The sequence below is a fragment of the Lemur catta genome, chromosome 17, assembly GCF_020740605.2.
Source record: "Lemur catta isolate mLemCat1 chromosome 17, mLemCat1.pri, whole genome shotgun sequence".
NCBI lineage: Eukaryota > Metazoa > Chordata > Mammalia > Primates > Lemuridae > Lemur > Lemur catta.
This window is the reverse complement of record NC_059144.1, coordinates 26,349,948-26,413,980: the sequence shown is the minus strand read 5'-3', so window position 1 is coordinate 26,413,980 and position 64,033 is coordinate 26,349,948. Positions and strand designations below refer to the sequence as shown.

The following is a 64,033-nucleotide window of genomic DNA, read 5'->3' as shown; positions in this document are numbered from 1 at the left end:
CTTCTCCTTCTGTGCTCTGGAGAAAGTTGAGTGCCATGGAAGAACTCTGACTACCTTGAGACCACCATTGTGTAAGGAACCCCAAGCTAGCCACGTGGAGAGGCCATGTGGAAGAGAATGGAAAAACCCAGCTGACAGTGAAAACCAAGCTCACAGATACATGGTCAATCTGAGATTTTCCAGCCAGCTCCCACTCTTTGTGTCACCCCAGCTGACGCCATATAGAAGAGAGTTGAGCTGTTCCAGCTGAGACCAGTTCAAACTGTGAGCAAATAAATGATGACTTTCTTTTAAAATGCTAAGTTTTGGGGTGGCTTATTATGCAGCAATATTTATCTATATATTATAGCACATAAAATCATGTCATATGCTACTACCCTTTGGTAAATTCTGAATTAAACCATACTGTAATATTCTACAAGAGGTCCCATTCTCTCTCTCACAGATCACAGGTCTCCACAGATATACAATTGCAGCTTTTTGATGGAGGACTTACCGTGTGGCAACACGACCACAATAACCTCCCACATGGTCTGTTTTCTCTCTGTTCCTTTGCCTCTGGGAGTAGCCAGAGGGAGAATGTTTTCACAATGCCATTCTGATCACATCACTCCCCTGCTTATCACCCACCCGCTGCCATGTCCACAGAGGGATCTTCTTAGATTCAACTGTGCACTCTGACTCAACAGATGGCCATAAGCCACACTTGGCCTTGACCTACTCTAAAGGATGTAGGACAGGAATATCAGCTTGCAGGCATAGCACTCAATGCTATCAGGTGTTCCTCTCAGAAGGAGTCCTGGCTTCATCCAGCCAAGCAGTACCCTCAGGTGCAAGAGGAAATCCCCATCAGGCCGTGCAGGAACAATACTGGCTTAAAAGCTTCATGTCCCACGGGAACCAACATCCTTGGCCTTACTCAGTTACATGAGTAACCATGCTCAGGAGGCCCAGAGTATGAATTTTCCACCAGATATGTATAGTTCCTCCCAGTCCAGATGCAATTCGCCTAGCAGGGGTGTTTAAAAACAACAGCTTCATTTTTTTTAAGAACAGTTTTAGAGAAAAATTAGAAAGATGGTACAGAGACTTTCTGTGTCCCCCATGCCCATTTTCCCCTGTTATTAACTTCTTACATTAGTATGGTACATTTGTTACAATTAATGAACTAATATTTATATGTATTATTAGCTAAAGTCCATACTGTATTCAGATTTCCTTAGTTTTTACATAATGTCCTTTTCCTGTTCCAAGACCCCATTGAAGATACCTCACTACATTTAGTTGTCATGTCTCCTGAAGCTCCTCTTGTTTGTGATATTTCTCAGACTTTCCTTGTTTTTGATGACCTTGACAGTTTTGAGACTGGGTCAGGTATTTTGTAGACTGTCCCTCAGTTGGTACTGACCTTGATCACCTGGATGAGGTTTGTCGGGTTTCTCCACTGTACACTTACTCTTTTTCCCCCTTTCCATAATGTACTCTCAGAAAAGAAGTCACTACATGCAGCCCACAGTTAATAATTGGGGAGTTATATTTCCCCTCCTTGAGGACTGAGTATCTGTATATAGAATTTAGAATTCTGTGTGGGAGATTTATCTTTTCTTCCCATTTGTTCGTATATTTGTTCAGTTATTTATATCAGTATGGATTCGAGGATATTTATTTCATACTTTCTGTTACAATCTAATAGTACTTTATTTATTTCGTTGCTTAAAATTTTCAAGCTTTGGTCATTGGGAGCACTTTCAATTGGCCCATATGTTCTTTGACATACCCCCATCATTGTGTGTGTGTGTGTGTGTGTGTGTGTGTGTGTGTGTGTGTGTGTGTGTGCGCGCGCACGCGCGCACGTGCTCGTGCGCATGCACATGTGTGTTTAGTATTTCATTACTTTCTGGCACTATAAGATTATACTCCAGGCTCATCTTGTATATTTCCTGCCCAAGTCCTTGAAACAGCCATTTCTCCAAGGAGCTGTGGATCCTTTTATTGGAGAATGGTATTAGAAACCAAGATCTCGGTACTACGTGTGCTTGTTGCTGTGGAATAGCATTGCTTCTAGACCCTCTCAGCTGATAGAGCAAGGAAATGTACATGTGTATGCTAACTCGTGTATATACATATCTATGACTATTTCTATGTATCATCATCTTCATCTATATTATGCTAAACACAAATTCATATTGATACCTCCAACTCTAATCCATCGCCACATGGATCATTCTAGCTTCCTCCTCAGGAGGTCATTTTCTGTCATAAGCAATGTTGCTTAGTAACATAGCAGACATATGTTTATCTGTTTCCAGGGAACAGAGCTCGACAGTTAACCGAAGGTCAAATTCCCATGCCGAGGGAAAAGGTTTTGTTAATCCCTTCCCTATTCTCATCAGTGGCTCCCCCCTGCTCTGTGGATAAAGGACAAAATCCTTGGCCTAGAAGGCTCTGCAGTGACCTGGCCTGCTGACAAGTCCAGCCTCATCCTCTACCACGTACCTTAATGAGCTCCCCGTGACAACCACACTGGTCTCCTTCTACTCTCACACTCACCATGCTCTCTTCTGTCCCAGGGACTTTGTCCAGGCCCATCCCTCTGCTGGACTTCCCTGCCCTGCCCTCTTTACCTGGCTGCCTTCTACTCATCCTTCCGATCTCAGCTCAGTCCTCACTTTTACAGGAAAGCCATCCCTATCCCCAAGACTAGGTCAGCACCTAGTGCTCGCACAGCACTGTGTGTCTTGGCTCGCAGCACTTACTACAGCTGCAATGTTACATTTCCTTATCCCTTTCTCCCACTAGAATACGAGTGTCTTGAGGGTAGGGATGGAGTCTACCTACTTAGACTACTTAGTTGGCTAGTATAAAATAGGTGTTTAATAAATATTTGCTCATTTTCTCTGTTCTTTATTCAATGAGTACTTAGCAAGGACCTCCTAGGTGTCAGTCCCTTTTCTAGCATCTGGGGATACAGCAGGGAGGGAAACAGGCAAAGCCCCTACTTCTTGGCAGTTATTTTTTTAGTGCAGGTGGCAATAAACAAAGAAACTAACGCCAGAAGTTGATAAGGAGTAAAGGGTGTGGCTGCTGTTTTTAAAAGGATGGTCCGGGAAGGGTGACATTGAAGCAAAGATGGAAGAAGTGTGGGGATATCAGGAAGAAACATGTCCCAGGCAGAAGGAACAGTCAAGGCAAGGGCAGTAAGAAGAGACTGTGCATGACCAAGCGAAGGAACAGTGAGTACTTTAAGGGAAGTGTCTCATCTAAATTCCCATGACCCGTTCTAAGTCCATTTTGCAGATGAGGAAACTGAGCCTTAAGAGGGGAGCCCTTTGCACAAGGGCGCACAAATGTGGGGGTGCAGCTGGGATTTGAACAGGAGTTGGGGCCAGAGCTAGCTTCCCTTTGAAGTCCCTAACAACAGGTCAAGCTTCTGGAATGTAGGGAGGAGACAATGGCCTTCCTAGCCCTGGTGCTATGCTATGCTGGCCTCAAAGGCACAGGCCCCCAGCTTCCAGGGTGACCCCCAGTCTCCTGGTTGTCGAGGACTACACAGGCCTTTGGAGGAGGATCAGTCAGGCTCTGCCCACGAGGTGGCTGAGGAGCCACGACAGGGCATTAGCATTTGGCTGTCCTCCCAGATGGCCAGCCTCTACTGGCGGTCCCAGTACCCCAGAGACTGCATTTTCATGATCCCCATCGACAGAGGTGGACACTGAGGCTAAGAGAGGTAAGAGGAACTACCCGGGGCCACTCAAGTCAGCCGGCCACCGAGTCTTCCTGGAAACTCCATGGTCTTTGGACCAAACCTCTCTCTGAGCTTGGCCTGGGCCCCCAAAGAGGAAATGTCTCCTTGAATTTTGTGCTCTGGGCACTTCACTCAACTCACCTTAATCTCCTCCCTGTAAAGGAAGGAAATGTCACCCCGCTCACTACCTGCTCACCCACACCCACCTGCTGGGTTGCAGGGGATCAGACACGGGCCCTGCTGCGCAGGAGTTTCCAGTCTGATGGAGGGCCTGGCCCGTCAACAGAACAGCGCAGCTGTCAGAGTTAAGAGGCAAAGGGCGAGCGGAGGTGGAGGGGCCCCCGGGTGAAGGAGCGTGTGTGAGAGCCAGGCGGGCATCCCAGGGGAGGAGGCCCCACGGCTGGGCCTTGGAGGTCTAGGGTGTGTGTGGCCATCGGCAGTGCCTCAAGAGAACATCCCTGTTACGCTGCGCGCTCCACTGTCCCACGGAGGAAAAAAAAGAGCAGAGAAAGGGGGCAGGGGGGCTCGCAGATGCTTCCTCTCAGCCTTCAGGTGGCGCCCTTGAGCCACGGAACCGCACGCGCCTGAGGAGCCTGTGGGGACCTAAGGACCAGAGAGGACCCGGGGTTCTACCCGAGGGCTGTGTGTGGGGAGGTGGGGGATAGCGGTGGGGAGGGGAAAGGGCATCTGGGCTTGGCGCAATAGGGGCTCCCGGGCGGCGGGGACAGGCAGGCGGCGGGGGAGGGGTCTTCTCCCGCAACCCCCCCGCCCCGCCCCTGCGCCCGGGGACCTCGGGCTCCAAGCTCCGGTGCCCTAAGCCCGGGCGCTGGCGGTGAAGATCTGCCCTGAGCGCAGGGGAGGGAGGATGGGCTGGTACCCCCACACCGTCACCCCGGCCCCTCACCCGCCTCCCCGTGCCTCCGGGCGCTAACTCTCCGGGCGCCCTCGCCGGCCGCGGGCGGAGCTCCATCCGCGGCGCTCGGCGGTCCCCGGCCCCCGCCCCTTCCCCTGTCCCTCCGTCCCCGGAGCCCCCCAGAGGCCGCCACCGCCGCCGTACAGCTCGGCGCGGCGCGAGCAGGTACGTGCGCCTCGGCAGCGGCTCCGGGCCGGGCCGGGAAGGGGGCGGGCGCCGGGGAGGGCGAGGCAGCGGCGGCCAGGCCCGCGCCCTCCGGGCTGCGCCGCGGGAGAGACCCCGGCGGGCGGGCGCCCCGGGAGGATGCACCGGCGCCCTTGGCCGCCCGCGCGGGGAGGCAGGGAGGGAGGCCGGCACAGGTACGCACGCGGAGAGGGTGCCGCGAGGGGCGGCTGGAGGCCGAGGGCCCGAGGCGGGGGGCGGCGGCGAAGGACAGCTAGCCTGACCTCGCGGGCCGCCGAAGGACAAGCGGCGAGGGCACCCGGTGCGCGCCGGCCCCCGCGGAACCCGGCCTCCCTGGGCTGCCTGGCCTCCGCGCTGCGGGCGCCGCCCGGTCCGGTTCGGCCCGGCCGGCCCGCAGCGTTTGCGGTCAAGGGCAGGAGCAGGGGGGTGTGAGCTGCGGGCGCGGTGGGCAGCCGGCGTGCTGGGGCTTTCTGCGCGGAACTTTGGGTATAACAGCGTGGACCTGCGTGTGCGTGTCTGCGCGCCCCGAGGCTTTGTGTACAACTCCTGCGTGTGTCTGTCCTTTGGGTTTTGTGAAGCTTCATCCACATCCGCCGTGCGTACGTCTCCCCCGGTGTCAGTGCCCGCGGTGGGTGGGATACCGGGCCCGGCGGGTCTTGGTGGATCTGGCTGGGATCTTAGCAGTCCTAGGAGTGAAGTGTGAGCGTGCGTGTGTGCGTGTGTGCGTGTGTGTAACCAGTTCCGCCCCCTCCTGGGGTGTGGGTACTAGTGTGGCCTGCGGATCTGCGGGTCACACTACGTGGCTTCCAGGTGTCTGTGGGTAGTGCGTGTGGGGACTGAGCATGGAACTGGAGTGTTTCCTGCAGGACCTGTCCGACTGCACATGAAATCGGAGGGTAACTAGTGGGGTTGTGAGGTGTGAAGGGTGGGCACGGTATGTTGTCAGTTTGTCTGTTTTTGCTTATGTTTGGGTAATTGACTCGGCATGGCCTTGTGTAACGGGTGGGTATCTCTGTGCATGAGAGAAACAGACATCCTAACTTGGGGGGAGAAGGAACCTCTTTTTTCTCTGCCCCCTCGCTCTGGCATCCTTTGAAAAAGTTTTGGGTTTTTGCAAGGTGAAGGAGAGCCCTGCTCCCAGAACTTGGGTGCCCCCGATTTCCTCTGGGATATGGAGACATCGATATGTCAGTCTGGGGAAGGGGTTCCTCAGACACGTTAGAGGCTGAGTTCTGTGGAAGGTGCTGAGGGTAGGGGGACACATCTGGGCACCCATGTAGCACCCACTGCCGGGCCCTGTTTCCACTCATTTCCACTCAGGAAATACTTTTGGTGCTGAGAGTAAAAAGCCGACCAACACACCTTTCCTTTCTATCACTGGAAAGTGAAAGCAGTGTGGGCTGGGACTGGGGACCCAGACGGAATTCAGACATATCTCTGCCCTTGAAACGCTCACTGTTGCTGTTCAACGGTTGGGTAAAGTGGAGGGTCTCTGAGCGAGGCTGGAGGAGCCAGGGAGTGAGGGTGGAGTGATGACACCGGTGTGTGGGTTTGCAGAGTTGTAGGTGATAATTCTTAGGGACCCTGCATTCAATGCCTGGCCCCCCACATATGCACCATGGGGTCTTGGCCATGTTTAATTCCTGACTGAGGAGCTGGTGAGGTTACACGAGGTACTCCCGAGTGAGGTGCCGAGCCCAGGGCCCAACAGGTAGTAGGTGCTTAGTGAACATTTACTAAATTGGGACTTGGAAGGAGGGACATAGTGACAGAAATGGGTTGTAAGTGGACACGGGCTTTGTACTCAGATGAAAGGCCCTATGTGTGCTAAGAGGAAGTGTCTGATGCAAGTTCATGTTAGAAGGAAGGTCAGAAAGATTGAAAAATGTACTTCCTGCACTGAGACTCTTTGAGTTTCAGTCATTCATTCAATTCATTCATTCTCATTTCATTCATTTGCTCGTATTCTCTCTCTCTCTCTCTCACACACACACACAAGCACACACACACACACAACCACAGAGCACCAGAGAATAAACTCAGGCATGACAATGCAGAATCATGTATGTGTGTGTGTGTGTGTGTGCACGCGCACACGCGCGTCGAATGTGTGAACCACTCTGCACCTGGGGGGGGCCTCTGTGCTGTGTGGGGCCTTGTGTGCCTTGGGCCCTGGGTGTGTGTACTGTCAGGACATCGGTGTGTACATGGAATGGTATAGTTCTGCTGTGGGATCAGGAATTATACAGGCCAGGTGGGCAAGGGGGTTGAGGTGGAACCTGGCAGAGTAGATCTGCCTAAGGGAGAACCCAGTTACCAACTCCAGCTGAGTGTTGTGAGGGAATGGGGTGGCCAGATTTTTCCATTTTGTAAGAGGAACCAGAAATTTGAAGTTTAAAATGTAAAATCTTTTCCTCTTTATGTATTGGCAACTAATTTACCAAAAACAAATGAACAGACCAGGAGCAAAACAAAGCAAAACTTCTATGAGCCAAATATGGCCCACGGGCTGTAAGATGGTGTGCCTTGATGGGAATGCCCATGTGCTATCTGTCTGTGCAGGTGTGTGTCCAGATACTTGGGTGGGGTATCTCCTCTTTGCAGCACAGAGCATGCCCCTTGCTCACCTTCCCCTCCTGTCCTCCTCCTGCTTCTGTTGACATAAAGGCATTTGACTTTGACCTTAGTCATGGCTCTCAAGTCTGCTCCTTCCTCTTTGCCCTCTCAGCCCTGTCATCCATGACCTGCTGGCTCCCTTGCTGGACTCCTGTCCTCCACTCTGTTCCCTCCCATCCCAGCAGTTCTCCTGTCTTCTGAAACCCAGGCAGATCCCAGCACTTCCTGCTCCAATACCTCAGCTCCTTGTCACTCTTTGGCTCCTTGGCATGGCTCAGAGTGCTTTGTGAGCTGGCCTTGGCTGACCTCTGAGGCATCCCGTTCCACTTCCCGGAATGCCCTCATCCCATCTCACTGCTAGAGAATTTCCCACTCATCCTCTGAGGTCTGGCTCAAATGCCACCAACTCCCAGAAGCTCCCTGGACTTTCTCCTCTTTGTTCCTACAACACCTTCATCATTTCTACCACCCATGCACTATTTTATGACATCTTCATAGCAACCTTATGAGGGAGGCATTTTCTTTATTCCCATTTTACAGGTGAGAAGACTGAGTCTGGAGAGGTTACATCACTTGCCCAAGCTCAAGTGGCAAAGCTGGGATTTGAACCTGTTATCTATCCACTCTATCTAAATCCCCCGTATGATAATAGTAGCTCATTGCTAATACTTACTGAGCACTTGCTGTTCTGAGTACTTTACATGGGTTATCTATATCCCTACACCACCAGCCCTGTGAAGTCGGGAGTTGGAGTATTATTGTCATTTTATAGATGGGAAAACTAAAGCCCAGAGAGGGTAAGTGAATTGCCCAAAGTCATTGACAAGCTCCCCCAGGTGGGAACTGTGCCTGACTCACCTTCACATGCTCGGGGACTAGTGTGATGTTCTGCCACCAGGAGGTACTTGGTAGAGGTTTGTTAAATGCAACTGACCTTCTGTTTTCTCTTCTAGCTGCCAAGGGGCCAAGGGATGAGCTGGGGCCCTCCTTCCCAATGGCATCTCCCCCTGGTCTGGAACTGAAGACACTGAGCAATGGTCCCCAGGCCCCAAGGAGACCATCTCCCCTGGGCCCAGCGGCCCCACCCAAAGAGGGTGTGGAGAATGCCTGCTTCTCCTCAGAGGAGCACGAGACCCATTTCCAGAACCCTGGGAACACCAGACTGGGCAGCTCCCCCAGTCCCCCAGGGGGTGTCCCCCCATTGTCTCGATCCCAGCGAGACGATCTGTCCCTACATTCAGAGGAGGGGCCAGGCCTGGAGCCCGTGAGCCGCCCGGTGGATTATGGCTTCGTTTCTGCCTTGGTTTTCCTGGTGAGTGGGATCCTCCTGGTGGTGACGGCGTATGCCATTCCCCGAGAGGCCCGCGTCAACCCGGACACAGTGACGGCGCGGGAGATGGAACGACTAGAGATGTACTATGCCCGCCTGGGCTCCCACCTGGACAAGTGCATCATCGCGGGCCTGGGGCTGCTCACGGTGGGCGGCATGCTCCTGTCGGTGCTGCTCATGGTCTCCCTGTGCAAGGGCGAGCTCTACCGCCGGCGGACCTTCATCCCGGGCAGGGGCTCCAGGAAGACCTACGGCTCCATTAACCTGCGCATGAGACAGCTCAATGGGGACGGGGGCCAGGCCCTGGTGGAGAACGAAGTTGTCCAGGTCTCAGAGACTAGCCACACTCTCCAGGTCTCTTAAATGAGACCCCACCTTATCTGGCTGCTTTAGCTGCAGGGCCACAAGGCCCCTAAAGGCCACAGGTTTCAAACTGAGCTCCACACAGGGCCCCGTGGAAGGAGTACTGGGTGCTGGAGGGAGAGCCCAGGGCCCGGCCCAGGCCCCACGTGGGCGGGCAGCCCACTGATCTGTTTTGTAGCTGAGGTTTTGCATAAGGTTTTGTTCGGAAGATGGCTTCTGCTGCTAAAAATACAAACGTTTGGAAACTGCTTCTCTTGGAGGATGAGGTTTCTTGGCATTTCCGAGGATTGGGAGCTGTTTGAAGGATTGCCCTTCCCATTCCTCATGCCTTGGGGAATTCCAGGACCTCCACGTCCTTATCAGCTGCGTGAGGGTATTGGGTGACCTTGGGCCCCTTTCAGCCTTGACCATTTAAGTGGGAGGTGGCTTCATGATGAGGGAAGAAGTGACCCCTTAGTACTCCCACTGACCGAACTGTGATCCTCCCCTCACTGGGCCTCAGTCGCCCTGTCTGCAAAGTGAGGAGGTTGGACTGGATGACCCCTCGGGCCCCTCCAGTTCTGCCCAGCCTCTGTCTCTGGCCACCCCCTGGCACTAACCATTCTCCCTGCCATTTTCTGGCCTTGACCTCGGTGATCACAGTCAGGCAGCCGACAGCTCTCGTGGTCCTGCCAAAGAGCTCTGTGGTCGGGCTGGGTTCAGTCCAAAGTTTGCCACAGCCTGGGTTTGGGTTTTGGGGTCTAACTTCCTGCAGTGACTAATTTTCTGCAGCAACATATTTTACAGAGCCAAGTGCACAATTTCCCCCAGTTCTCTGGGTAAGAAAGATCTCGTGTACAAGAAAAGGTGAGGCTTTTGTTGCAGTTCTGTCGGCATGAGGCAGGCCTTCGTCACCTTCTCCTCCCCTTCTTGCCTTATTCTTGTAGGAGAAAAAAAATTGTTTTTAATGCTGTATTTATGACCTCACTGTCCCCCACTTAGTAGTAAAGTGCAGCTCCAGTTTATCTGGGGAGAATTCAGGCACATTCGGGTGGCCTGAACATGCTGGCCATGTTGATTGCTGTTTGTTCTCTTTCTCTTGTGGAATGTTCCAGGCTCCTCCAGACTCTCTTTAAATCCCTGACAAGGTGAGGAAGTAGGCCCTAGGGGGTAGGGAGATACAGGTGTTTGAGGACTGTGGGGAGGCACTCTTCAGTCCGAATGGCCCTAGAGGGCTTCGAGAGCACATGCCTTCTGGCCAGTGGTATGAAGACCCTAAAAGGGCCTTTTCAGTGAGCCCCTGCCACATGCAGGTCCCGCTTGCTCTGTGCCCATTGGTGATGTGAGCTGTGACTCCTGCCTCTTGGGGGTGGCAGGGTGGGGGGCGGCATCGGGTCTGTAGGGTAGACAGGCCCTGATCAGCTGTAACATGAACCTTCAGTCCTGTGAGTCGAACATCTGGGCAGTGTAATATCACAGCTTCCGTGACAGATCAAATTTCTGCTCCTGCTGGCAGGTTTTGCCAGGAACAGAGGGCTGGGGGAGGGCCGGAGGGGGCAAGGGTTGTGTAGCGGGGCCTACTGGGTTCTGTTGTAGTGTGGGAGGGGTGTGGTTTGAAAAGAACAAAGCCCCGAGATAGTGAAACATTCACAAGTCCTGAGCTTCCACTGCTTTGTCAGTTTCTCCGCGGCTCCAAGCAAGGCGCAGTAGCGGAAAGTGGCATGAGCTGTTCTGGGTAAACTACAGTAGAATTGGACATCCCAAATAATGGGCTAAGGCTTTTCAAATCCGTATTAATAATAACAAAAATATCAATCCAAGCCATATGGATTACTGTGACAGTGGGGAACTCATTTGGATACTAAACCTGTTGAGTGGATGCATCTGGGACCATCAATTCATAACAGTTTAAAGGCAATGAATTGTATTTAGGGGCTAAATCTGTTCGAAGATTAAATCCCAGGAACCTCAGGTTTTTCTAAGCCAGAGAAGCCTGCTTTGAATTCTAATGTAGAAACTCCTTGAGAAAATGTGTACAATGGATCAAGGTAGGCATTACCTTGTCAGTGAATTAAGAAAACGTGAGAGATGCCAAAAAACATTTCCCCAAGATTGCAGCTGAGCTCTCCCAGCTGGTGGATCAGAAACAGGTTTAAGAAGTTGAGGAAGAGCATGGAATAGGGTGCTGAGAACTTTACAGGATTTTTTGGGGGTAAGTATGGAGTCGTCCCAAGAGCCCCTGTTGGTTGCTAGAATGTGCCTCACCGCCAGGAACTGCTTCTCCCACCCAACATTCCCCTAGGGCCCCCAAACCTTGCTTTTCCTGGTGCATCAGAACAGATAACGATTTTGGAGTTGGTATAAGAACTAAATTTAAATCCAGGTTCTGCCATGTGCTGGCTGTGTGATCTTGGGAAAGTTACTCCACCTCTCTGAGTCTTGGTTTCTTTATCTGTGAAGTGAGATTAATGAAAGCTCTGCCTGCAGAGGGGGTGCAGATTAGAGGTAACATAGAGACCAGCATGGTATGAGGTCCAGGAACAATGAGGCTCTCCTTCCCTTCCTCAACCGGGGAAGGCGGAAACCTACAATGAGGCCTAAACCCTCGGGGCCAACCCTTCTGCCTCTCTCCTCTCACCCCTCGTGTCTGAACCACCAGCAAGTCTTGTCAGCACCATTTCCAGAATCTGATCACTGTCCATCCTTGGCTGCCGCCGTCTGGTCCAGGTTGCTCACTGGTGCTGTGGCTTTCTCTCCTACTCCCCTCCCAGCCCCTAGTTCATCCTCCACTTGGTGGCCAGAGGAAGCCTGTTAAGAGGGTAGTCAGGTCATGTGACTCCTCTGCTCAAAACTGTCCTATGGCTCCCTCCTACTCCAGGCAAGAGCCAAAATTCTCATCACAGCCAGAGGTGGATTTAGAGCAAGACTAGCAAAGCTTCAATGTCCAGACCTCTCATTTGTGCAGGTCCTGTCCCAGGTTTTGTATTTGTGATTTTGATTTATCTTTCCTAACGGTGGCTCCCCAAACTGCATAAGCTTCAGGTCCTCCCAAACCCACGTCCATCCCTCACAGTGGCCCCCAAGGCCCTGTGCCATCTGCCCCCCGTGCCTCTCTGACCTCACTTCCCATTCCTCACCGGCTCTCCCTCTCTACTCCAGCCACACTTGCTTGTTTGCCCTTCTTTGACCTTGCCCTGCACAGTCGCACCTGAGGCCTTTGCACGCTGTTTCCTCCACCTGGAATGCACCTCCCCTCAGCGTCCGCACCCCCCACTCCCTCACCTCCTTAGGGGCTTTGTTCAAATATCGCCTTCTCAGGGAGGCCTTTGCTGAAATCTTACCCTCCTCCGGCCTTATTCCCACTTCTTACCTGCTTTATGTTTCTCTGGAGCACTAAGCTCCACCCAGCAGGCTGGGCTGCAAGCTCCATGAGGGCTGGCATTCTGGTCTGAGCGGTTCACGCCGTACTCTCAGTGCTAGAAACACGTTTGATGCATAGTGTAATAGGTGTTCATTTTTGAATGGATGAGTGAGTAAATATGACAAAAGTTTGCTATGCCTGCCAGCGCAGCAGGGCCTTATGCAGGACCCCAGAGCCCCACAGTCCCTTCTCGGCCTCCTGGAGTCCTCTGGAGGGGCGAGAATCAGTTGCGCAGAAGATCACATGCCCGGAAGTGTTGAAGGAACTTATTTCGTCACTGGGCCCTGCAGCCTGGGCTCGGGAACCCATCCGCCTTCCTCTCTCTGGGCCTTGGTATGGCTTTTATGTGGAAGAGTTAGAGGGGTCTCCTTGATGGAGGAAGACCCCTCTCCCCCAGCCTTGGTGGGACATAGCCGGGTTCCAGCTGGACCTGAGAGACATTTGCTGGGTACTTAGGAGCCTGTGAAATACACCAGCTTGGAATCCCAGGATCCGTTATCACATCTGCTCACTTCCTCAGGTGTCTCCCAGCTACAAATGCCTGCGGCCCGAGACTCTGCCATATTGCTCCCTTCCTTGTGAATAAGCATTGCCTTCCCTGGGATTCTCTTTAATATGCCCCTCCCTGCATGTACACTTCTGTAAACATACACGTGCACACGTGTGTGAGCACACATCTGCATGTATGCACACACACAGAGCTGTCTCTTGTCTGACCTAACTCCAAAGCCAAGGCCATATGCTCTTGTGAAGCAGCTCCAAGCCAGGGCGTCCTCTGGATGACTGACGGTGTTTTCTCTTCCTCCACCAGCCGCAGGCCATGCAGCTCCCAGTTGCTGACCTCACAGCGACAGTCCAGTTTCTCCACCCAGGGCTAAGCTAGGCTGGTGTCTCTGTATCCTTCCTGCTCCCCTCCCCCTACTTAGGAGGTGGGGGAGAGATGTCCAGGAGTGTTTCCATCCTGCCATTCTGGACGGGACCGTGTGGTCCTGGGCCGGGAACCAGGTGACTCAGGTCCTGTTGGTCACCCCTTCCCTGTGGGCCTTTGGGCAAATCACTCCACCTCTCTGGTCTTCCAGAGAGAAATGGAAAACCTTCCCCTTCTGCCTTCTCTGAGGGCTAGAGGATCAGGAAACACAAGCAGAGGGCTTCCCAGAGCTGAGGGCAGGGTACTCTGTGTCTGAAGAGCTGTGAAGGGGCAAGCGGAAGGGAGGCATTATGAAGTCACAGGAGGGGGTTCTGTGCAAGGGTTCTGGCGGGAGAGGGGCCGTCCAGCTGGGCCTATTATCTCCTCCTAGAGAGTGGACGCGCCCTATGTTCCCCAGCTGATTTCAATTAGGGGAAAAAGAAGCTTGCCGAGATCTGGGTTGGAGTGGTAGGGAGCTCCTTGTCAGTGGAGGTATATTAGCATTTACTAGTCAGGTGTTGGGTATCTTCAGGGATGGAGCATAGTGAAGTTGCGTAGGATCCTCTCTTTTGAGGAGAGCCAATGCCTCAATGGCCGGCATCTGGCTAAGGACACTAACATCCCTAGTCCTTCCGTATCTTCTCATCTTTGGCCCCCAAACCCTCTTCCCCACATCATTCTTCTTCCTAGATCAGGCCGTCCATGAGCAGATGGGCAGGATCAGGACAGCTGAATGGTGCAGAAGTTGGCGAGATTACCACCTTCCTCCTCCCAGGGGCCCAAGTGCTTCTGAGCTTTTTTTCTTTTTTCTTTTTTATTTCTTCTTTAGTTGCAGAAAATAAATACAATCACATACTTCTGAGCTTTCTTCCCACTTGAATCTCAGAGGGTTTGGGGGCAGGGCGCCTACCGAGTAGTCCACTGAACATGGTCCATCAGACAAGAGAGTGAGGGTGCTGCCTCCAGAGTCTACCTGGGTGCTTGGCGGTGGTTTAATGCCTCTGAGTCTCTGTTTCCTCATCTGCAAAAGGGTGATGCTAATAACAGCACCTTCCCCTTAGGGCTGTGGCGAACAGTAAATGAAATGATAGCTGTCAAGCACCTAGTACAGTGCCTGGTACTTCATAATCACTTGATAAATGTTAGCTATTCACATTCGTTTGTTCATTCATTCATTCATTGACACATAATCTGCATTCTTTCCTGAGCGTACACACAGACCCTGCCCTGAGGTGGTCACAGGCCACAGGCTGTCTCGGGAAGCAGGGCAGTGCAATTGCTGCTGTGATGGGGGAGGCACATGGGCTGTGTGTGCAGAGGAGGTATCTGATTGAGCTGGGGTCAGACAAGGCTTTCCTGAAAGGGGAGTGTCTAATAGGAATCTTAAACAATGAGGCCGTCGCCAGTGTGAGGTGAGAGTGGAGAGAGGGAAGGGCACTTGGGCCAGAGAGGAACAGCATGAGCAGAGGCTCAGAGGCTGAAAACAGCCCGGGTGTGCACTGGGGAGGGGCTGGGTGGCAGGGAGGGCTGCAGGTGCTGTGCAGGAGTGTTGACATGAGGCACGCTGAAGGGCAGGGCCCTCATGGTGGGGGCTTGTGTTTCATCATCTGTAGAACGGGGACAACCACAGTGCTAAAGTCTTAGGGTCATTATGAAGACTGAGTTCATGCAGGTACAGTGCATTGCACACGCTGAGAGGTCACTGTTAGCTGTTATAATTGCTTGCAGATGTGTGTGGCAGGAAGAATCTTCTGATGTCAGATGCATTGTAGGGGTGACATTGGCACTGGGGAGGCCAGTCCATGGGACTCTGGACTCTAGCACCCCCTGCCCTTCTCTCAGGCCTCCCACTGCAGCCAGAGGACATGACCTTAAGGTCCAGGCCTCCATCTCAGCAGCCTCTCCCTACTTGGCCTCTGAGCCACCAAGGTCAAGGTAGTGGCTGCTGCTTTTCTGGGCCTAGGGGCAGGTTAGTGAGTGGAAGGAACTTCTGGCAGGAAAGCTGGCCCCAGGGGAGCAGGGACGGCAGGGAAAGAAGGCGGCTTCCATGCCAACCTCTTCCTGGGTGGCGCAGTGTCTGGGCTAGTACTAAGGGCCAAAGGCATTCGGCAAAAGCCATCTCTCTTCCTCTGCCATCTCATCTGTCTTTCCTTCCTCTAATCTCCCTATCCTCCTCCTCTTTTTGATTCCTCTCTCTGCGTCCACGTCTCATTTCATTGAAGTTGCTCATGGAGGTCAGGCTCCCACAGGAGAGCTGTTACTATTGCAGACTTGCATGCCAGGCACCTGACTCTCCTCTTGAGAGTCCCCATCCTTCCCCATCAGATTAGAGCCGGGGCCCAAGTGCAAATGCCTGCAGGACTCAGCAGGTGACATTAACGAACAAAGCAGGTGGCTGTGGGCAGCAGCAGGATTAAAGGGGGTGCCCTCCCCAGCTCTAGTGGGCAGTTGCCCTGTGGTGGATGGGCTCAGAGTTGCCAGGGCTCCTGAGTTTTCAAGAGCAGCTGGACAGCTGGGCCTTTGGATGGGTAAAAGGATGCTGAGAGGGATTATCCCACTGCCTGACAATTGTGGCTGAGGCCAAAGCTGAGGACAAGGGTGTGTCCAATGAGATGCCACCTGCTGGGGCCAGACATCCACCGGCCCCATCCCCAGCCTAGGGCTTATTAAATCACTAATGGAGATGGAGGCGAGCTCAAAAAGGGGGCTGGCCTCCCAGCTGGAGGCTTGCTGAGCTGCAGGACCTGTAGACCACTTGAATGTTGCCCATCCAAGCGTCCTTCATTCATCCTTTCAACAAAGATTTGAGCACCTACTCTGTGCTAGGCTTTGGAGATACGGCATTGAACAGAGGAAAAATGTAAGGGAAGTATTCTTAAGAGGGCTTGAAATGTATCTTCTGGAGCTCAGGGGTGTTTGTGAACATGGAGACAAAGTCTATTTCTGACCTGGAGAATTCCTTAGGTGGGAGGCCCATGGGAACAGCCCATGCTGGCTAGAAGGGATGGTGGTACTAGGGATTAGGGGCAGTCCTGTGCCCCCACCCCTGACAGTGTTCTGAGGTCCTTGAAGGCACGTGGAGGACCCCGTGCTCGAGGTACTCCACGTGTTGATGGAGGGAGGTGAGAGGAGGCTGGGAAGGCACAGCACACTCCACCAAGGGGATGGGCTATGAGTCTCTGGTGGACTGGACAGAGACCCCACTCCTTTCTGAGGGCCCAGAGTGAAGCTCTCACCACCCTCTAAAAATTATGCATGTGATCTACTAAGGACCTTCTTATCAAAACAAAAACAAATAACAACAAAAAAAACCCAAACATAGTATGAATTAGAGTGAGACCACCTCCCCTAACCACCCTCATCATCATGGCCAGTTTAGAGACACTTCACTTTCCCCCCTCCCCTCCCCACCCACCGTGCTGGAGGAGCAAGAGCCCAGAAGAGGTCAGAGGAGACCTCTGGGAACTGGATGTGAGCTGGAAAGCTTAAACTGGACTGGACTGAGTTTGAAAACCATAGTGCCCAGTTAGTTATTGGTTAGGCCCTAGATGTTCCAATGAGAAAGGGGATTTGACAGAGGTCAGCTGGAGAAAAACACTTCATGTCTGTACATTGCAATGAGCCAGTTACTCACTATACACATTGAATCATCCAATTTTAAAACAACAACCTAGTGTTCTCTCTGTGCCAGGCCCTCTTCTACGTCCTTACTTCTACTAGCCTATGCAAACTTCACAACTACCCTATGGAGGGGGTCTGTCACCTCATTTTACAGATGAGGAAGCTTTGGCATAGGCAGGTCATGTGACTTGCCAAAGGTCACACAGGTGGTAAAAAGCAGAGTCCACACTCACATTTAATAACATGCCATCATGCATCTCATCAAATTTAGTAACATGCAGGCCAGTCAGAGCATGCTGGCAGATCTGCGCTGCGGGCTGCCACTTTGAAGCCTGTGATTTACATGTGAATTCAGAGGTTCTGGGGGAGAAAAGGAGGGCAGGAAGGGGGGTGGCACTGAACCCCAGCCCACTTAGAATCATGGAATCTTACAGGTGGGCAGGATCTTGGTAGAGTCAGGTCCACCCTTATCTCCATTTTACAGATGAGGAAATCCAAAGGGACAGGACTTGCCCAGAGTCACCATGGCTCAGGCTCCTGGTCTATCCGTCTCTTTATAGGGTCTTCACTTGAATCTATGTCCTGGGAAGCAAGAAGCCTAAAGGATGAAACTGCTCCCGTGGGTCTAATCTGAAGGAGAGGGAGAGGGCCAGGCTCTGCAGTTGAGGTAGGACACCTTGGTTCAGGTCCCCTCCTCTTGGAATGCCTGCCTGTCTCCAGGAGTGGGCCATCCTGGACTGGGGAGAAGCCCTGTTTGGCGTAATCTGGACCAAAGTCCTCCCTCCAGCTGTTCCAGGGAAGGTGGGCGCTGACCAGGGTGCTGAACCTCTACAGCGCCTTCGTCTTAACACTAAGCCTAGCTGAGGGGAGAAGGAGGTGGAAAGGAATAGGACTCTCATATTTTTGTCACTCAGGGACATCTATAACTGCCTTAGAAGTTTTTTCTTTTTTTTTTGAGACAGAGTCTCACTGTGTGGCCCGGGCTAGAGTGAGTGCCGTGGCATCAGCCTAGCTCACAGCAACCTCAAACTCCTGGAATTAAGCGATCCTACTGCCTCAGCCTCCCGAGTAGCTGGGACTACAGGCATGCGCCACCATGCCCGGCTAATTTTTTTCTATATATATATTTTAGTTGGCCAGATAATTTCTATTTTTAGTAGAGACGGGGTCTCGCTCTTGCTCAGGCTGGTCTTGAACTCCTGACCTCGAGCGATCCACCTGCCTCAGCCTCCCAGAGTGCTGGGATTACAGGCGTGAGCCACCGTGCCCGGCCTGCCTTAGGAAGTTTTTAGTGGGAAAGCCTTGAAATTGGAGCCAGGATTTCTGTGGCCTGTGTGACTTTGGGAAAGTCACTCAACGGCCCTCGACCTGTTTTTTCACCTGATCAGTGGAGAAGAGTAGCTTCCATCCTACTAAACGCAGAGGGCCCAGGTGAGCAGCACTTGGGGTCAGGTGACAGAGACCTGCACAGAACCCAAGCCCATCCCTGCAGCCCAGAGAAGCCTCTCAAGGGCTCACCCTCACAGAGGGGCTTCTTGGGCCTGTTTCTTCTCCCGTGGAATGGAGGTGTGCTGGGTGGCTTCATATGCTCCTTCTAGCCAGGGTGTTCTGGGTGCTGTGGATGTAGGTAGAAGTATTTGGAAACATGAGGCCCAGTTTGCAAGCAGGACTGATTCAAGAGTCTCAGACCATCTTGGAGATTATGCAGCATTGTTCCCTTCTCACATAGTCCCGACTTGGTTTTCCAGCTTCTGAAATGGGTTTTGCCAAGGGATCCATATTTCTCACCTGGAGAAGGTGTGAGGTCTGGGTACAGCAGTTCTACCAAAAAGAGCACTGGCTTTAGAACCAGGCTGACCTGGCTTCCAATCACAGTTCTGGCACCCATCCCCAGGGGGTACATCCAGCACCTTGACTAATGCCACTAAGAATTTACCTTGGGGTTGTTAGGGTACCACATGAGATGAGAAGTCTAGCACCAGATAAATGCTTGTTTCCTGCATTGGGGGTGGGGGGGCCATCCCAAGGTTCCTCTCCTCATCCTTGAGCCCCACCCACATCTTCCCATATGGCTGCAGTAATAATAGCGACCGGCCACACACCCCCAGCCTCAACTACCTGTTCATAAGACACATTTTTTGGTTGGACCCTGCAACAATCCTGCAGATCGGGATGACAGTCATGAGGAAGTGCACACAGTGGCGAAGGGAGGGCTGGGAGTCATAGCCATGCCTGACTGATTCTGAGGTCCCTGCTTGGCCTTGAGCAAATTACTGGACTTTTCCAAACCCTCTTTTTCTGAGCTAGAAAATAGGGATAATACCTCATTATGGTTATGATATAATGTATGCTATCTTATAAGGGTACTGCATTTCTAAAGACAGATGAAACACATTTGAGTGACCCAGGGGGCAAGGGAATGGAGGGGATACTGGGGTAAAATTACGGAAAACTTAAAATGAAAAGTTCTTGCATGCACTCATCATAATGTGCCATCAACCAAGAAGATGAACTCAGTTCTTTTTACCTGATGTCCAAGTGAAGGAAGAAGACATACACTTCGGACACTTGAGCTTCTCAAACTTTAACGTGCACACGAGTCACGTGGAGAACTTGTTAAAATGCAGATTCTCATGAGTAAGTCTGGAGTGGGGCTCGAGATTCTGTGTTCCTAGCAGGTTCCCGGGTGATGATACTGCTGCTGGTCTGAGTAGCCAGGATGTAGGTCTTTCCCTCCTTTCTCAGTTCTCAAATTTGCATGATCATATGAATCACAAGAGGAACTTGTAAAAACAGATTTGAAGGCCCTTCCCTGGAGATCTGGACTGGGGCCCAGCATGCACTGACGTGCACTCAAGAGCAGGCATCTCAGGCATGCAAGGCTGTGGTACCCATCTATGTCACGGTCCAAGGCGCAGACAGACACAGCTTGGCTTGTCAGAGGTCTGTCCCACTGCCCCCTCCTGAGTATAGACGTGGGAAGATGGAATAAAGAAATTTTCCCCAGATTCCTTGCCACTACAGTTAGAGAAGCAATGTAAGTTCCAACAATCAGATGCATTCAATTGAACCCTGAACTTGGAACTGAGCTGAGTGGGATCAAGATGGCGGTATGAAGGGCATCCACTTTCTGGTATAGATGTAGGTACTTTCTGTGTGGCTCTGGAGTTCCTATTCCCCAAATCATGGCAATGATGATATGATCCTGCTGCTCTCTGGACCCTGACCTTTTTGGCTGAAAAAGCTACATTAGTTTGTGTACTGCAGCTGAACCAGAAGCCTGACACTTCAGCAGGACCCTGCCTCCCTCATCTCTCTGAACCCGTCACACAGTGACTCTCACAACACTCACCTTATGTGGCTCATCTAAAACACAGCATTCACGTGGTCATCCAGTGTCCTCTGCACCATCATCCTCATGTTCCTCTAAGCAGGGACTGGGGCTTCCACTTTGCACCTCCCACCAGCACTGAGTCAGGTATTCAAACCTCTTCACTTGCTTTTTGAATACTAGGGTCTGTCCTCAGTCACCTGGGCCTTGCCACCCCTCACTGCCCACCACCCTGCCTGCCACCCTTGCCTCTCACCCACTCCTCAGGACAGATTCAAGGCAAAGCACAGCTGCAGTGACTTGGGGTGTGCCTTGTGTTATCCCAAAGGCAACCAAGGGATGGGGACTTGGAAGCCTTCCTTTGAGTCTCTACTTTGGTGCAAAAAGTTGATCGTGGCCTAGAAGCAAGCAAGTGTTATGACAGAGAAAACTGGGGATACGCATGTAGGGACTCTTTCCTCTCCTTAGTAGTGGGACCTGTCTTATTGGTAACTGTACCAAAGTAGACAAGATTAGGTGACAGAAAATACGAACGGCTCCACAGATTCTAATTTTCCTGCTGTGAAGAGAGGCATGGATCAGTAACAGAATGGCATTAATGATGGCAGAAAGGCAGGCCACTAGGGAAGCTGGGTTCCAAAGAGTGAGGTTGTTGGGACTTGCTAGCTGTTTTCTAACTGTGTGTCAACAGGCGCTGACCATCCAGCACAGGAATGTAGCCTCCATTGTGAGCACAACACATTCTTGGAGTTTAGGTCTTAAGAGACTCATGACAGAAGCTCCTGCTTCCGTAGATAAATGCAATGAGAAACACAAGCAGCTCTGAGAACTGGGCAGGAGACAAGCCAAGGAAGAGAAGGTGGGATGTGGGGGTTTAAATGGTCCAAGTGGTCTACGGCACTTCAGCATCAAAAGACAATGATTTAGAACCAGACTTTTATTCTACTTGTAAAGTCACTGGATGAACAATGACATTTCAAACCAAGAAAAGTGATACTGTGAATCTCCCTAGACCTGAAAAGGTCATGGGAACTTCCCTGGAGACAGAACCTGTCCTGTATCACACCCAGCCCAGATCATCCCCAAAAGTTAAACCCAACTCCTCTGTAGCTCACCAGCCACGGTCACCCCAAGGTGGCTATTATCAAAGCCATGTTCTGTTCCCCAACGGGGACTGGCTCTGGTCTCTGCCTTGCTTGGCCTAGGTCAAAATTCTCCTTTATAAAAATATAGAGGACAAAAACACAATGGGATGCCACTTCACACCCACTAGGATGGTTGTAAGCATGAAGAACAACAAGTGTTGGTCTAGATGAGGAGAAACTGGAACCCTCACACATCACTGGTGGGAATGTAAAACGATGTGGCTCCTGTAGAAAACAGCCTGGCAATTCCTCAAAAAGGAAAACACAGGGTTACCATGGGATCCAGCAATTCCAATCCTTGGTATATTCCCAAGTGAAGTGAAAACATCTGTTTACACAAAAACTTATACACGAATGTTCATAGCACCATTATTCGTAACAGCAAAAACAAATCCAACTGCCCAACTGATAAAGGGATAAACAAAATGTAATATATCCATACTATGTATTATTCAACCGTAAAAAGGAATGAAGTACTGCTACATGAATGAAATCTTTAAAACATTACACTAAATGAAAGATCACATATTGAATGATTCCATTTGTGAGAACTGTGCAGAATAGGTACATCTTTAGAGATGGAAGATGGTGGTGGTTGCCTGGGGCTGACAGGAGGGGAATGGGAGTCACTGCTAATGGGATGAAGTTTCTTTTTGAGGTGGTGAAAATGTTCAGGCATTATATATGGTGATGGATTTATAACACTGTGAATACACTAAAACCCACTGAATTGTATACCTTAGGAGGGTGAACTTTATGGGTATGTGAATTACATCTCAATAAAGCTGTTATTAAAAAAAAAGAGGAACAGGTTATTAAATGCTGATGTTTATTGTTAAAGCTCCAATCTTTTGGGTTCTACAAAACATAGACCTGAAATATTTCCACTTGCTGCTCAGTCATTACTCATGTCTGAAAGGAGAAAAATGGCCCAGACCAAAACAAACACCAACAGCTTGACTTGGAAGTTCCTAAGAGCTCCACTTACTTTCCGCCAAATAACATCTAAGACATCATCCGTGTTCCTTAGTGTCCTTGATGCAAGGAGACCCACACAAAAAATGGCCGATTCTGCAGATGAATCACTCAATTTTCTGTTTCCAGAAAACAGAATTATGTATATGACTATCTTTTCGACCTTTGCTACTAGAAAATCTCAGTGGCAAATTTATTAAATTTTGTCTTTTCCTCAAATCAGGGTCCTAAAAGTTATACACTTTCCCCACTCTGTCTGATGGTCTCTAGTCTGATATTCCTTTAAATGCTTTCTTTTACAATAAAGGATGTTTTTATGAGCAAATTGTTCCAAATCCTTTTAGTTGAAGGTATGGTCCAATTCCAAAACAAAAACTAACCTTTCACCCATTTGCCAGCCCACATGGAAGGTTATGATGAATGACTGCATTGCACCTCTGCCTGATCTCTGGGTTTTTCTCCAGAACAGAGATGTCTTACAGTCTTTAAGGTAGTCAGCTCCCTTGTCTCCAGGGTCTTTTACTAAATCAGCACTTGGCATGGGACCACCAGAAATAACTAGGGAGCTGCTCGTGCTAGCCTCTCCACGTAGGCCCAGCATCCATCTGAGACTGTCCCTGGGCCTAAGTGTCAGTTTAGTGTAACCCTACCCATTCTCAGCTGAGCAGTCAGTCAATCTTAGGCTATAGAAAATAGCCTAGCAGACACCTCAGAAAAGCTATGGTAGCCTGCTGCCTACAGGTACATAATACACTCTAATTTAGGGGAAGGCATCCAAGGATCGGAGAAATGAAAGGACCTGCACATGGTTGAAAGGCTAGCTGTGGAGCAGAAGTGACTCTAGCGCCTTTGATCCTGTGCCTCTCAGCCTGGTGCTCTGTGTTGCTCTTTCCACTCCAGCACAAGGGCTCATCATTGCCCACGTCTGTTAGGCCTCGGGCTGAAAAGGATCCGGAGAACACCAAAGGTCAGGTGGGCTTGGACACAAGGGCACAGGCTTCCAGAGGCTGGGGCTCCTTACTCCTCTCAAAGTTCAACACCACACTCGGATGGAGCCCATATTCATTGCTCTTGTCTGGGACCCAAGGGGGCCAAGAAACACAGAGTTACGGACTCTATGGGTAAGTATCACATAACACCTTGAACCTTCAATCTTTTCCTTTTGCCTCAGTTTCTGGGGGTTGTTGTATGGAGAATGAGACATGAGAATGTTTTGGAGCAGGAAAGGCACCTCTGATTTCATAGGTGGGCACAAGGCCCTGAGAGGAGAAGGGACTTGCTTAGGGTCACTCAGTTAGTGGCAAAATGAGATTAGCATTCAGGTCTGTTTGGTTTATTCCTCTGCTCATAGGCTGCTGCTGCCCAGGCACAGATGGACCCAGACAGGAACAACTGGAGGGTTCTGCCCTCTCCAGAATGCTGCCATCTTTCCACAATGTGCCTGCCCTTGCGAAAGTCATCCTCATGGCCTATGGAATTTCTAGTCATTCATTTCCATCCACGCAGCCAGACTGGGACCCGTCTTTATGATGTCAGGAGCAACAGATATTTATGAAAGAAAGATGCCTGAGAAGCAAGAATGGGCCCTGGGCAGGAAAAGCGTCATTTAGCCCTAAAAAGACTCAAACACTGAAGTCTGTAACTGGAAGGGGATGTGCAATAAAGTAAGAAAAGTGGGAGAACGGCAACATGAATTTTTGTATTGACATTTGGTTCTTAATAATAACATCCAAAATGCATTCTGTTCTCATAGCGCTGCAACTGGGACTGCATCAGCTCAAGGGTATATGTTGCCGGAGTATCCCTTGGGAAGTGGGGAGGAGCTGGTGGTAAAACAGACACACTGATTTCTCTTTGGGACCTATATGCAGCCAGGTGGAGAGCTGCAGCAGGTGCCCTGGCTCTGATAAGGGGTGGGGAAGCAATCCCAGCCAGCCTGCAAACACATGGGCAGAGTCCCTTGCCCCCAGCCTGCAAGAACATGGTTGCTGACAGGGCCAGTGGTGGCAGCTCCAGGAGAGTGGAGGGAAGGCTGGGATGTTACATTCTTGAGGCCTTCACAGGAACATGTCATCGTAGCCCGGTGGGGGGAGATGGTCTGGGTTAGGTCTGGAATGGAAAGAGGGGCTGATGAGTTGGAGTGGTGGAGGGGCCAGGGGCACACAGGCAGATATGATCCACAATGAGGCCGTGGTGCATGGAATTTAAGAGCATGCACTCTAGAGCCAGACAGCGTGGGTTTGACTCCCCCATCTGGAATAAGTCACCTAATCTTTCAGGGCCTCAATTACTGAGTCTATAAAATGTGGACAGTACTATCTACCCAAGACAGTTGACATAAGGATCCAATGAGTTTCTGACACACACTTAACTTTCAAGAACTGTTAGTTCCTCCTCCTCCTCCTCTGAGTCCTCCCTAGGGGAAAGCTGGGGGAAGGGAGGCACTAAGGAATAGGGAGCTCCTGGAAGGCTCCAGGGAGGCATCAGGCAAGGGCCTGGAGGAAACTACTTACTCTCTTGGCAGCAGTAGGCAGAGGGAGTGGCAACTCTGTGCCTGGGGCCAGAAACCTTCATTGCTGAAGTAGGTCCTACTTCTCAGCATACCTGAGTGACTACCTACCCAGATGGGCTGGTCCCAATGGGTCCAAAGGGGTCAAAGCGAGCTCCTGGGGGCACAGCGCCTGGAGGAAGCCGGTTCGGGAGGCCTGAGGATGGGTCAATAAGTGCTCTTGGGAAGCCAGACCTCAGGGGATCCACAATCATGCCACCTCTCCGACACCTGAGGCAAGAAGGGAAGATAGGTAAGTGGGTGTGGCAGGGACTGCCCTTGGAGAACAGGCGAGGGAGGTGAGCATGGACTAAGAACAACTAGACGTCTACTCTAGATGGTCTACGCAGACTCGTGGATGGCTGCTTGAGAGCCACCAGGAAGTGGGCAAGAGCCAGAACACAAGCCTATACAAAAAGCACACCTTATTGCTAAGTGTTTCTGGTTCTGCAAGGCTTGGTTCTATAGGGTTCCTGACCCCACAAAATTGAGGTCCCTGCCATGTTCTACACCCAAGGGGGCTAATTTGATCAAGAACAGGAGCCAAAACTTGCCAGGGTCAATGCAGAGCCCTCAAAAGGCTCTGGAGGGCACTACTCTAAGTCTAAGGACTAATAATGGCATTGAGGCAATCCATGATGCAAGTTTTTTTGCTCTCTTACCCTTAAGGGCCTCAGGGTGATTTCTGACTGCCTGTGGGTTGCCCAAGTCCTGCTCCTGACAGCAGCTATTGCTCGCTGAGTTCCATGGACCTGACCTCATGTGCTCAAACTAGGATGAATGGGCAGATGTTTCCCAAATTTTGAGGTCACTGCTCAAGCTGCACTGTAGACTTAAGTGATTTCCCTTCTGTCTAAGAATGAAATGCTAAAGTTGGGGTCACTCTGCAGCAGAAGTTACAATCCAGTTCAGGGAAGATAGTGCATAGCTGAAGCTGCAAGAACTTTGTTAGGTGCATGGCAAGAACCAGAGTCCTGTCTGAATAGCCCTGAGTTTCTCTAAGGTCTGTCGCCCACCATATGCACCCAATAAATCCTCGCAGTATCCTTCCATCCAAGGCAGGGCCGTTGTCCTCCACTAGGTGGGTGGGGGGACGGGGAAATGACTGAGGAGCCGCCTGCTGGACTTGCTCAGCTTCCCCCAACACTCAGAGCTCTGCTGCACTGCTCTCGGTGTGGCAGAGCTCAGCAACAACTGCCTCCTTCACCCCAAAGGAAGAGACTGACGAAAAACTCTAAAATTAGAAGATGAGCTAGGGCTGAAAAGCCACAAAAGCAAGTTGTGTTGCTACCACCTGCCCAGCAGAACTCACCCAAAGGGGTCCAGGTCTTCTCCACCGACAGCAAACGGGCCCAGGGGATCACACCTGAAACAAACAAGGGACAATTATTGCAAGTCCCAGAGCAGCCAGTGCCTGGGCTCCCAGGAGCCCGAACCTGACACCTGTGGGGTCACAAATGCACCCCTAGGCATGGAGGACAGGGGAAACCCCTACATGAGATCAAAGCACAGGGATATTTCAAGTGGTCTGTGTCGCAGATTAACACTGATAATATTACAATGGCAATTATGTGAAAAGGGCGGAACACAAAGCTAAAAACATGGACGAGCTCAATTCCGTATAAAGAAAAAGTGGTAAACAGTGGTAAACAGTGGTAAACTCCAGATGAATTTTATTTTATTCACACATTTGTCAAATTCCTCAACTTCATACAAATAACCAGGAAGTTTTATATCAGAACAGTATTATTCTAAAACCAAAAACCAAAATCCCAAAGGCTAAGATTTAAAAGCTTTCAAGGTGGAGTGAGATAGATGTATGGAGTCATATATAGCTACAATAATGCTTCTCAACCTTTTGTCATTATGGTCCCTGTATGAAACTTCAGTATCACGGATATACTATATATCTATTTATGCACTGTAGCCTGCTGGAGGGGCACAAACCACTGTAATCTCTAGGACAAACCCCCTTCGTCCTACCAAGAACCAACTTTTTGCCTTCACTGAGAATGCATAAGCTAGAAGGAGCATCAATGAGTGCACAGATTCCACAGAACAATTCTATATTCTCTAATACATATACACACAAAATATAATCTACCACTCAAAAGTCATATACATTTATACTCTCTGATCTACTAAGTTTATGTTTAGGTATCCATCTTAAAGAAAGAACACAGACTTCGAATTAAAATATATCCACAAAGACTTTAATCAAGGAAACTTGAATCAGCCTAAATGGGAACCAGTTAGGTACATCACGGTATATCCCTAAATACAGCCATGGAAACAATAGAAACAATGTTCTTAGAATGTTTTAAAAATGATGTGGAAAAATGTTCATGCTCTAGTGTTAAGTGTGGGGGAAAAGCAGATTATCAATAGCCTAGGGAAATCAACTGTGAAAAACGTGTGTGTTTGTATATAAACAAAACTAGAAAGAAGCGTATTGAAAGTGTAAACAATGACAGTTACTCCTGGGTGGTGAGTTTCTACTTTATACTTCATTTTTCCTATAAAGGATATAGATATATTTAGTATTTTAAAAAGTGTGCTTTGCAGCCAGGCACAGTGGCTCACACCTGTAATCCTAGCACTCTGGGAGGCTGAGGTGGGAGGATTGCTTGAGGTCAGGCAAGGATTGGTTGAGTTTGAGACCAGCCTGAGCAAGAGCAAGATCCTTGTCTCTACAAAACATAGAAAAATTAGCCAGGTGGTGTGTGCCTGTAGTCCCAGCTACTTGGGGGGCTGAGGCAAGAGAATTGTTTGAGCCTAGGAGTTTCAGGTTGCAGCGAGCTATGACGACACCACTACTGCACTCTAACCTGGGTGACACAGCAAGACTCTGTCTCAAAAAAAAAAGTGAGCTTTGGAATCAGTGTTGGAGCCCCGGTGAGCAATACAAACCTGACAGTTGTGGGGTATGGGTGGGGCTTGCCAGACCTCAGGAAAGCCTTATAAACAGCGCTAATCTAAGCTTATAGGTGAGAGCCATTAGAGAACTGGGAAAAAATCCAAAAAATCCAGTCAGTTCCACCTAGTGGGCTGGAAAGAGTATTGCGAGGTAAGTGGACTAGAGGTTCCCAAGGGAAGGCATTCTTCCTGACCTAGGTTACTTTTCCCAAGTCACGGTTCCTGCAACCAGTAGTCAAAGTTTCTAGTGGTCTGCAGCCTCCTGCCTCACTGGAGGTAGACCAGGTGGTGCTGGAGGGCAGCGAGCCTCTTACCTGGTTCCGTGAGGTGAGCCCCCCTCCCTACAAAGCAGAAAACAGAGGGGGCTTCTAGAGGCTGTTAAAATGTCAGGGAATAAAGAGCCTTGATTGTTCCTGAAATATGTAGCCATCTCTATTTTTCTCTCTGGACCAGAGTGTGGGGAGGGAAGAAGCAGAGAACAAAGAAGGCTAGAGAAGCAGCTGTAGGGCCCACCCCAATAATTTGTATACTCAACACTGTCACAGCATATTCAGTAGGCTCACACTCAACACAGGCTAACTGCAACAAACGCACACTTCTGTGACTCATGATGTACGCCCTTCGAATCCATTGAAAATAGCACAGGGGTCGTCTTTCTTTCCATAGCCCCCTTGGCCGAGTCTCAGTGTTAGATGTGCTGAATAAGACTCTAGGGGTTTTTAAAAAGTCATTTTTGTACATGGCCTCGTGATCCATGCTAACCCTGCAGAAAAAACCGCATGGCTGGGCCCACTGGGCCAGTATGTCCCGGCTGCAACACACATACTTCCTCCTTATGTGCTCCCCTCTTCTCTTATATAAAAGCAACACACCCGGCCTTGGGCACACAAATTCAGCTGACATCTTTCTAATGGCTCAGGTGGCCTGCTGAACTAGGTCTCAGGACTGGCAGTCAGAAGCTGTGCTCTGGACTTTGGGCTTGGGATTATCTAGCTGCTTGGCATGGCCTGCCACAAAACTACTGAACCTCAGTCTTTTAAGATACAAAATTTAAGTAGTAACATTCACAAGGTCTGCCATGATGATGAAATGTAGTTTTGGACGCGAACATATTTGTTGACAGGAAAGGCCTGGAAGAACGGAATAACAGCAGCCGCTGCTATTTACTGAGAGCTTGCTTTGTGTCAGATGCTGTGCCAAAATTAGTTTTTTTTTAAATTAGTTTTCAAAAGATTAATTTTTAAAATTTAACTTTCTGAAGAAATACAGTCACTACTTTCAAAATTCATGCATAAAAAAGATATGCAGGTCCATAATCTTAGGCTAGATGTGTTTTGGAATTCAGTATTTTTCATATTTTAGAAAGGTTAGATAAGGTACAATAATGTATTTTGTGTGATATTCCAAGCAGCACCCTGTAACTGATACCCTAATATTTCTGCAAAATGAATGGATATTAATACTTACATGGGACAAATGAAATTCTGTGCCACTTCAGGTTAGGTTCTGCCACTAAGCTTATGAAGCAAGCATTTGAGAGCTCTGTTGACTTCAGAATTGTAGTCAAGAAACTGTGGCCCTGTAATAGTCAAACATCTCCCTCTTATCCCTGTCTCCCAGCCCACCAAGTCTTCCCACAGAAAAGTAATGACACCAGTTTCTTATATAGCCTTCCAAAGATACTCTGCATATATAAGCAAATATGTTCCTCCCTTTCATTTTTAACACATGAAGGTGCTGAGCCCCTTACATACATTATCTCATTTCATCTTTGCAGCAGCTCTCTCAGTAGGTATGATTATTATCCCTATTTTACAGATGAGGAAACTGAGTCCCAGAGAAGTAGGTTTCTTGCAGAAGACCAATGGTAAAGAGAGGATTCACATCATGCCTGCCCAACTTCAAAACCCATGCTTTTAATTGGTGTGTTAAGACCATTTACCTTTAATGTGATTATTATTATGTTTAGATTTAGACCTACCATTTTATTATTGGTTTTCCAATTGTTCCCTCTTTTTTGTTCCTGTTTCCTATTTTTATAATTCAATTTTATAGTTTTTTTAGTAGTTGCTCAAGAGATTACTATATACTTAACTTCTCACAGTCTACTTAGAAACAGTATTTTACCATTTCAAGCGGAATGTAGAAACCTTACTAGCACACACAAGTCCCTCTATTCTCTCCTCTTTACGTTATGGTTGCCATACATACAGTACCTCTACATACATTGAAAACCCCATCAAACAATCTCATAATTTTTGCTTTCAACTATAAAGCATACATTAGAGAATGCAAGAAAACAGTCTATTATATTTATCCACATATTTACTATTTCTACTGCTCTTCCTGTATTCCTGATGTTCCAAGTTTCCATCTGGTACCAGTTCCCTTCTTCTGATTGAAGATCTGCCTTTTGTTATTCCTTTTGAGAAGACCTGTTAACTGTGAATTCTCTTAGTTTCTTTTCACTGGGAATATCTTAATACCCTTCAGAAATTGGCCGGGCGCGGTGGCTCATGCCTGTAATCCTAGCACTCTGGGAGGCCGAGGCGGGTGGATCGCTCGAGGTCAGGAGTTCGAGACCAGCCTGAGCAAGAGTGAGACCCCGTCTCTACTAAAAATAGAAAGAAATTATCTGGCCAACTAAAAATATATATACAAAAAAAAAAAATTAGCCGGGCATGGTGGCTCATGCCTGTAGTCCCAGCTACTCGGGAGGCTGAGGCAGTAGGATCGCTTAAGCCCAGGAGTTTGAGGTTGCTGTGAGCTAGGCTGATGCCACGGCACTCACTCTAGCCCGGGTAACAAAGTGAGACTCTGTCTCAAAAAAAAAAAAAAAAAAAGAAATAAAGGTGAGATAGTCACTGGAGATAGAATTCTGGGTTGACAGTTCTTTTTTCTCCATACTTTAAGAATGTTGCACTACTTCTTTCTGGTCTTCTCGGTTTCTAATGAGACATTCCTAATCATTCAAATTCTTATTCCTCTATGAGCAATATGTTGTTTTTCTCTAGCTGCTGTCAAGATTTTTTTTTTTTTTTTTGAGACAGAGTCTCGCTCTGTTGCCTAAAGCGATCCTCCTGCCTCAGCCACCCAAGCAGCTGGGACTACAGGCATCTGCCACCACGCCCAGCTAATTTTTTATATTTTTAGTAGAGATGGGGTCTCGCTCTTGCTCAGGCTGGCCTCAAACTCCTGACCTCAAGCAATCCTCCCAACTCAGCCTCCCAGAGTGCTAGCATTACAGGCATGAGCCACTGTACCCAGTCTCAAGATTTTTCTCGTCTCTACTTTTCAACAGTTTGATTATGTATGTTTGGGCAGGGACTTCTCTGGGTTTATCCTACTTAGAGTCTGCTGAGCTTTCTGAATCTGTAGGTTATGTCTTTTGCCAAATCTGAAGTTTTCAGCCATTATTTTCTTTAACTATTTCTCTGCACTGCACTCTTTTTCCTCTCCTTCTAAGACTTCAATGGTCCCAATGTTCGACTTTTTATAATTATCAGATCCCTGAGACTTTATTTTTAAATCTTTTTTATCTCTGTTGTTCAGATAGGATAATTTATATTGATCTATCTTCAAGTCCACTAACTTTTTCCTCAGTCAAACCCATTCTGCTGAGTCATCCAGTGAGGTGTTTATTTTGATTATTATATTTTTCAGTTCTAAAATTTCCATTTGGTTCTTCTTTGTGTCTTCTGTTTATTTGCTGAGACTTTCCATCATTTCATTCATTTCAAGACTGTTTGCTCTCACTTCTTAAGAGAATTTTTATAATAATGGCTGCTTTAAATTCTGTCAGATAATTCTAACATCTGTATCATCTTGGTACTGGCAGCTGTTGATTGTCTTTTTGTGAGTTGAAATTTTCTTGGTCCTCTTACGCTCAGTAATTTTGGACTTTATCCCAGACATTTTCAACATTTTTCAACACGCTTTGGGGAAATCCTGGTATTTTTGCTTTAGCAGGCAATCAAGCAACTGGATTTGGGCTTTAAGTTCTAGTTTCAAGGTCAATTCTGTTTCTAAAGCATTAGCACTACCACTCAGAGCTATACCGTGTGTGTGCTATCCGGTGGCTACTCTGGGACCTGAACAGTGGGCTATCCTGTAGTTCTGTTCTCAAAGCCTCTGATACGCTATTTAGGATCAGATCCACTTATATACAGCTTGTGGGTAAGGCCCTAACAATTTCATGGGGTGCTTTCTGAGCTCTTCCCTCTCTGTGGTCTCCTTGGTACTTTCCATTTCCCTAGGGGGCTCCCTTTTGGGTCTTCCGGCCAGAAAGCTGGGGCTTTATTTACCCTGCTCTGCCATGCTCTTCCCATCACTGTCCCTGCGCCAGAATCAAGTGGAGGAAGAAAAAGGAAGGGGAAAAAAGCAACTGTGATTTGCCTCATGTTCCTGAGACCACAAGTCCTCTTACTGGAAAAGAAGGTTCTTCTCTCTTACTTTTAGGTGTTTGCAGACTGCCGCAGGCTAAGGTACAAATGAATGGAGAAAAGAAAAAATATAAACAGGAGATTTTCCCCATGCCCTCTGAGCATTAGTAGATCCCTTTCCTATCCCTGTAGTCAGAAGTGCAGGGCTTTCCTGGAACGCTGTCTGTCCATGCCAATGTCTATTTCCTCATTTTGGGCTTCTCTGAATTCAGACTGGAGGATAACACAGGGGGACAAAGGTAAATTCAATGCCTAATTGGTGGTACTTTGAACTCTACTCTTCTCCAGTCTGCTTTCCCAATCCGAGGACTTTGCAAAGTCCTCACACAGCTACTGCAGTGAGTAGGAAAGTCAGGATGGAATGTGCTTTTTCCAGAACAGAATCTTCTTTTCATTTATTTTTTTGTTTCAATAGGCTATTTAAGGACTTTATAGAACCCTCTTAACCAGCACAGACCACCAATATGGCTGCTTTCAATGCAGCTGCTGGTCTACACCCATGGTTGATTGCTGGGTGTGAACGCTCTACCTGCACACCAGGCTTCTCCAGCTGCGGTTTCATGGAGCACCCAGCAGCAACGACCTGAATATTTTCAGATCCTAACCCCTAATTCCCCAGTGTCCAGTGCTATTCAAACTGTAATGGGCACACAGATCAGTGGGAGAGCTTGCATTTTAGGTTCTAAATCAGAAGATCAAGAGAGGGGCCTAAGATTCTGCATTTTTCCTAAGCTCCCAGGGGGATCAGATCTACCGTTGCTGGCCTGGGGACTACCGATGGCTAGGCTATTTCCCAGTCAGGGTACAAGTTCAGCTGTGGAATTTTGGTGGTCTGGGTTTATTTTATCTTGTTTTGCCAAGTGTGGAAACTTAGGATTGGGGAAGTGGAGATGCCAGTAACTATAGAGAAGTGTGTGTGTACATAACCAAGAATAGCACCGGTCACACTGCCCTGACAAAATGGAGCAATAAACCTTTCCTTTTGCCCACTCTGAGGATATCCTATGAGTTCAAGGGTGAACCAGAGACTGGGAAGGGTTGGGAAATAATACTGCATTTAGGCTAAGCAACTGAAGATTTTTTTTTAAAGAAAGAAAAAGAGAAAGTAACAAAAGATATACAAAAACTATACTAAAAAACTATGAAGCATTCAGAAAAGAAAAATGTCATCCACAATCTGACATGATTATTTTTGCTATTTTTTTGTAGTCTTCTTTCACAAGTGTGTTTTTATACAATTATATCATAAATATAATTTTGAATTTCCAGTGTTTTCATCCACATAAGTCCTGCATTTATTTCTCAAGTTGTCTTTGTTATTAACTTTTTTTTTTGAGACAGAGTCTCACTCTGTTGCCCAGGCTAGAGTGCCGTGGCATCAGCCTAGCTCAGAGCAACCTCAAACTCCTGGGCTCACACGATCCTCCTACCTCAGCCTCCTGAGTAGCTGGGGCTACAAGTACATACCACCACACTCGGCTAATTTTTTCTATTTTTAGTAGAGATGGGGTCTTGGTCTTGCTCAGGCTGGTATCAAACTCCCGACCTCAAGTGATCCTCCTCCTGCATCGGCCTCCCAGAGTGCTAGGATTATAGGCGTGAGCCACTGCACCAGGCCATCATAGCTCACTGCAACCTCAAACTTCTGGCCTCAAGTAATCCTCCCACTTTGGCCTTCAAAGTGCTAGTTGTTATTAACATTTTTAATAGCCAATAATATTTACTCAAGTGAAGAAAATTTTTAAAATTTACTTAATCTTCTACTATACCTTGATATAGCTTCTGAGTTGTGTGTAACTATAAATAATACTGTATGTAATAAATTTCATGCACGTTTTTCTTCTATGTTACAAACTGGTAACTTACCCTCTGTCCCACTACTGTATTATGGGAGCACTGGGAGCAGATAACTTGTTTCTTTAGCTAACAGATGGAAATGTGCTATGGAGCCTCAATGGATTTAGATGATGAGATATAGTTAAGATGAGTTAGGGAGTCTGGAGTTGGAAAGATGTAGTTTACATTTGAGAGGCCAGAGGGCAGAATGTGGTAGGTGGAATTTGGCCCCTTCTCAAGACTCCACAACTCCTAATCCCTGGAACCTAAGAATGTGATGAGAAAGCACTCTTGTGATTGTTTTGTTATACAGCACTGCAGACCTCAAAAAGGGGAGATTATCTAGGTGGGCTAATCTAATAACAGGAGATCTTAAAAGCAGAGAACTCTGGCTGGTGGCAGAGGAGAGCAGAGAAGGAGACTCACACACCACTGCTGGCTTTGAAGATGGAGGAGGCCACACGAGCAGAAATGTGGAAGTCTTACAGAACTGATGGGGAGAGACGGGATCTGTCTTACAACCCTAAGGAACTGAATTCTGCCAGGGACTGGAATGAGCCAAGCACATCCATAATCCTGACCTAGAGAACTACAAGATAACAAACAGGCGTAAGTTTTAAGCCACTAAGTTTGTGGCAATTTGTTTTGCGGCAATAGAAAATTTATACACATATGCTGCAAACAGTTTCCCCAGTCTACTTGCCTTATACGTTGCATTCAGTTAGCTTACAAATGTTATGGGGATGATGCTTTTCTAAGTAATTTAGAAGAAAAAATGAGACTAACGCCAGCATTGGTAAGGATAGAGAAACAACACTGAAACATAGTGAGAATGCCAAGGAATACAACTGTTTAGGAGAGCAACTGGGCAGTCTCAGGCTTAGTTCTTAATGTACTAATTCTACAGAAATGCATGCTACGGAAATATTCAGAGATGTGTTCCAAGTTGCATAGAAAGTATGTCCACTGAAGCGTTAGTTATGGTAGCCCAAAATTAGAAATGACTTAGGCTAAAAAAAAACCCTTGCATCATCCTTGATTTTTCTTCCCTTCATTAAGCCAACCCATCAGCAAGTCCTGTCAGGTATACTTCCAAATATACCCCAGATCCACCTACCTAACTACCACCATCTACCACCTACCACCATTATTTCTTGCTGGGATGCCTGTGTCAGCCTCTTCCCTGGTCTTCCTATTTTCCTATTTTTACTCTTGTCCCTCTGCAGTCCAACTCTATAAAGGAGCTAGAGGATTTTTTTTTTATGTAAACAATATGAGGTCCCTCCCTTGTTAAACCCATCCAGTGGCTTCCTGCTGCTCCTGATCTTGGCCCCACGGCTCTACATGCAGTGGCCTGTGCTTCACAGTGTCACCTCCCATCTCTCTGCTCCACTGGTGTACTATGTTCCAGCCACACCAACTCTCTCTTTGTTCTTGGAATAATCCATGCCAAGACTGTCTCTATTGAAACAATTACTGATACATGCTTCAAAAGGAGGAAATACTAAGGACTGAATCCTCTCTAATGCTCATGAGCTATGTTGCTTTGAACAAGTTAATTAACCTCTCAATCCCTCAGGTTTCTTTTCTATAAAATGAGGATAATAATAGCATCTACCTCATTCTCTTATTATGAAGATTAAAAGAAATTGTTTTACATATATTTTGTACTTAATGTAACTGCTCAGCACACAGTAGGAGTTCAATAAATATTAACCATGTTAGTGTGTTAGCTGTTAGACTCTAACTGGGACTCTGAGAGACAAAAAACAAAAAACACAAAAAACAGTGGTTAAAGGGGTCTCAACCAGATCACTTTTCAAAACATTCTGATGGTTCCCATCACGTCAGCATCAGATCTAGCTCCTTAGAACATAGTGGCCCATACATTGACATGCCAGCATGAGTGAATCACAACCCACCTCCCTCATGACCCCACTGGTACCCACTGTTCCCTCGGCCATAAAAGTCAATTACCCCCCAAACCATAGAACTTTCCTGGTCCTTTTAAAATTTCGCTCATCAGTCATCATCTCTGTGAAGCCTATCCTTCTATCCTTCAGATTAATTATCCTTCTCTGTACTTTAGCAGATCTCAGACATACTTCTGTCATTGCTTTGAAAAGACTTCTGATCTGGAATGAAAAGGGCAATTGACCCTAATCGACTGTGAATTCTTTGACGGCTGGGTCCACACCTCATCGTGTATTCCCAGTGCCTAGTGCAGTCCTTCACATACAATGGACACTTAAACAGACTGACTTCAGGATGAGAAAAAGCAAAGGCTTTAAGGTTAAGACTCAAGTTCAAACTCTGGCTTCACCATTTAACAGCTGTGTGACCCAGGGCAAGTCATGAAATCTCTAAGCACTAGCTTTCTCTTCTGTAAAATACAGATACTAGTATCCATTTCACAGGGTTGTTACACAGATTAAATGAGAATGTTTACAAAAGCATAGTGTCTAATACATAATAAAGAGTTCAGTAAGTAGAATTCAGTATTTCATTATTATAACACAACTTCTGCTTCTTACTGGTTGTGATGAAGTTACTTATTGTTACATGAACTTCACTTTCCTTACCTGTAAAATGGGGATAGCCCTTACTGATCTCATGAGGTTGTTGAGGGGATTAAAGAAGAGTACATGGATGTCTGGAAGAGTTGGCACTTAATAACCAGTAGCTATATAAATATTATTGAACTAACTTTGCTGTCCATAGAGAAAAAACAAAAGGGATCAATATTATTTGGCTTCAAGAGAAAAAGGATGAAGGCAAATTTTAAGAACAGGGAATAATACTTTCACAAGTAATGAAAATTAAATTATTAAAGTGGTATAAGTAGAACATTCTTTTCAAAATACAGTGCTGGACCAACTGGAGATCAACATGCAAAAATACAAATCTATCTCACACCACAAATACAAATTCATTTTAAATGGATTGTAGATCTAAATATAAAAGGTAAAATATTGAAGCTTCTAAAAGAAAATATATGAGAATTTCTCCATGACTTAGGGGTAGGGCAAAGATTTCTCAAACAAATAAAAAAGCTCCAAACATAAAGGCAGAGCACTGACAAGCTAGATTAAATAAATGTTAAGAAGGTTTTAATTAAAAAACACCATTAACAGAGTAAAAAGGCAAGCTACAGAGAGAAAATATTTGTAATACATATGGTTAATGAAGGACTTAAATCTAGAGTAAATAAACAATGCCTACAATTCACAAAAAGACAGTCCACCCAATAGAAAAATGGATAAGAGATTTGAATCCACTCTTTACAAAAGAGGAAATCCAAATGGCTAGTGAACTTCAAAAAAAAAAAGACTTGTGGCACTAACCTAGTATTCATTGTATCCTGCCTCACCACTCAGGCACCCACACCCAGTTTCACTTATAATATTGTTGATGAAGGAGTAAAATTGATCAAGTTTTGTAAAATCTCAATCTTTGAGCATGTCTTTTAAATATTTTGCATTAAGTGGGAAATATGCATAATGCACTTCTATTATATTACATATAGAAGTACAATGGCTGTCATGATGAAAATACTTGTGCAGTTTAAGATGCTAGCTAAACTGGCCATTTTTTCAAGAAAAACCATTTTTACTTGAAAGAATGACTGACAGACAAACCAGGGGTTTTCAGACTTGGCTACATAGTAGACATTTTCTTCAAAAGGAAGTGAGCCTGTTACTTCAATGAAAACAATGGATGGTACTTGTTGCCAATGATAAAATGCAAGTGTTTAAGCAAAAATTGGAAATTTGTATCCACCATTAGCTTGACAGCTTCCTAGTACTTTTCTGCTGAGGTCAGTAATATTAATGAATACGATTTTTTGATATTGTATAACCAAATGTGTGAATTTTGAGCAGATCTGCATATCTCAGTGAAACCCATACTTTCCAAATGACCAAATACACGATCTCCTGATATCATGCATGGGTAAAAGATCCATTCAAAGGGCATGATAGACTAGTGGATTTTAATGTAACAGATGTACAAAAAGTTCACTGATAGGGATTCAGATTCCACATTGCAACTAACCCTTAAAGAAACTACCACTTGTAAAGTTTTAGTGTAATAGCGAAGAATAATATCCACAATTATTTGAAAAGGCTATTAAGCCACTCTCTTTTCCAACAACCTATCTGTGCAAGGCTTCGACAAAAGCAAGATATCCCTTATAGACTGAAAGCAGAGGCAGAGATGAGAATCTAGCTGTCTTCTATTAAGGCAGATTTATAAAAATATAAAACAATGTCACTCTTCTCACTAAATTACAATGTCACTCTTCTCATTAAATTTTTTGTTTTGAAAAGACATTTTCATAAAAGTCTGTTATTTATGTTAACACATAATGGGTTTATTGTTATTTTAAAATATATATTTTAAAAATTTCATTTGTAATTTCTAATATGGTAACTACTGAGAGATACAACACAAACAAGAGCTCTTTGGGGTCCTCAATAATTTTTGAAAGTGCCAGAGGAACCGGTTCCCGAGACCATAAAGTTTGAGAGCCTTCAGCATAAGGAATATAATACAAGGAAGCAAAAGAAAAATAAAGCCTTTAATATATACAGACGTTCATAGCTGTACTATTTACAATGAAAATTAGAAGCGCTTGAAATACCTGCCTGGAGGTTAGGCAAACCATAGCACACTAGTAAAATAAAACATCAGATACTAAAACAGCTATGTTTAGCATTTAGTAAATGGATTATGAAATTTTAAAAAGAAAATGTGGAACACAAACTATTTGGAACATTTAAAAATATGTAAAGACACAGACTGATCGAGATTAAAAATGAACTCAGAATGACATAAATAAGAGCTTTATATCTAAAGATTTATTTTTAGTGAAGCTGGTTAAGCATAGAAAAAACTGCTTTTTCAAAACAGGGAACAGGATTAGGGGCATACAGTTTCCTATCTGAGGACAGAATGAGCACAGGGAAATGGGTGAGACCCATAATGACAATACAAAGTTTAGGCTTCGATAAAAAAATTTTCCCTTACAGATGGGTTGTTTTTAATAATTCTTTCTTAGGTATCTCAGGAGTAAGACAGACCTACTGCCCACCCTCAATCCTCTGCCACAATGGAATGTTCTCTCCAGCTACACTGCTTGCTTAGAAGCACCCAGTATCACACAGACCCAGCATCCTTTGACAAGCTCTGGACACATGTCACTATACTTAGGGAAACAAATCTCTTCATGGGCTAGGGCAGACATCCCAACTTCAGTATGCATTTGGAAATTTCCAGGTGTAGGAGAGGCAAAATGGGGGTGTGGAAGGTGATGGGTGAGGCATAGAACTGTGTCCTGGGGGAAGGGGCAGAGGCAGCTATTTCTGCTCAGCACCAGACAAGGCTGTTCCATGATGGCTGCTCAGTGATGGGGTAATTAACACCCTGCAGCAGCCAGAGGGAACAGCTTCTGGGCTGCTTATTCCTTCCTTCCTGCCCTGTGGCCCCACCCACAAATTGCACATTTGAGGGAGAAACAAAAAGGTGGAATTGTTGAGTGCCTGGTTGTAAAGCAAACACAGTGGAGGGGCTACAGTAAAAGAATCGGTGTCATCACAGCTAGCAGAGCTGACAGACAGTGGGGGCTGGCAAGGTAGTAAGCAGGGAGTCCGGGTGGAGGCAGGTGAGGTGACTACTTAGGGAAGATGATAGCTGTCAACTGGCTAAAGTTGACAAAAAGCTTCCTAACCATTCTGCCTCCTCTTCCAATCATCTCACCCAATTCAGTGTCCTAGACCTGGGAGACAGGCCTGCTTGAGAAAGACTGAATTGAGGAGGGAATGGGATGGATTTTTCCCTATAATCAGTCTGTACCACATTGAATTTGTGCACATTGCTTACTACATGAACAGAAGCCGATGGGTACGGCGGGGAAAGTGTAAGCTGCTGGGCCAGCCCCACTTAGGGGTAAGCCCCCTTCTTCACTCTCCCAGCTGGATAACTCTGGGGACTCATGCTACCTCCCCCACCTACTGTTGCTTCTCCAGCAAGGTAGGGACCCACCGATCTTGTAGCGCTATCTGGAAGATGAGCAACCATCAGTGAAAGCACTTGGTTCATCAGTCAATGCATGAGGGACAGCCAAGAAATGGAAGTTGCTTCTATCCTTGACATACAGTGACCATGCTGTTGACACAGGAAACAATGTTCACAAAGGGCTGGGCCACAGCCTAAAGTCAATTGCCCAACATTCCCTCTGGGTTGACACTCTAACACCTAAGTGGCTTCATTGTATCAAGTCCTTTTTTGGAGGGTAGATGCTAGGTATTTAAAAAAATAAAACAAGGTTGTCTTTTGGGGGACCCTCTACTCATTACACCTTTAGTCTTGTTCTCTGCCAGCTACCTGAGTGGGATCCTCTATCTATCCATTTATTTATTTAAGATGGGGTATTGTTCTGTTGCCCAGGCTGGAGTGCAGTGGTGCCATCATAGGTCACTGTAGCCTTGAACTCCTGGGTTCAAGTGATCCTCCTGCCTCAGCCCTCCAAGTAGCTGGGACTATAGGTACGTGCCACCACTCTTGGCTACATTTACTATATTCTAAGCAATGAGCTCAATATGTGCTATCCATCTTCACATTCAATCCTACAAAACCTGAGACAGGCATAATTATTCCCAACGTGCAGATCAGGAAACCGAGGCTTTGAGAGGCTAACTGTGCTCAATGAGAGACAGGTAAAGCTGCAAGCTCAGGGTTTGAAGCCAACTGATCAACCTCCAAAGCCTGTACTTATAACTGCCATGAAAAGTACTTTCTCCTTGACATGGGGGTTGGGGTGCAGTGGCAGAAAGAAGGGGGCCAAGCCCAACCTGCTAAAAGTGGAATGGAAGTGACAAGGCTCAGTCTTCTGCCTTACCCTCTCAACCCACCAGGCTCTTCAGCCAAATGTACTGCTGACCTCGTAAGAATACTTCAGTGGTTTCCAACCGTCCATGAGGAGATTCATGTACTTCACATCGGGGGCCTTCCAAAATCTGGTCCAATCCTCTACAGCTGTTAATATCCTAGGATTCCAGACACAAAGTCTTTCTCTAAACTTCAGAGACAGTCTCATGCTTTCAGACCTTGATGCCTCTGTTCTACTGTTCCTTCAGCCTGGAACAACTTTCCCTCTAAAAGGAATCTGTTATGTAATAATTCAGACACGTGCAAAGAAAGAGCTTAAGGAACAGGTCTCTTCTCCATGAAGACACAGCTCAGGCAGCACGTCCTCCAAGAGGCCTCTCCCAGGCTACCCCTGCAGGAGCTCTGTGCTAACCTCCGAAACGGCAGTTCTCTCTCTACTTAACTCACCTGTCTCCCACAGCAAAGTAGAGGCCCAGCCCCAGGAATCCCTGAACCCAGACAAAAACAAACATTTGCTGAATAGAGGACCCACAGACACAGGTCCAGGTGACAGGGGTACAAAGAGGTGAAAAAGTGACCAAAGAAAACATGTACTTTGAAAAATGCCAATAATCTCAGGATTAGATCAAAATAACTGAGTGGTGTTATTATCAAAGATGGGGTGAACTCCAAGGACAGGGAACCGGAGGTTTTTGCCAACCAAAACAACCTGAAGGGCAGGTTAAGGCAGGACTTGCTGTGCCCACAGCAGGCCAGTGCTTGGCTGGTACCATGCCCAGCCTCCCTCCCCACCTTCTGGGCCTAGTACAATATCCGCACCTTCCCCAAAGCCTTCCTTACCCCAAAGACTCAGAGCTTTCACTTAGTAAAGGTTCCCTAAACTGAGGCCCACACCACTTACTTGGTAATTTTTCACCTTGATTAGGAGTATTGTAACCTTCCCCTTACCTCTAACTGGGGAAGTTTGTCCTGGGCTGAGCAACTCACTTGTCCAGCCCCACCCAGCTCTAGCTACACTGCCTGTCCTTCCAGGGCTCTGCACAGGACAGGACTTCAGGCTGGGACACCATTTCTGTCCTATTCTCTGCCTATCTCCTCCTTATTTTCAGGAGCCTGCTTAGCGGTCAGTCCTTTCCTTGGGGAAGCCTTCCCTGAATACCAGGTGTGGTTCAGGCTCCTTTTTCTATGCGCTTTCCCAAGTACATCGTTCAGCCCTGCCGAGACGAGATGAGATGGGAGGGCAGGAGGGCAGATGGCCTCACCGGCCTTTGTGAAACACCCAGGGCCAGATCCAGTGCCCCTCACACAGTGAGCTCAATAAATGCCATGGACTTAAGAACCTAAGTGGATCCTCAGCATCTAAATTTTTAAAATCTTTTTATTTTTAAATAAGATTCACAGGAAGTTGGAAAAATAGTACAGAGAGGTTCTAGGTATTCTTCACTCCGTTTCCCCTAATAGTTAGACCACCACCAAGATCTCTCTCATGTTACTGCTCTTTATCATCACACCCACAGCCCTGCCCCATCCGTAACCCCTGGCAACCACTAATCTGTTTAGCACCTCTATAATTGTGTCATTTTGAGAATGTTATATAAGTAGAATCACACAATATGTGACCTTTTGGTTTGGCTTTTTTCACGCAGCACAATGACCTTAATTATCCAAATTGCAACAGTTCATTCCTTTACACTGGTGAGTAGTATTCCACAGTAAGGATGTATCATAGTTTGGTTAACCATTCACCATCAGCTGAGGGACATCTGGGTTGTTTCCAGTTTTGGGCTATTGCGAATAAAACTGCTATGAACATTTGTGTACAGGTTTTTAATGTGGGTATCATTTTCATTTCTGAGATAAATTCCCAGGAGTGTGATTCCTGGATCTAATTATTAAGCACATGTTTAGTTTTTTAACAAACTGCAAAATGATTTTCCAGAGTAGCTATAACACTTTACATTCCCACCAGCAATGTATTACATAAGAGATCCAGTTTCTCTGCCCCTTCTCCAGGATTTAGTATCATCACTATTTTTTATTTTAGCTATTGTAATATGTGTGGAGTAACTCACTGTGGTTTACTTTCCATTTCCCTAATACTTAGCAACGCTGAGCATCTTTTCATGTGCTTAGCTGCCATCTGTATAACCTTTTCAGTGTACTATCTCTGTATCATTTGTCCATTTTCTGATTGGATTTTTAAGCCGTTGAGCTTTGAAAGATCTTTATTTAGATATGACTCCTTTATTGGATATGTGGCTTTCAAACACTTTCTCCCAATCAGTAGGTTACTGATGAATGAAGCTTTGCAGTAAGCTTTGAAATGGGGAACTGTGAATCTTCCTATTTTGTGCCCCCCCGCCCCCCTCCCCCAGATTGTTTTAGCCATTCTAGTTTCCTTGTATTTCTATATGAATTTTAGGATCACTTTGACAATTCCTGGGAAAAAAACCTGCTGGGATTTTCACTGGGATTGCATTGAATATGCAAATCAAGTTAGGAAGCACTGCTAATATTAATAAATATAGGATCTCTTTCCATTATTTAGATCTTCCTTAATTTCTTCCAACGTTTGATAGTTTTCAGTGTATAGATCTTGTACTTATTTTGTTAAATTTAGTCCTAAGTATATTATTTTGAGGTTGTTATAAATGGGATCATTTCATTAATTTCATTTTCAGATTGTTCACTGCTAAAATATAGAAATACAATTGATATTTTTTCTTTTTTTTCCACACAGAATATTTGGAATTCAATTGATTTTTGTTTATTGATCCTGTATTCTGCCACATTGCTGAACTTGTTTATTAGTTCTAAGTTTTTTAGAGGATTTCTCAGGATTTTCTGTATACAAGATCTCATATCACGTACAAATACAGATACTTTTACTTCTTACTTTCTAATCTGGTACCTTTTATTTCTTTTTCTTGAGTGACTGCACTGGCTGGAATCTCAAGTACAATACCGTATAAAAGTGGCACAAGCAAACATGCTTGTCTTGTTCCTGATCTTAAGGGGAAAGCATTCCATCTTTCTCCATTAAGGAGGATGTTAGCTGTGGGCTTTTTCTGGTATTCTTTATTGGGTTGAGAAACTTCCCTTCTGTTGTTGAATGCTGTTATCATGAAAGAATGTTGGATTTTGTCAAATGCTATTTCTCCGTCTATTGAGATGAACATGTGGTTTTTGTCCTTTGTTGTATTAATATGGCATATTACACTGATTTATTTTCAGATGCTAAATCAACCATTCCTGAATAAATTTCACGAGGTCATGGTGTATAATAGAATCCTTTTTATATGTTGCTGGATTTGGTTTGTTAGTATTTTGTTGAGGGTTTTTAGATCTGTACTCATAAGGGATACTGGTCTGTAGTTTTCTTATGATGTCTTTGGTTTTGATATCAGGGTAGTACTGGCCTCACAGAAGTTGGGAAGTATTGCCTCCTCTTCTATTTTTTGGAAGACTTTGTGAAGAACTGGTATTAATAAAAAACTCATTATTAAGATCATTTTTTAACACACCAAAAAATAGTAACAATATTATCATGAATTCCTGTGTATCCTCCCACCCAACTTCAATAATTATCAATAGCCTGCCATTTTTATTTCACTTACACCACCCTCTCCCAACACCTTACTCTTTTGTGGGGCTGAGTTATTTTAAAGCAAGTTCTAGACATAGCATTTCACCTTTAAATACTTCACCATATTTCTCTAACAGATAAAGACTTCTGTTTCTTTTAACATAATGAGAATTTATTTATTTCACCTAACAAAATTAGCAGTAATTCCTAATGTTATATAGCACATGGTCTATGCTCAAATTTCCTCAAATGTTTAAAAAATGAATTTTAGAATTGGTTTGTTTAAATCAAGATCTAAACAAAGTCCAACATTGTGTTTAGTTGATATGGCTCTTTTAATAACAGCCTCCTTTTCCCTTTTCTCCCCATGCTATTCATTTATTTGATGAAAAATCAAGGTCAATTTATCCTGTAAAAACTTTCCATATTCTAATTTTGGCTGTTATAACCTCATGTGTCTGTTTAGCTCATTCTTCTGTCCTTCAAACTTTTAAACTGGGAGTTAGATCTAGATTGAGGTTGCTGTGAACCTACTATTATATAATATTGTACAATGTCTGGCTGTCCCACTTTTAGTGTTAACATTGATCAATGGGTTTAGGTCAGCCTGATTCATCTGTTATGAAGGCCCCTATCAACCTTTACCTAATGGTTTTAGCAGCCATTGATAATTCGTGATAGGTAAATCATTTCAGCACAAATTGCAACATGGCGACTTTCTAATTCTTTCAAGGCTAGGATTTTTACCTTTGCAATTCTGGACTCCAGGTCTACAATTCCCAATTAAGGCGGCACAGACTCTAGGTGCCATTGTGGAAGCCCTGAGGGCGTTTTGCTTATCACAGTAGCTGGAGGACCCTCCTGGCATTTATAGGCTGAGAGCAGAGATGCTGAAGACAGTAGAGTTCTGCATGATGAACAATGACCCGCATCTCACACAACTTTTGAATGTCTTGTTAGACACTTAGAAATGTGTAAAGCCTACATAAATTAGTTGAGTATAAGGTCATTTTATACATGAACACAAAGTATTTTTTCTACTGTTTTGACATAAGCACATTTTTCCAGGAATGTAACTATGGTGTAAATGAATAAACACCATCCAACCACTATTTTGCTTGCAATTCTCCTAAGAGCCATTTACCATTTCAGAACAGTCATGTTAATAACAGCAACATAGTTCTGTGGTATTTGAGTTGTTGATATAATACATCTGTATAAGCCAGCATCTGTTACTGTGGAATTCACGATAATTCCACATACAGATGTAAACATCAATGTTTTCCAGTATACTCAAGCTCAGATACCTACACATTGAAATATACATTATCATCTTATTAATTACTTTTTCTTCATTTATATTATAGTTATGACTTTATACTGAATCGTTTTGAAATGTACATTAGGTAAGTTAATAGACTGTGAATTCTACTTCAATATAGTAAAGGGTATTTCAAAGAATATTCGTTTTGAAATGGGCAATGGGTCTAAGAGAGTTGAGAATTACTATTTACTTCAGGTCTAGAAATCTTCAGCTTGACTGCTGCCTAGGGCTTAATCTTCAATCTTGCCACCATACGCTGCTTAGATCATAGTGCTGGGAGTGAGGACACTTGAACCCCAGCCCTGGCCCTGCCTCTTTATTAGTGGGTGGTGACCTTATGCAGGTCATCTTACCTCTGTTCCCTTCTGTAAAATAAGAAGGTTAGATCAGACAAGCTGTTCCCAACCTTTTCAGCCACTTTTTATTTTTCTCTACTCTCTCCACAGGACTCAATATTTTTGAAGATTTTGCCAAAGAGACTTGCCAATTATTACTTGTAAAATTTAAATTGATTTCCCATTTTTAACTAACCAAAGGTATGTAATTGCAAACCAGAATAAAATAACAATGGTAGTTTATATTTATTAAGTGCTTGGTATGTGCCCTGCAGCCAACTCTCCCTGCTAACCCCATTATTGCTATCACAATGTGGGCTCCAAACTGGGAAGTGCTGTCTCAGCTAGAGACTAAGGTCCCTGGTCCTTGTTTCCTTTCTCAGAACAGAAGTCTCCAGTCCCAACGCCGCACATCCTAATTTGCAAAGACCTTGGACATCACTTGTTTATACCCCATGCTATTTTGGAAAACTTCTAAAGTTATTAGAGAGGTCGGGAACTATCATGAAATAAAATGAAATGGGTAAGACATTAAGGCATCCCCTCTGGCAAAGTATAATACTTCTGCATCTCTGCATTTTCTCAAAAAGCTTGGCCTGGGGCCTGAACAAAGAGCTCTGGAATGAATTAACTGTGAATCACCTGGGCAGCAACCCTGGATTACTGCATGTAAGCCCCGGAGGCACGGACCCTTGGGCAGACTCGGGGACTCTGGGTGGCCTTAAGATGCTGTAATTAGGGGGCCTAGTAGCAGTGCCAAGAACTCAATGCTTCATTTATATCTTCATTTTCTACGTCCATGCACTAAGACTTTGACAATTTTGTCGAAAACACATGAGGACCAGGGAGGGATCAGTGGCAGGACGGGGATGGCTGGCTGGAACCCCTCTGTAGAAGCGTGGGCTGCCCGCTGCAGGATCCGTACTCACCAGGGAGGCTGCCGGCTGCTGTGTGGGTGGTGTGGAGGAATCCGGAGTGGGTCCACCTCACTGGCAGTAGCAGGGGGGAACTCTCGGCGGGGATGGCTTACATTAGCCCTCTCCCACTGCTCATGGATAGGTGTGATGATTCCAGAAACAATACGAGACCGAAGCTCCTCACTGTTCTTGTAGGTCCTGTGGGAAGTAGAAGAGGAGTCAACGGTTTGCAGTTGGCTGGCAACCCTGCAAACAGTACTCTGGCGGCGACACTGGCGGCGGCCCTGAGAGCTCTTGGTGTTGCACTTGGCCTTTCTGCCAGGGTGGGAGCAGGCCGCCCGGCGGGCCTGGGTGAGGGGGGCAACAGCCTCGTGCTGTCTCCGAGATTTGGGCCTAAGCTTCTTAGGCATCTGAGTTGCCCCTCCTCATTTACCACCCCATTAGAAAGAGGTAAGGGTGGAGGGGCACAGGGCCTGGACTGGTTACTCTTCTGTCCTACCCACCCAAGCCCTCCCTCAGCTTCATTGTGTGTTCATCACGTGTCATGGGAAGGGTCACGGAAGGCAAAGTCTCCATGGGGAGGATGAACCAGGTTCAAGGGACAGGTAGTCAGGGCTCTGGGGATTCAAGGTCCACTTCTGTCACTAACTCAGGGGTCCTCAGAAGGCTGCCACTAACATCAATGCCATCCTGCCTGGACCTCTTCTCTCTGCCTGTGAGAGACAAGCTAGGTGAGCTACAGCTGAGGTGTTGAGGCAGGCTGAGGTAACAGAGAGTGGGCAGGACTCTAGGGTCCCTAAAAAATTGGGGTTTTAAATTGAGCCACATTCTGGCCCATTAACCAAACCTCACAAATTTAAAAGAACTGAAATCATACAGAATATGTTCTCTGACCATACGGAATTATACTAGAAATCAAAACAGAAAGTCTCTAAATATGTGGAAATTAAGCAACATACTTCTAGATAATTCATGGATCAAAGAGGAAGTACTAAAAAAATACAACATATTAAAATATGTAGGATATAACTAAAACATCGTTGAGAGGAACCTTTATAGCACTAAATGCTTACGTCAGAAAAGAGGAAGGAACTCAAATCAATAGTCAAAATTCTGATCTCAAGAACCCAAAAAAAGAAGAGCAAATTAAACTCAAAGCAAATAGAAGTAAGGAAGTAATAATGATAAGAGCAGAAAATAAGGAAAACATGAAAAGAATAGAGAACATTAACGAAACAAAAAGCTCGTTCTTTAAAAAAAAAAAAAAAGAAGAATAAAATTGACAAACTTCTACCAAGACTGACAAACACAAAAAGAGAGAAGACATAAATCACCAATATCAAGAAACAGGAGATATTAAAAACAGATCTGTAGCCGCTGACAGGATAATAGGAGAATACTAAGAACAACTTAATTCAGCAACTCGGAATAAATTAATTCTTCAAAACCATGAACTATAACAACTCAGCCAAAATGAAACAGATAATCTGAATAGTTCTATTAAAAGAACTGACTTACACTTAAGCATCCCAAAAAGGAAATCTCCAGGCTCAGATGATTTCAGCGGAGAATTCTATACAACTTTTAAAGAAGAACTAATACCAATTTTACAGTCACTTATAGAAAATATAAGAGGAAAGAACACTCAACAATTGATTTCATGAGGCCAGTATTACTCCAGTATCAAAACCAGACAAAGATAGTACACAAAAAAGAACACTACAGACCAGTATCTCCTATGAACTTAAATGGAAAAATCCTTAACAAAATATTAGCAATTTGAATAAAAAATGTATAAAGAGAATTATACACTATGACCAAGTAGGATTTATTCCAGGTATGCAAGGCTGGTTCAACAGTCACAAACCAATCAATGCAATCTACCATATTAATGAGCTAAAGAAAAAAATTATATGATCATATCAATTGATACAGAAAAAAGCATTTGACAAAATCCAACATGATAAATCCATTCATGATAAAAACTCTCAACAAACTAAGACTAAATGGGAACTTCCTCAACTTGATAAAGAACATTTATAAAAAATGTACAGCACAATATGCTTAATGGTGAAAGACGGACTACTTTGCCCCTAAGACTGGGAACACAAGGATGTTCTTTCTCATTACACTTATTTAACATAATATTGGAAGCTACAGTTACTGCAATAAGGCAAGAAAAAGAAAAGGTATACAGATTAGAAAGTAAGAAATAAAACTGCCTATTTGCAGATGACATGATAGTCTACCTTGAAATTCCCAAGGAAGGTACCAAAAAACTCCTAGAACACCTTGAATTCAGCAAGATGATGGAATACAAAATCAAAACACAAAAATCAACTGCATTTCTATATACTAATAATGAACATTTGAAAACCAAAACTAGGAAGAGAATACCATTTATAATTACGCCCTTTCCTGCTTAAAAAAAATAACAAAACATATACAGGATCCATATGCTGCAAATTACAAAATGATGACAGAAATCAAGTAAGACCTACATAAATGGAGAGATATATCATGTTCATAGCAAAAATGTCTATTCTCCCCGAATTGATCTATAGGTTTAATGCAACTCCTATCAAAATCCCAACAAGGTTTTTCATAGACACAGACAAGCTTATTCTAAAGTTAATATGGAAAGGCACAGCCCTTAGAATAGCTAAAACAATACTGACAAAGAAAAAAGTGGGAGAAATCATTTTACTCAATATTAAGGCCTACCCTATAGCTATAATAACCAATACTGGCAGATTAATATTGGCAGAAGAATAGACATAAAACCAATGGCAAAGAATAGAGAATACAGAGATAGATCCATAGAAGTACAGACAATTGATTTCAAACAAAGTTGTAAAAGTAATTCAATGAAGGAATAACAAATAGTGTTGGAGCTATTGGACTTCCATAGGTAAAAACAAGAACCTTGGCCTAAATCTTACACAGATCATGTTCCCACTTAGAATACAGAGCCTTAGGGACTCTGCTGCTTGCCTGACCAAGCTGGATGGAGGATTTACCTTTCAATCAGATGAGCTGTGTGATCAGAGGAAGGCCTCTGATCTCCCTAAGAAAGTGTAAAACTCAAGCCTGATTCAAAGACCACCAAGTCCTGAAGGAGTTCTCGCACAATTTCTAAGCCTTGGTAGAACAATTCCCATGTTGGTAGTGGCAAAAGACAGCCCATCATCTTGTCTGACACGGAAAGAGCATAGCAGGAGTATAAACCATAGGTTCATGCTCCTTAGCAAATCAGAGTTTGCTGACTGAGGGACACAAATTCCTAGAAGAGCTGAGACACACCACAATGACCTAACAAGGCGGGCTGGAGAGAGGAAGGGGGTTCCGTGCTGCTGGCTGGAAAGCAGGGGAGCAAGGGAGGGCCTCGCAGACCCATACCCCAGCTCTCACAGCCTCAGTTTCCATGGAGATGATTCCTGGTGGTCAGATTTTTTTCCTTTGTATATTTGCAAGAGCTGGACTCAGCACTAAGCACTCTGTCTGCTGACATCTCATTTTATTCTCAGAAAACACTCTGACATAGTACTATTGTGTCCCTCATTTCACAGTAATCAAAAATGAAAACAAAACATACAACATCCCCCTCACACACAAAGCCCCAAAACAAATGTAGACACAATCACAATTCTCTCTCAGTATTGCTGAGGGGACTAAATGCTCTAATGAGGATGAATGGACAATACAGTGCCTGGGTTCTTCCACAGGTTTTGCCAATTTCTCTCCCAGTGGAATTCCAGAATGAAGTCTGGAGAGAGACTACACTCCAAATGTCCTTCCCTTACCCCCTTAAGGGGGCTGGAGGTATCGTAGTGGGTGCAACACCCAGAGCAGCAGCTCTCTGCCACGACCAGGCCTGGCCTCACTTCTCTCTTTCATTCTTTTGTTTACTATGTGCATTACAGACTCAAGCCTTGCCCTCGAGGAGATCATGGCAAATGGGGAAGACCTACTTGAAGAAGTTAATCATAAAATACCCACTTATTAAATGCTTAAAAAGGACATCTTGAAGTATCAAACATGGGGGCCAGAGGAGGCTTATCTGAGGAATTGACATTTAAATTGGGAACCAAAGGATGCACAGAAGATGGTTGTGTGAGGTTGGGGAGAGTGCTCTAGGCAGAAGAAAGAGGTGTGAAGAGGGGTGGAGAATGACACCGTGGCTGAGGCACAGGGACTGAGGGGAAGTGGTGAAGGACAAGGTTGGAGGGGAGGGATGAAGCTTTAAGGCCTCATCAAGGACTTTTTTTCTTTATCCTAAGAGCAATGAACACTCACTGAAGGTTTTTTTTTAAATTGTGGTAAAATACACATAAAATGTATCATCTTAACCATTTTTAAGTATACAGATCAGTAGTATTAAGTGCATTCACCCTTTTGTACAATCACTACTGCCAGCCATCTCTATTAAGTCTTTTCATTTGCAAAACAAACTCTGCACCCATTAAATGATAACTCCTCATTCTCCCCCTTCCAGTCCCTGGCAACCACCATCTACTTTCTGTCTTTATGAATGTGACCACTCTAGGGACCTCATATAAATGGAATCATCTAGTATTTTTCCTTTTGTGACTGGCTTATTTACTTAGTATAATGTCCTCGAGGTTCCTCCATGTTGTAGCATGTGACAGGATTTCCTTCCTTTTTAAAGCTGAAAAATATTCTATTATATGTATATACCACGTTGTGTTTATCCGTTCATCTGTCAATGGACACCTAGTTTGCTTTCACCTTTTGGTTGTTACTAATAATGCTTCTAAGAATGTGGGTGTACAAATATCTCTTCAAGAACCTGCTCTCAATTCTTTTGGGTATATGTCCAGAAGTGGAAATGCAGGATTATGTGGTAATATAATTTTTTGAGAAACTGCCATACTGTTTTCTACAGTGACTACACCATTTTACATTCCCATCAACAGTGCACAAAGGGTCCTATTGATAATTGCTCCACATCCTGGATGACATTTGTTTATGTTCTGTTTTTTTTAACAGTTGCCATCCTAATGGGTGTGAGGTAGTATCACTGAAGGGTTTTCAAGCAAGAGCTGTAACCATGATCTGACCTACGTTTTAAAAAGACTGGTCCCACTGCTATGTAGGAAATCCACTGGAGGGTGGTGAGCAGGAGCAGAACACGTAAGCCTTCTCCTCACACACAAGCTGCATGGAGGAGGGGAGGAGACAAAAAGGAGGGGCCAGGCCAGGCGCGGTGGCTCACGCCTGTAATCCTAGCACTCTGGGAGGCCGAGGCCAGTGGATCGCTTGAGGTCAGGAGTTCGAGACCAGCCTGAGCAAGAGCAAGACCCCATCTCTACTAAAACTAGAAAGAAATTATCTGGCCAACTAAAAATATGTATAGAAAAAATTAGCCGGGCATGGTGGCACATGCCTTTAGTCCCAGCTACTCGGGAGGCTGAGGCAGTAGGATCACTTAAGCCCAGGAGTTTGAGGTTGCTGTGAGCTAGGCTGACACCACGGCACTCACTCTAGCCCGGCAACAGAGGGAGACTCTGTCTCAAAAAAAAAAAAACAAAAAACAAAAAACAGAATCGAGAAGTGACTGTGCCCAGGAGTGAAAGGTTCTTTTGTTCACCATCCTCAATTTTCTGGACATTTCTACCAGATTCATTGTATCTTGCCACTGGTTCTTTCTTTTTCCCAGGGAAAAGGCATCATTTAGAAGTACCTGTGGAAGTCGCCCAAGTGTTCTGCATCGACATAATCATTTAAGTTCAGGGTCAAGTCTGCCACTTGCTGTGTGCCATATTCCTAGAAAAATGAAAACAAAAAATGAGAGACTGGGATATTTGTGGGCTAATGAGTAGGTAGGCTGGGTGAGGGCAACAATTAAACATTCAACCTCAAGAAATACATATATTCACAAAGACACATATATAAGGACTATTTATAATATATGAAAGACCCTCCTAATGCTTGGAGAATTCTCTGATTTGGGAATATGGCCTTTCCAAGGCAGAGGCCAGAAAACTTACTTCCTAGGCTCCTTTACAGCTCAGGCGCAGGCATATAAGCGAGGTGTTAAATGGATGTGTCAACTTTGACTTAAGGTGAGCAACATGGAGCAGCAGGCCCAGCAAGAACCAGCCATCTTGCTAATGAGGGTAGCAGCAGAGGCTGCAGTGGTCCCAATATCAACGGCTGAAGAGAAAGGGGCACTACAGCGGACAGTATCAGCCAGTACCTAATACTTGGCAGACGTGGCAGCAGCAGTGGTTTCCATGGCATGATTTGGGACACTGTTTCTGGAAGCCCAGCTTTGAACCTCTTTCAATAAGCTATCCTGGTTCTTTTAATAAATCATTTCTGCTTAAACTAACCTGAGCAGATTCTGTCATTTGCAACTAAGAACTCTATCTGATACAAGATCTAAATGTTCATCAAGAGGGAAATGGATAAATTATGGAATACTACATAGTAGTTAAAATAAATAAGGTTTATCTATAGTATTCCCATGTCAAGACCTCCAAGACGTACTGAGTGAAAAAAGCAAGATGCAGTACAATACATACAGCAGGATACTTTGATATGACCACACACAGACAACCAAGATAAAACTTAACCAAAAAAAAGTCACTGTTCTCCTGGCACTTATAGTCCAGTGGCAGAATATAGACATTAAAGCAAAGCACAAATACTACATAATTACAAGCTGTGACAAGTACCAGGCAGGAAAATAAAATGATGGACTAGAGAGGCATAATCTAGATTTTTCTGGCAGGTGGGGGTGGGGAGACAGAACTGAACTTTTCGAGGAAGTAAAAACGAGAGGGAGTTAGCCAGGCTGAAGGAATAGTGGGGAGAGAGAGAGATTGTGTGTGAGAGAGAGAGAGAGAGAGAGAGACAGAGAGAGAGAGAGAGAGAGAGAGAGAGTATGTATGTGTATGTGTAAGGTGGCAGGCAGTGGAAGGCAGAAGCCCTCCAACACAGGAAACATGAAGTGCAAAGGCTCCAAGGCAGCAAAGAACTCGGCTTATTTAAGGAACCAAAGTAGCCCACTGGGGCTATAGGTTTTTTCTCCTGTCTTGTCACAGAATGGGTTCACCTTAATTTATTTAACCATTCACCTGTTGACAGAAAGTCCTTCCTCCTTAATATCAGGCAGTAAACACCTTGGTGTACTTATCTGTATTTCCATATTTTCTATACTTAGTGTTCTCCCCTCAGGATAAAGTTGCAGAAGTGGAATCACTGGGTGAAGGTCACAAACATTGATGGCTCTGGATCCACATGGTTAAATGGGTTTCAAAAGGGCCATCCCAACCCCACTCTCAGCAGCAGATGCCTGCGTGTCTCAGAGACTCACCAGCACGTTGATGATCATGCTGCTCTCCACGGTGACGGCTTTCACAAGGAGCTTTTTGGACCCATCCTTAGACTCATACCGGAGGACGTAGAGGTCTTTATTGTTGTTCCACCCAGCTGGCAGCAGTTCTGATTTCTTATCATTGGGACCCGGCTGAGAGGATACCAGGGAAGAAAGGAGAAAGATCATGACCTTAGAACACAGACATATAAAAGACCCTATGGATAATCTAATCCCACCCCCTCACTTCACAGATGAGGACAGAGAGGTCAAGAGCAGTGACTTATGTAAGATCTTAGAGCAAGTTAGAGGCCTAGGACCACGGTCTCTGGATTTGTGTTCTACTGCTCTCTTCCTCATATCTGGTTGCCGTTATGACACTGCACTGGAACCTGTCAAGGGTCTGCAGCCTTTGTTTAATAATCATCTCCTTCTCATCCCCCTGCTAAGAATAAGGCAAATCATCTCAAGGGACACTGTAAAATTCTAAAACAGTGTTTTTCAAAGTTTAGACCTTGGGCCATCTGCAACAGGATCACAAGTGTTGACTGAAAACACAGACACTAATGTAACACCTTAGCCCCCAACTGCAGTGGTTTAACAAAAATTACAAACAATTTTCATATATACACAAAATGTAGCCTATGTACCAGATAAAAAAGGGTTACAAAATGGACACCTGTGTATGATAGCTATCACCAGCTTAAGAAACAGAAAATCACTATTACTACTAAAGCCTTGGGTAGCATACCCCAAAGAATGTCCCTCCTTCTGCCTTAAGGGTAACGACTACTCCCTATTTTAAAAAATTTCTTTGCTTTTCCTTACAGTTGTATTACTATACATGCAACCACAATAATACACTGATTCAAAGGTTTCTGAATTTTATACAAATGGCATCACTTCTGCCACTTGCCTTTTTTATTCAATACTGTTTTTTGAGATTCATCCATGTCAGTGCATGTGACTATAGTTGACTCACACTCACAGCTACACAGCATTCCATCACATGAACATGCTGCAGTTGACAGTCACTTGTGGATGGTGATTAGGAGTACTTCCAGTTTGTTCTGCTATCATAAACAATGGTGCTATGAACATTCTTGTACACAACAGGCACACAAGTGGATACATTTCTATAGAATACAGCTGGAGGAAGAACTTTTAATTCATAAGGTCAAATTGTTTTCCAAAGTGGTACTTATTTACACTCCCAGTAGCAATGTCTTGACAGCTCCTGCTGTTCCTGGTGGTCAGCAACAATGCTACTGTCCAACTTTTTAATGCTTGCCAACCTAGTGGGTATAAAATGCATCTTGTAAGTTGTGACGTCTTCCTTTCTTTTCTTTTTTAATAATCCTAGGACTTTCCTTTACACACTAAAGTTTGAGAAATAGTTCTCAAATTATTTCTATAGTAAAAACAAATACAGTGATTTCTAGGTGGGGAAAGACTTCTTAAACAAGACCCATACAAGAAAAAAATGTTGGCTTTGAGACTGTTCATAATTTCTGCAAATCTTTAGACTTTATTTTTATTTTTTTAGAGATGGGGCCTCGTTATATCACCCAGGCTTGTCTTGAACTCCTGGCCTCAAGCAATCCTCCCACCTCAGCCTCCCAAGCAGCTGGGACTATAGGTGTGAGCCACTGTGCCCGACTGTGAGAGACTGTTCATAATTTAAAGCTTATATTCAAAAACAGATGCTACGGACCAAGTTAAAAGGCAGCCACAGACTAGTAAGAAATATTTGCCATGGCTGCAAATGTAAAAGAATTAATAACCTGCACACAAAGGCCTGGAAAATGAACAATAAAAATTGAGGACCCTCAAAACTGGCGAAAGATACAATCAAGGAAAAGAGTGGCTAACAGTATATAAAGAAAGCGTTATTCAATTTCACTAGCAATCAGAGATGCACAGGTTGAAATAATGAGACACCAGATAACATCCATTTGACTGGTATTATCCTCTTTTCTATTTTTTTGCCATATGTTTGTGTGGATGTGGGGAAAATGGGAACCTCCAGGCACTGCTGGTGAGCATTTAAACTTGTACAGCCCCTTTGGAGAGCAATCTGGCAGTATTTAGTACAATTAGGTGAGACAATACCCTGTGACCCCAAATCCCTTACTTTTGGAAAAAACCCTGAGCACAGATATACCGGGGTATGAGAAGGGCTCTTCATCACAGCCTTGGCCAGGGTAGCCAAAGTGGAGGTAGAATATGAAATATGCTTACAGTGCAATGCTATACAGCAGTCAGAAGAAACAAACTTGGTCTAAATGTAACATTATATATAAAATTAAAAAACATCACCTAAAGAAAAGTTCAGAAAAAATAAGGTTTACAGCCCAGCACCATTTATGTAAAATTTTAAAAAGCACACAGAAAATACTACATATATTTTTCACAGATGCATATTTATATTGCTCAACACAGGCAGGTGGACTGGGAAGATCTATATTCACGAGAATATGGTGGGAGGGGTGGGAGTGGGACCAGAGATGAAGAACAATGCCAAAATACCAAAGTCCAGCAAAGCAGGACTTTACACACACCAAAGGCCATAGGAGACTATGAATTGAGAATTGCTGGCCTCTCCTCTGTGGGTGACCCTGGGTGCTCAGGAATTTACTGGGAAAGCAGCCCCAAATAAAATTCAAAATGTCACAACTGGCATGGGTTAAAACCTGGATGGATGACAATGAAATTCACAGGCCTGAAGAAGAGAAATGAGAGTGATCAAAAAATGAAAGTGAAACTAATCAAACCATTCTGCTAAGTGAGAAAGAGAAACTATTCTCTCACCCTAAACTGGAAAAATCTCCTGCAAATAGTTTAGTGTTGTGGATTCAAGGTTTACTTTGGAAGCCAGGAATTTGATGACATACCTAATCTTTGTTCTGTCAAAGGCCTTTCAGTTTATATTATATCCTCCATGTACAGCATTCAATCTACCAGAGTTCTCTCTTGGAATATAGATAATTTGGTCTGGTCACCACCCCATCACCTTTGGCTTCCAGAGTTAAGAGAAAATTCCTGAGGTGAGATGAGGCTGATGTCTCTCACTGCAATGGAACTGATGTTCCCCTCAAAACAGAAGTGGGACTGAGAGGGACAAGCCCTGGTGATATCAGGCCAAACATGGCATTCAACTGCCCTGAAGGCCCTGGCATCAAATATCAAGCATCCCAGAAAGCTACAGTTGGAAAGTAGCCAAAGTACATGGCTGTGTAGTTTAACTCCCTCTGATGAAAAATCTAAGGCCTGAGAGGGGCTGAGAACTGCCCAAGGTCACAGCAAGTCAGGTCCAGGGCTGGGTTTGGAATTCAGAGTTCCTGGCTACCCAGGCTATGGCTGGAGATTTTTCCGAGCCAGGTCCACCAGACTGGCATCAGGAGAGTAAGTATAATTGTCTTCTTAGGCAAATTCCTGGGGCTAGAAGCATTCCTTAATGGCCATGAGTTCACCCCAGTCCCTCTGGGCTAAAAGGCATCCACAGAAACTCCAACAGATCATTTCGGGCATTTTCTCTCTTTCATTGTAATCCCTAGATTTCCTAAAACAAAAACCAAAATTCTCTAACTTATGTGGTGGCCATCTCTATCCCCTTGCCACCTACATCACTGGACACAGCTGTAAAGCTCTTATGAAGAGTGGTGCTGATGTCAAAAAAGAAATCCAAATTTGAATATTGGGCTTTTATTGAAGGCAATGGCAGACAATCTAGCTTTCTATTTAACTGCTTTATTATATAGTCAAGTACATACTCTCGGGACCTTCCTCTCCTTATCACCCCCAGAAGGGTGGGGAGCAGGAGGTGGATGGAAGGGCAACACAAACATCCTCTGAGCTTGGCAAACACTACTGGTCTCAGCTGAGTCTGCTGGCCCCAGACTAGAAAATTAAACCTTCTCTTAAATAAATTAACAGGAAAGATGCCTCTCCAAACGGCTTCTACTCTGAATGGAAGTAGACTCACCAGAAGTGAGAGAAGGACAAGTGCAACCTGAGCCCAGTGGCATTTAAGGAGAAAAGGCAGAGAGAAAAAATACACCACGTTCTGGTTTGCAATCCAAACACTTGTCCCCTCCGGGGGCATGAAAGACTTTGCGCTGGGGTGGACAGAGAGACAGTGGGCAATGCCTCACAAAACTCCCATTCCCCAGGCTCCGTGGCCTCCCCAAAGATGTCTGGAACTTGCATCTGTTTTGGTCTGCAGGGGCTCAACACATAGATAGCACCATAAATGGAGCAGAATTAGATGGACTGGACCTTTGGGAACCAGTCAAGAACCTTTGTTTTTTTAAAAATCAGCATTAATGAGATCATATTCTTTCTGCACACGTCACATGAAAAATGTGGGGCCTCAAGTATATGGCAAGGGGATGAAGCCAGCTGGAAGGAGGCACCAGCCTATGTGAACTGATGTCCCGAAACTGACAAGGTCACTCACACAGGATGAGTGATGGGACCAGTGGTGGGAGCAGATCTGCAGCCTTGATATGTGCTTTTGGAATGGCAAAAGGCGAAGGGAGTCAGACAGGCCCTCTAAAACAAGTTCCTGGCCCTGGGGACAGAGGAGGAAGGGGTTCTGACAGTGTGGCAGAGTAGAAGTAGCTAGCTCGGAGTATATAAGGGGAGTGAGGTACGTGAGGAGGGGCAGAGAGCAGGGCAGACCTGTCCCATCTGAAGAAGAGAGCAAAGAGCAGGGAGCTCCAAAGTCAAAGCTAAGTTTTACTCCTCTTTCCAACCCCACTGTACCTTGCGTCATCCTACACATCAGCTTCCTGGGAGAACTTTCCAGGAAAAGTTGAAATGAAATGACTGGAGCAAGTGAAGAGCTGTTGAAGATCAGAAAGCCAGAGTAGGGCAAGTGGGGAGACACTAGATTTCTGTTGGAAGGACTATGCGCTGAAAGGGGGGCCTGATCCTTGTGACGGGGGGAAGGGGAGCTGTCTCTACCTTGTCCCAAGGTCTGAAATTCTGAAAGGCAAGAGCGGAATGAAGTGCAGTATTAACAGAAGGGCCAAGGACAGATGCATCTGGGAGGAAGAAATGGTTTCTGCTTCTAGGTGTGTGCGTGTATATGTATGTGAGAAAGACTAGCCTTTCTTTTCCAGCCTTGTCTCTACTCTTACAGCCTATATGAGGGATGAGGTATGTGTGAGTCAGGAGGTGAGAATGGGGGTTCCAAATGTGTAGCAGGGGTCCCAGTGAGATACTTGAGATCTGAAAAAAAACGAGCCAGAAATCCCTGACAGTTCTTGTGCTCTAATTCCTGGAGCTGACGGGGGTAAAGTGTGAGAAGGGTACAGTGGCTGGGCATGGTGGCTCACGCCTGTAATCCTATCACTCTGGGAAGCCAAGGAGGGAGGATCGCTCAAGGTCAGGAGTTTGAGACCAGCCTGAGCAAGAGCAAGAACCCATCTCTACTAAAAATAGAAAAAATTAGCCGGGCATGGTGGCACATGCCTGTAATCCCAGCTACTCAGGAGGCTGAGGCAAGAGGATTGCTTGAGCCCAGGAGTTTGAGGTTGTTGTGAGCTAGGCTGATGCCACAACACTCTACTCAGGGTAACAGAGTGAGACTGTCTCAAAAAAAAAAAAAGAGAGAAGGGTACAATGGTCTTGGTCCTTAGTTCTTAGTTCTAAGGGCAGAAAAGAATGGGGACAGTATTGGGGAGAGAGTGATACTTGCCTAAGTGCTCAGAATGTATAAAGTGTGTTTGAGGAAAGGTGACTGAAACTAAGTTAGGAGAATAAAATTAATAAGACTCTGATGTACATCTGAGAAGCTAAAAAAGGATTAGAAGGATTGGGCCATGTGTTGAGAACTGAAGCAGTTAAAAATGAAGGGAAGGTTAAAATCTCACTGCAAGATGCAAGACCTGGGTGGTCTGCTTCCCAAAGCTGGTCTTGGTTCTGAGAATGAGAACTGGTTCTGAGAATGACACTGAGGAGCAGGCGTGAAGTACAGAGTGCCCAAGTGTGTGTATGTGGAGAGCACGGTTGGTAGGATATTTTTTCTGTGGAGCAGATGGGAACTGAAGGGGCAGTGAGTGGGTGAGGCCTAGTTCTCCCGGGGAGCGGAAGTGTAGGATGATGTTGGGGGTGAGGGTCACAGGGAAGGAACAGGGAAGATGGTGGTAGAGCAAAGAATTAATGAGGTGGGTTGGGCCAAGCAGTCCTGGGGCTCTGTGGGAATGACAGGGTCCCTAGCTATAAGAGGCAGAGCTTTAGGATGCAAATACAGGAGGGGCTGGCCCTATGGGTACAGCTATGGGGACAGCTCATTTGATATTCACACTCAGGTGTATGTGTGCATATATGCAGGGAGTGGTTTTCTCCCAGAGTCTGAACTGGGGATGACAGTGTTGAGTGGGCTGCACTGGGCCCTTCAGTAAAGGGTGAAGGGTGTGTGAGTTCTCTGGGCCCAGGCTGAGGGGTGAAGAAAGGGCCCTTAACTGAGGCTGGGTAGGTCAAAGCTCACCTCCACACCCGTGCTTGGATTCAGATGTGTGGTGGATTGAGTGAGTCCCCTCAACCTCACCCCAGGCTGTGTGGTAACGGGCTTAGAGGGGTTCAGGTGAGTGAGGAACGCTCTGGGGAGCTAACCCCCTGTCTCAGTGCCAAGTCCACACAGTCCTGGTCTAAGAGACTGCCAGGGTGTGTTGAAGCAAGTTTCTGTCCTTGGGTTTACAAATCATGTTGTGCCAGCTGTGCTGTGAGGGACTCCGGGCTGGGCTGAGAGAGTTGAGCGTCCCTGACCTGCAAACTTTACCAATGTTGTCCTGAACCCCAGACTTGGAGAGGTGGTCAAGTCTGACGCTCTGGACCAGGTCTTCGGAACTCCGGGTTTGGGCAGAAGACAGCTCCCCCCTCCCGACGGCTGGCTCGGTGGCGTACCTGATCACTGGCACCCAAGCTGTAGTAGCCGTGTGTCACCACTTCCCAGTGCAAGAAGCAGACGAGCGCGTCCTGCGTGCTGGTGATGGCCGCCGCTGCCGATGCGAACAGTACCTCCAGGCCCGCCATGAGCAGCTGCGGCTCCTGCGTGCAAGGAAGGGAGGCGGAGAGAGGAGTGAGTAGGCTTGGCCCTCGGGACGGCTGTAATTCAGCAACGCTCTTCCGCCTGTTCTAGCCCGTCCTACACCTACAGCCAAGATGGAGACGCCAGGGGGTGCGGCGCAGCCGCCGGAAGTAGCTCCAAGCGCCGGCGTGCCTGTGCGAGGCGCGCCGGGCTGGAAACGCGAACGCGACGCTTGAAGGTTCCGCCAGGGAGTGCCCGCAGGGAGCGCGGCTCTTCAAAGCCGGTCTCCCCACCTCCCCTGCGGCGGACAGCGCTGCTTCGCTCAGGGCGTCGCCAGACAGGCCACCTTGCTGTGAGCCACAGAGTTCTCATCCGCAAAATGGGGTACAGTGAGCCGGGGAAGGGGCCAGGAAATATAGCTAAAATATATTCCTAATCGTTGTTAGCGTGTATGCAGTGCTCGTTACATGCCACATTATTCTAAATGCTTTACTTGGATTCATTTAGTGTTCACGACCCAGCGTATGCAGTTGGTATTCATGATTACTATGCCTCACTTTACAGATGAGGAAACAGAGGCACAGAGGGATAAACTGACCAAAATGACAGTCAGCCAGCGAGTGGTGGAGAGGGTATTGGCACTTGGCAGATTGGTTCCTAGGATAACATTTATTAAGTGTTTATAGTATGTTACATCCTGTGCCAAAACCTTTACCTCACCCTCTCAACAACTCTGTGAAGCATACTCCATTTTCATCCCCATTTTGCAGATGACAAAACGGCTCATAGAGTTGAAGCCACTTCCCCAAGAAGACACAACTGCTGACCCACTACCAAATTGCAATCATTGATTTGCCTACCCACTTTATGATTTTTACCACCTATTATTTCTTCAACAAGTTTCTTGAAATTCATTTATTGTTTTTACTCAAATAAATTTGGTTTCCCCATCCCAGTCAGCATGCTGGTCCAAGCCACTGTCATCTCTCAGATGGATGTCTGGTGTCAGTCCCAGTCTCCCTACTGTCTGTTCTGCACTCTGTAACCACAGAGATTCTGTTAGAATACTAGTCAGACTGTGTGCCTCTCCTCAAAGCCTCTCAGGGTTCGCATCACACTCAACAGAAAAGTAAAATCCTCCCTGTGGTCTGCAGGAACCTCCCACCCTAGCAGCCCCACCAGCCCAGTACTTCTAACTGTCCCCTCATCCTCTTTACTCCTGGCTGCAATGACCTTCGTTCCCCTTTTCTCTCGCACGAAATCTGATCCAACAGCAAAGCTACTTGGCTCTACTCTCAAAGTGTGTTCTGAATCTGACCACTTCCTACCAACTGCACTGCCTCCTCTCAGGTCTGAGCTTCTAGCATCTCATACCCAGACAGTTACATTAGCTTCCTAACCAGTCTCCCTCGTCATGTGTTCTGTTCTCCAGGCTTTTGCATTCCTATTTCTGGAATGCTCTTTTCCCAAATAATTGCATGATTTGTTTCTTTATATCAAATAACTCCTTCCCTCACTTCCTAGCAGCCCTGACAGAGGGCTTCTCCTACTGCCCCATCCAAAATAACCTCCACTCTTTAACCCTGATAATTTTTCTGCAAGGCATTAATCATGACCTGACACTATATTAAGAATTTATTTGTTTGCTTGTTTATTTGATGACTGTCTTCCCACAAGACTGTTACAAAGGAGCAGGGCCCACATCTAGCTGGAACACAGAGGTGCCTGAGTACCTTGTGGGCTTAATACATACTTATTGAAAGAAAGGATGAATGAGTACTGAATGAATGAGTTCTTGCCTTAAGACCAATTCAATCCAATCCAGTCTCACCCCTTTACAGTCCACTAGTCACTTTATCAGCTGGCCCTGTGCCTCTCCAAATTCTGTGTTCTTAGAGTTTCCCTGAGATGCCCAGATTCTTGAACCTCATTTGCAGAGATTCTGAGTGAGACATTCTAGGTGATGCTAAAGCTGGTGCCTGTAGAACTTCTCTCTGAGTTGTACTGCCTGTAGCATAAAGCTATTTGCTCTTTCCACGGAGAAGCCCTGCACATTCAGTCTTCCCTGATTTTTCTTTCCCTTCTGCTTGCAATATCCTTACCCATTATTGGAAATTTTCCCACAGATTTATTCTTTCCATCAATAAATCTCCATAGGTGGGGCTGCCATGGATGGTGGTGCAGGATGTACACTGCACAAAGGTGCCTGCCCAGTGGCAGCCCCATTCCTAAGTGCCAACTGTGAAACAGAGCCAGATGAGTAACTTCCTGTCTCTGTGGAACTCACTGTCTGGTAGTTTAAAAAAATTACAGACAAAAATAACATAGTATGAA

The 64,033-nt window shown here is 45.8% G+C and overlaps 2 protein-coding genes across 2 annotated transcripts; one reads left to right on the top strand and one right to left on the bottom strand.

Annotated features, from left to right (window-relative positions):
• Nucleotides 1-4,747: 4,747 nt before the first annotated feature.
• Nucleotides 4,748-9,400, top strand: TMEM74B (transmembrane protein 74B). Its single transcript, XM_045528177.1, has 2 exons — nt 4,748-4,823; nt 8,411-9,400. Exon 2 carries the CDS (start codon nt 8,452-8,454, stop codon nt 9,148-9,150), a length of 699 nt encoding a protein of 232 aa, XP_045384133.1. The 5' UTR covers nt 4,748-4,823; nt 8,411-8,451; the 3' UTR covers nt 9,151-9,400.
• Nucleotides 9,401-22,366: 12,966 nt separating this feature from the next.
• On the bottom strand, nt 22,367-61,873 carry PSMF1 (proteasome inhibitor subunit 1). Its single transcript, XM_045529563.1, has 7 exons — nt 61,576-61,873; nt 54,664-54,816; nt 53,026-53,108; nt 47,334-47,519; nt 26,390-26,443; nt 25,150-25,308; nt 22,367-24,638 (listed from the first exon to the last, which is right to left on the bottom strand). Exons 1-7 carry the CDS (start codon nt 61,702-61,704, stop codon nt 24,587-24,589), a joined length of 816 nt encoding a protein of 271 aa, XP_045385519.1. The 5' UTR covers nt 61,705-61,873; the 3' UTR covers nt 22,367-24,586.
• Between the last annotated feature and the right edge of the window lie 2,160 nt (nt 61,874-64,033).

Bases quoted from the DNA above. Each gene is read 5' to 3' on its own strand.
- TMEM74B (XM_045528177.1), top strand. From the start codon at position 8,452: ATGGCATCTCCCCCTGGTCTGGAACTGAAGACACTGAGCAATGGTCCC.
- PSMF1 (XM_045529563.1), bottom strand. From the start codon at position 61,704: ATGGCGGGCCTGGAGGTACTGTTCGCATCGGCAGCGGCGGCCATCACC. The intron at 26,444-47,333 runs GTGAGTACGGAT...TGTTTGTTTCAG, and splicing joins AGCAGCCGGCAGCCTCCCTG to GTGTGATCCCCTGGGCCCGT. The intron at 24,639-25,149 runs GTAGGTAGTCAC...TTTCCATTCCAG, and splicing joins ATTGGGACCAGCCCATCTGG to ACCTAACCCAGACCATCTCC.